Source organism: Tamandua tetradactyla, chromosome 2 (assembly GCF_023851605.1).
Source record: "Tamandua tetradactyla isolate mTamTet1 chromosome 2, mTamTet1.pri, whole genome shotgun sequence".
Lineage (NCBI taxonomy): Eukaryota > Metazoa > Chordata > Mammalia > Pilosa > Myrmecophagidae > Tamandua > Tamandua tetradactyla.
Window position 1 is genome coordinate 490,782 of NC_135328.1, and position 72,089 is coordinate 562,870.

A 72,089-nucleotide genomic window follows, 5' to 3' on the forward strand; every position below is an offset into this window, starting at 1 on the left:
TTGACATTGTTTTTTTTTTTTTGTAATAATGGAAACCTCCAAATCTAGAAGTGCCTTTGAGTTCTTCTATGAGAGACATCCTGTGAAAATATAATTAAAAAGCATCAAAATTTTGATGATGGGTTAGGGAATCAGCATGTTATCTAGTGAAACCACCCAGAAAGCATTTAAAAAGGCTGTCATTGCAGGCTTATTCAAATTTGAAAAATAGAGATGATATAAATACCTAATAATAATAGAATGTAAATAGCATGGATAGGTTCTTATGTTGGAAAACAAGGCAGAAATTTAAATGTAAGATCTATTTGACATATAACATGAATAAATCACTAAAATATATCTTTGCATAATATTTCAATATTACTTACATAATTAAAGTTAATTAAAATCTCATTAATTTTAATATAACTTTAAAAATACCTTACAAAATGAATGAAATGAAATAAAGTAAAATCGAAGCCACAATCAAGTTTTGCAACTCAATCAACTTTTATATAACGTGTTCTTGGGTTGTTAACACAATGTTTTTTCAATTAAGTTACTAAACGTATACATAATCGGTATACCCTAGGCATGTTCCTGCCCTCCCACCCCTCAACAAGGAGAGCCAAAGAAGAAGAAACATTCATATCTGTATAAAGATATTGTGATGGTTAGGGCCTGGTGTCAACTTGGCCAAGTAATGATGGCCAGTTGTCTGATCAGACTACCACTGGCCTGACCATTGCTGCAAAAATAGTTTGTGGCTGGTTGATAAACCAGAAGGCTCCTGTATTAAATCCTCAGTCAGTTGACTACATCTGTGGCTGATTACATCTGCAATAAATGAAGGTGTGTCTCCCACCAATGAGATAATCCAATCAGGTGAGGACTTTTAAGGAAGAAGAGAGACTTTTTCACTGCTTCTTCAGTCAGCAAGCCTCTCCTGTGGAGTTCATCCAGGTCCCTCATTGGAACCGCCAGCTTCACAGCCTGCCCTATGGATTTTAAACCTTCCATTCCCATGGTTGCATGAGACACCTTTATAAATCTCATATTTACAGATATTGCCTGTTGGTTCTGTTTCTCTAGAGAACTCTGACTAATGCAGATATTTATGCTTATCTTTGTATACATTTATACCAAAACCTGCATCTCTTTTTACATCTATTGACAGGTCACAAGGGATGAAAGTCTGGCCCCCGCACCCTCCTCACCCTGCAGCAACAGCCGAAACGTATGGTACACAGACCTGTGACCCTTTCCTTTCCCCTCCTCCTTGCCACAACTCTGAGGCCACTTGCCACACGCTGCCTGGGACAAGAAACCACATCAAAGGACTCTTGGTATGGCTCTATCAATAAGGAGCAAACAGATCAGGACAGGCACAAAATGAAAGATGCAAAAATATTAACCAATATCAATCAGATGAGTTGCCAAATACAAAATTCAGTACCGAACAGGGACAGTAAACTTTGGAGTAGAAAAGGAGAAACACATCACAACGTGGGAGGACATTTTCTTCAGGCTTTTGAAGAAAGTGTTCCTTTACCCTCTTCCCCCTTCATCCTTCTTCTTTTCTCCCCTCCCCCTTTCTTCTTCCCCATTACCCCTTCCCCCCTTTTCTCTCCCCCTCTCCCTTTTCCTTTTCACCCTCCCCCTTTCCTCCACCCCCTCTCTCCTTTATAATAAACCCCTTTTAACCTCAGCTCCCTGTGTGGTTATGAGTGTTAGACTGAATGCCAATTTGTTCTAACATTTGGTGCCGAAAACCGGTTATGTCCTCACTGTCTCCACTGTAGCTTGAGCATCCCTCCTTTCACTTCCCCACGCCCACACCAACACCGGTCCTCTCTGCCTCTAAGGTGAGACCGGACCCGGGGTCTGCTGGAACGCTCTCACCGGACGTCTCGGCAGGCTCCGTGGTGGTTTGGGCTCAGGCGTACGCAGCGTGGAGCTCCCGTTTTGGGTCCCAGGAGCCCCACCTCACGGTGTCCAGGGGCCCCACCCCCAGCTGGACCGGAGCACCCCGCCCATCTGGGATGGCCGGTCATAGCCCTCCGCTCACAAGTCTACGTGCTTAGTCGGAACCTCCGCAAGTTATCGCTCTGCTCCGAGCCCTGACGGGTTCTAGGGGCACCGGCCTCCATTCGGAGACTCCCCTTCTCTGTCACGCAGACGTGGGGACCTGCCTCTCTTCTTCAGAGGCCCGGCCCACTCCCCTGAACTGAGACCGCAAAGAATATCCCTACTGAGTGTTCTTGTTCTTTCCCGCTTCCTCGCTCGCTCTCTTCCCTGGTCTAACACGATGTAGACCCCCTAAAGATACTCCTTTGGGCTGTCCTTTATACCACCTACAAAACCCGTATCTGCAAGGCAGCATCAAACAAAAACTTTTACTTTAACGGTGGCTTGGCCCAAGTACCCTTTGGACAACCAAAATCATTGGCCTGAAAATGGTCCATTTGATCTTAAAATTCTTACTAACCTTGATAATTTCCTGTGGCGATCTGCAAAGTGGGACGAGGTAGCCTATGCCCAAGCCCTCCGGACACGGTGTGCTGAGCCCTCGCTTTGCTCTTCTCTAACTACACACCACATACTCCTCCTGGATGAAAACCAAAACCGCTCACTCCTTCTCCCTCTTCGGAAAAGCCAAACCTCCCTACCCCTTCCCCTCTTCTCCCCCTCCCACCGACCCCTTTGCCCTGGTCGACCACCCCCTCCCAATGACCTCCCCCAGCTCTGCACCTCTTCCATCACCTTCCCCCTCCCCCAGCCCTCCACTCCTCCTCGCCCTCCCCCTGCTCTCCACCCCAAACCCAGTCATGCTGGCCAGTCCCGACCCCGTCCCCTCTACTCCCCTTAGTGCCGAGCTCCCCACCTCCTCATCCTCAGTCTCCTCTCTCTCTGCTGCTATTTTTCCTCTTGAGGAAGTAGCAGGAAGTGACGGCATAGCCAGGGCGCATGTGCCCTTTTCTCTCTCTGATCCATCGCCAATCAGGCGACCTTTAAGCTCCTCTACAGACCCTACTAATACGGTGAAGAGCTCAAATGTCAAACTCAAACCTGTGATCTCACCTGTCAAGAGGCATTGTGATCCTTACTTCCTCTGCCACTCCCAAAGAAAATAAAATGCATTTGGGAGCAGCCACTGCTCCCACAGACCAGCTTTTCTCCACTGACCCCCAAATTTACTCACAGGGCTCCGCTGCAGTTCCCCCATCACCCCGAATTGGAATTACCAATCCAACTCCCCTGATTTACTCAAATTGTGCTACTTTCTCACTTGTCTTTTAGAGGGAATGAAAAAATCAGGATTTAAGGCAGTCAATTATGACAAACTTTTAGAACTCTCCCAAGGATCCAATGAGAATCCCACAGCTTTTATGAGCCACCTAATAGATTCAATTCTCAAATATATGCCCTAGATCCAGCCTCACCTAAAGGGCACCTTTCCCTACACACACTTCATTACACAGCCTGCTCCAGACACACGTAAAAAAACTTCAGAAGTTGAAGCAGGCACCCCAAACACCACAGGATGAACTCATCTGGCTGTTTTCTGGGTTTTCAACAATAGACAGGAGGGAAGGGAAACTAAAAACTCAACTCAGGAAAACTCAGGCAGAAGCATGAAGATGCTGAGGATTTGTTATTGGCAACGCCCTATGAGGACCCAGCCATGCCCAGTGAGATGGAAGCAAACCGGGAACTAAGCCACCCTCGGGTCCCTGCTTTCACTGTTGCCAGGAAGGACACTGGACAAGAGCTTGCCTAATCCCAAGCCACCTCCAGGGCCTTGCCCTCTTTGCCATAGACAGGACACTGGAAAGCTGACTGTCCTTCAGCTCTCACTGCAGGAATAGGCAGCCATCCTTGGCGAGTGGCCATTCCTTGGGATTTGAGGTCTCAGACCCCCTCAGCCCAACTATGGAAGACTGAGGGGCCCAGGCTCCTCAGCCCCAATCTTCCCATCTCCAAGACGGAACCCAGGGTAACCATCCTCATGGCAGGTAAGTCAGTCTTTTCTATGGTTAACACAGGAGCCACATTTTCAGTCTTACCTGAGTTTTCAGGAGCTCTAACCCCTTCCTTCATGTCTACAGTTAAAATTAATGGGAAAAGCATATGCCCTCTACAAACCTCACCCATAGCCTGCACTCTTAAAGCCCTTCCTTTTTCCACTCATTCTTAATAGTGCCTACATACCCAGTCCCACTCTTAAAATAAGGCATTCTAGCCAAACTAAAGGCGGTGCTTGCACTCCCCTTACATAAAGCTAAAGCTCATGCCACCTGCAGTCCTGCTGCTTACCCTCAGCCACAATCTTCACCCAACCCAGATCTCAAATTCTTGGGAAAAAAATGCAAAATTACTGTTTCAAAAATGATTCACTAACATGTTATAAATATTTGACATTATTCTGACATGTTTGAGTTTAATGGTCATTGTACATGATGAGATGTTTGATTAAAAACTTAACTATAAAGAATATTAAAGGACATGATTCTATTAAAAGGAAAAAAAGGATAGCTTTGTCTTAAGATAAATGGTTGTTACAGAATGAGGAAAAAGTAGACAAAACATCAATGAATATAGTAAGTCGTAAAATGTTAGTGGAAAGGAAAATTATGGTCAAAGTTGGGAAGATCTGATGGGTTTATCCAAAAAATGCTTTAAAGCTTTACTGTCAAATAATATATTAATACAAAATTAAAATTTAATTTTCTGTCTGTTAAAATAACAAAGTTTTCTTGGATTATTAGTCTATTTTAGCAAAATTATAAAAGTTTTGTCTACCTACTAAGTGGACAGGAATTTATACCCTGGTCTACCTGTCATCCAGAACCTCAATAGCTCCCACTGACCAGCCCTTCCCTATTCCCCTTAATATTAACCTAAGACCAAAATGAGATGCTATCCCTCTGCCTCGCTTAGCTGCTCTAGGCATTCTAGCAGGCGCTGGGTATAGTAACAGTGGTATAGTAACATCACAGATGCTCCCAAAAGAACTCCAGGATAGTAGGAAAAAATTTTCTGCCATTTTAATTAATGTGCAAAACCAAATTAACTCACTTGTAGCAGTAATACTGCAAAACAGGTGCAGGTTAAACCTACTAATGGTCAAAAAGAGTGGCCTCTGGTATTCCTCCACAAGGAATGCTGCTTCCATGTAAAAAAATCAGGAGTAGTTCAAGATGCAGCAAAAACACTTGAGGACTGGGTGCCAAGGCTACAGGAACACAATGCTGACTCTTCAAGGTGTGGGATGTGATATTGGCTCCCCTACCTACTTCCCCTTATAGGGCCACTTAGTTTTTAAATTTTACTTACCCTAGCACCCTTGTTCTATAAGCTTGTTAATCAATTCTTACACCACAGTCATTTCACTAACTCAAAAAATAGTTCATAACATATTACCCTTAAGCGCTTTCAGAAACAACCTGCTAGGTTACTAAAGACTTACAAGTAAAGAACCAGATGAAGCAACCCATTGCATTGAAGTACCATTGCATTGAAAATCCTGCCTCCATCCCTGAAGACCCCTAACACCAACTCCCTCCAGCAGGAATTAGTTAAGAATGGCAAACGGCACCTTGTCTCCTTCCCTTAAATCTATAATAAACAAAAGGCAGGAATGACAGGTCACAGGAGATGAAACTCAGGCCCCCACCCCCTCCTCACCCTGCAGCAGCAGCCAGAACTCATGGCCTACTGCCTCATGACCCTTTGCTTTCCCCTCCTCCTTGCCACAACTCATGATGTGTCTTGCCAAATGCTGCCTGGGGCAAGAAACCACATCAAAGAAGGACTCATGGTATGGTTCCATCAATAAGAAGCCCAGGTCAGGACAGGCACAAAATGAAAAAAGCAAAAACACTAGCCCATGGCAATAAGATGAGTCATCAAATGCAAAATTCAGTACCAAACAGGGACAGCAAACTTCAGAGAATAAAAGGAGAAACATCACAACGCAGGAGGACATTTTCTTCAGGCTCTTGAGGAAAGTGTTCCTTTACCCTCTTCCCCCTCCCCCTTCCACTTCCCCCTCCCCCTTCCTCTTCCCCCTCCCCCTTCCTCTTCCCCCTCCCCCCTTTCCTCTTCCCCCTCCCCCCTTCCTCATCCCACTCCCTCCTTTATAATAAACCCCTTTTAACCTCAGCTTGCTGTGTGGTTATGAGTGTTGGACCAAACCCCAGATTGTTCTAACATCTGTATCTGATTCTGGTTTTAGCACCACCAATAGAAAATATGACTCTCTCTGTAGCTTTATACTTCCGATAAGATTTGTATAAATTCCAGGATAACTTCTAAAATCTATAATACCTGTTATTTTTGAGTGTTTAAATTTATAATTTGCATTTTGTCAAGGCTCCTTGTTTCATTGTCTAGCACTGGCTCTTATCATGTTCTAATGGAAGAAAGCAATAAATTTGTCACAGACTGAAGAGGATGTTGGATAATCAGTGTGTTCCATATGAAATAATTGATTCTGATATGTATTATTGAACAGAAATGCCATCATATTTAGAGATTCTGATGAACTTAAATGGTTATTTCTGTTACAGTAAGTTCACAAGCCCAATCTAAAAATGTACTTCAATTGAAAGATTGCGTGAAAAGAAGAGTTTTTGCTCTGCCTGTTATCAAAAGGAGAAATCAGAGAGTGATGAAGTACAAGAAGAATTTGACAACTCATTGCTTGTTTTATGTCTAGAAAGACCAAATGCAAGAACTGGAGAGTGGTCTCCAGGAAGTGGACGGGTCTCTGGCTGACAACAAGAAAGAAAATAGGGACCTCAGTCCTACACATGCCCAGAACTGAATTCTGACAACTATCTAATCCTGGAAGTGATTCTTTCCTAGAACCTACAGCTAAGAGCTCATCCCCACTCACATCTGGGTATCAGCCCATGAAAGAAACCAGTTAAGTCCATTCAAAATACTGTGAGATAATAAGTGGGTGTCATTTTTTAAAAAAAATTTTTTTTATTAATCAAAAAAAGAAAAGAAATTAACACAACATTTATAAATCATTCCATTCTACACATGCACTCAGTAATTCTTAGTATCATCACATAGATGTATGATCATCATTTCTTAGTACATTTGCATCGATTTAGGAAAAGAACTAGCAAAACAGCAGAAAAAGATATAGAATGTTAATATAGAGAAGAGAATTAAAATAATAATACTAAGCCATTAAGTTTGTGGTAATTTGTTATGCATCAATAGAAAACTAATACATTGCAAAAATTGTAATGCAAGCTTAGATTTCTGATCTATTATCAATATACCTGAAGTATAGCAAAGAATATTAGTACGGAAGTGATAGAATTTCTTTCAAATTTTTCTTTAAATCATCTAGGGGTTTTGAGAAGAAACCAGAGATACTTTTTTCCTATGCAGTCTTAGCATTAAAAAAAAAAGTCAAATATAACAAATGCAACATGCTGATTGGAAATATAACAGACAACTGGCCTCAGAAATTTGGACAGCACAGAAGTCATGAAAACACTTAAGATCTGATAGGAACACATACTATGCTTTAGATTCAGTATTCAGGTTCTCAGAGTGGACACACGACGTGTGCACCAGGATAGGGCTTAGATCTGACCCCCGGTTGCTTTCTCTAGAGGGGAAGGAGAACCTTTCTCAATAACTACACTAGGCAAAAGATGTATTTTCATAAACCTTTGTTTGCTTTTTAAGGAAAAATGAGTTTCATGAAACACTTGTGAGAGAACTGTTTTGCGATTCTAAGGCATTTATGTTTTTATCTTAGGACTGAATTCAAAGGGAAATGCTTATTTAACTTCAAAAACTTACTTGATCGGCTTTCAACTTTCTTTAGTTATTAAATAGCAGTGCTGGGTGCTGATCCCAGCTTTGTGATGGTTTACTTTTTTACTAAGTAATTTATTTTCAAACCTCCTCACAGCTTATCCTACTAAAAGTTACTGTGCACACTGTTGAAAGTGTCTTAAAATTTTCCATTAACACTGTTTTATGAAAATGTTTTATGAAATGTTAAGTTGCCTTTTCATCCTGTGGATTGCAGTAGTTACGTAATTGTTTTGACAAGTCTTCATTTTTTTCTCCTCTAGAAAACCCTATGACTGTGTGTCAACTTTCCCTTTCTTGAATATTATAATGCTATGGCCAATTTCTATTGAAAAACCATTTCAAGCATGAGTCTTGAAAATAGCTATTTTGTGTTTGTGCACTTATGTGGATTCCGTCTAAGGGAACAGAAAATTTCTGGAAAATTCATTGTGTACGCCAGCATATGACTGGCCATCCTGCTCTCAGGTGGGGTGGCTGAAAGATGAGGATTCCTGAACTCTACTTGCTGTTCATGTACCACATCTGTACTAAGGAGAGGTGGTATCTTCAACACTACATTTGTTGTGTGCTTGTTCAATGTATAGGCTCAGAAATTTTTCTCAAACTGATTTCATGTCCTATGCAAATGTTTTCCACAGCCTGTGTAAACAGTACTTTGTAAAACTTGTTCATGCTTCAATTGTACATAGTGTTTTTTTAAAAAAATATATAGTATTTTTATTTAGGTACCTCTAAACTTGAATTCATCTGTGTGAAGCATTGTAAAAATGATACATTTCTCTTTTGAGTAGCATGAGTTGTACAAAGTTTTAAGTGGTTCTATTTTTCTATTACTGAGGGTCATGTAACACTGACTTTATCCTACACATAGCTGGTATTTCAAATAATGGCATGTATAAAAAAAAATATTAGAGCAGTGAGTTGAGTGGTTTTACCAGTTATTCTTAGCAATGAGTTAAAAATATATGACAAGAAATCATCAAAATAGCAAGTTAAATGAAATATCTGAAGATATGTACAGGGTGGATAATAGTCAATCATTTTAGAATGGCAAGGCATTTCTCTTTTTTTTTTTTTTTTTTTTTTTTTTTTTTTAAAGGAAAGACAGAGAGAAGGAAGGAAGGATAGAAGGAAGGAAGGAAGGAAGGAAGGGAAACATCTTTAAACATTTTCTTGTATTTTGTTTTTCCGTTTTTTGTTACATGGGCTGGGGCCGGGAATCGAACCGAGGTCCTCCGGCATAGCAGGCAAGCACTTTGCCCGCTGAGCCACCGCGGCCCGCCAAGGCATTTCTCTTAATAAAGTAATATAGAAAGGACACACAGCAAAATCTGAGTGTTTTATGCATATTTCCCTCCTTTTCTTCTCTCACTGGAACCTGAATATGTTTCCTATTTAACACACCCCCTTCCACCTTGCACAAAAGGGAAAAAAACTTTAAAAGAACTAGCCTGAATACATACTAGAGTATTATTACCTGAAGCCTTTGTTCCTATAATCAGATTTCCTTTCCCAAAACCTAATCAACATGAGGTCAGTGGAAAAGGAAGTCAAGGGAATGGACTGAAGGACTAACATCGGTGATACGGAGCTCTCGAAGTGGGAGATACTGAGACTATCCTTGGATAGGACGAAGGAATGGCACAGAGAAAGCTGACGTGGTCGTGTGGAAGCCCAACCCTTCTCTACTGACCCGTCACATTAGACCTTCCTCCCACTTGCCAGTCTGAAAACCTCATTAGCCCTCCTGAAGGAAGGAGTGGACTTAGCAACCTGCTCTGGCAGTGTGGTCACTCCCCGACCAAAGCAGAACTGAGTAGAGTAAGTTGGGGAATTTCTCTATGAACAGAGAGAGCATGTGCTTACCTACATCCTTAAACTAGCAATTAGCAACCTGCAGGCATACATCCTTGCTCACCTGGAAAAGTAATGTATTTTAGAAATGAAGTATAGTGTAAACTGATTAAATCTATCAAAGCCTTAGATTTACCTGTGAAGGCTGTCAAAGGGTGTTGGTCACAGTACAGCAGTATCTGTTTTGGGGAAGTATATAAGTTTAAGACAGAGGGCTAGAATAATTTTTTTAAATAACTCTGAATCTAGGGCAGACCATGGTGGCTCAGCAGGCAGAGTTCTTGCCTGCCATGTCGGAGACCTGGGTTCAATTCCTGGTGCCTGCCCATGCAAAAAAAAAAAAAAACTCTGAATCTAGAACATTCAATTTCTGAGATACATCAACTTGATAGAAAACAATCATTAAGATTTTGGATAAAGAATATTGAAAATGCAGTGGAGAACAAACTGAGCTTAGAAAATAAATCAATGACTAAAATGTCCAGATAACATTTTCATTAACTTATAGAATATTTTCATCTATTTTTCAGAGTACAGAGCTATTAGCAAGCCATGCTGAACAAACATTTTTATGTCATCATAGTTTGGAGTTCATAGGATTGAGCCCGGACTAGCAGCTGACCTGGGGAAGTTATTCTATAGATTGGCCAGAGAGATTTAAATCAACCACAGAAGCAGGTTAATCACATTTCCTCTCTGGAATTTTGAACAATGAACCTAGCAGGCTGGAGAGATGAGAGAGCAGCTTGGATGATGCATGGAAAGACAATTTGTGCCTTTGCAATCCTAAGCCATGTGTGAGCAGACATTTTGAGGCAACATAAAGAACACAAAAATAATTTTTTAAAAGTACAGAGAATTTTAAGGTAGAGTAATAGAAAGCTGATGGATCACATGCCAGATCATAGGAAACTGCTCCTCACAGCATCCTGAGGTCCTGATGACTTTGTAGTTTCACCCCAAGTCCATCAGATCCCTTATGGCTAACCTGATATTACAAAGATAACATGATAAACTTTGCCTTTAATCACTAAATAAGCCTCATTGAACCCCAGTGCTTTATTCATTATCTCCAAAATATCCATTGCAATTTTATTATTGCATGCAAGAAATAAAGCCTTAGCCCACCTTTCTTTCATGGTAAGGAACATTTACATTGGAGATGAACGTTTACTGAAAAATCTGTAGGGGACTGTAAAATAAGTGATGGACAAAAATACAATGTTAGGCTGCTCTGGATGAACGTAAGGTGAAAACTTTTAGAAACCAACTTAGATGTTAATAGATGACCATTCACCTTAGGAAAGGTGAGTCTGGTCAATTACATGACCTTAATTTGCAAGTTTAGGAACAGAACTGAATTGTTAAGGAAAGAAGAGAAGTTGTTGCAAAGTAGACATCCTCTTTGCTTTCGTTTGAAGATAGCATTTTATTAACCTGTGTGTTCCAATTCATTAATCCTACCATCACGCCTGGAAGCAGAAACTCTCCATTTATACTGAAAGCTGAGGAAGTAAAAATTCTTTGGAATCTCTAAACAGGTGGGAATGGTTTGTACGCTTGGGGACTTAATTTGTGGGCAATCAGGCAGTATAGCATCAGACATATATTTTCTCCTGGAAAAAAAAGAAAAAGAAAAACACCCCCCACCCTCCTATTTGAGATGTGTCACAGTAACGGGAGGTTGGTGTGGCTGTGTCCTGGCAGCCGGCGCCCTGGGAGCAGCGTGAGGTAAGGGCCAGAGTCCACTCTGTGGGTTCTCACTTAGCCTTGCCTGTGCAGCTGCGTGTCTCATCGCCACCCTCTGCAGTGGAACCTGAAGTTATCTAGCACAATTTCTCAAAACACAACAAAAGCAACTCCAGCAACTTCAGCAGAACAGTGAGGAAGAGCTGTCTCCTAGCTGTGCGGAAAATCAGCGGGGGGGATAAAATAATTTTTTTTTACCGTTTTTTTAAAAATTTATTTATTAATTAAAAAATAAGAAACAAAATAAAACAACATACATAATCAGTAATTCACAATATCATCACCTAGTTGCATATTCATCATTTCTTAGAACATTTGCATTAATTCAGAAAAAGAAACAAAAAGACAATAGAAAAAGAAATAAAACGAACACAGGAAAGAAAAAAAAAGATTATACCTATCATACCCCTTACCCCTTGCCTTCATTGATCACATGGAATAAACTTAAATAATGGGGGAACAAATGCTAAAATAAATTTAGTTTGAAATGCTAGGGATAAAATAATTTGCCCATAATTTAATGTTTGCTTCGCCGCGACATGCAGTGGAACCTGATGTCCCATGTTTCCAGCCTCTCTGGTGATTTGTGTTTGAACCAGCCTGTTATTCTCTCTCCTCAATGGCTGTGGCTTTTTGCACTCTGCCAAGTCAGAGCCATAACACAACTCTCTATATTTTGAAAAACATGGAAATCTTTCACCAGCTTGCATTTCCTGTCTGTCTCATTCTTTTTGTGGTTGTAGATTAACGGAAATTTTTCTTTTTTGCACTTATTTTCATGAATATTTAGGAGAGGAAAAATTATAAACAGTTCACCATGATTAAATGAAAATTCTAACTTTTTAAAAAATACATTTTTATCAGTTTCCTTTTTATAATAGAATTATTGAAAAGAAGATAGCACAGCAAAAAAAAGGGATATATTATGGTGGAATTGTGTCCCCTTAAAAAACATGAACGTGACTAGTGAAAATAGTTTCTAAAGATGCCATTAGCTAAAATGAGGCCAAACTAGATTAAAGTCTGCCCTAATCCAAGATTACTGGTGTCCTCTTAAATAGAGAGAATTAGCTATAGATATATAGACCCAGAAGAGAAAACTATACGGCACAGGCAGAGATCAAAGCCCAAGAATTGTCAGCAAACCATCAGAAGTTAGGAAGAAGTAAGGAAAAATTGCCCCCTGCAGATTTCATACTTTTAATCTCCAGAACTGTGAAACAATTTCTGCTCTTTTAAGCCATCCAGTTTGCAGCACTTTGTTACAGCAGTGCTAGAAAAATAGCACAGTACAAACATATTTTGAACATACTGCATTTCAGTTCCAGACCACTGCAATAAACCAAATATAGCAATAAAACAAGAAACACAATTTTTTTTGGCTTCTCAGTGCATATAAAAGTTGTGTTTACACTGCACTGTAGTCTATTAAGTGTAGAAAAGTACTGTCTTAAAAAAATGTGCAGATCTTAATTAAAAAGTACTTTGTTGCTAAAGAAATGCTAACCACCATCTGAGCTTTCAGTAAGTCATAATTTTTTTGTTAGTGGAAGGACTTGCTCAATTCTGACAGCTGCTGACTGATCAGGGTGGTGCTTGCTGGTGGCTGGGACCCACTCAGGGCAGGCAATCAGTCAGAGTCCTTCATTTCTACCTGGGCAAGTGCATAGCTCTTTCTAGTTTTAATTCTTCCTCCAGGTGGTGGGTTGTCGCTATTGTTGCTTGTTCTACTTTGCTGGCTGCCAGAGTGTGATATACCAGAAACGGAACGGTTCCTAAAAAGGGGAATTTATAAAGTTGTAGGTTTACAGTTCTAAAACCATGAAAATGTCCAAAATTTCAAGGATATAGAAATGTCCAATCTAAGGCATCCAGAGAAAGATACCTTGGTTCCAGAAGGCTGATGAAATTCAGGGTTTATCTCTCAACTGGAAAGGCACACGGCAAATGTGGCAGCATCTGCTAACTTTTTCTCCAGGCTTTTTGTTTCATGAAACTCCCCCAGGGCATTTTCCTTCTTCATCTTCAAAGGTCTCTGGCTGCGTGGGCTCTCCTGGTTCTCATGGCTCTGAAGCTTTCTCCAAAATGTTTCTTCTTTTAAAGGAGTTCAATAAACTCATAAAGACCCAGCTGGAATGGGCAGAGTCCCATTTTCCTCTAATTTAAGGTTAATACCCACAATTGGGTGTGTCAGATCCTGTGGAGATAATCTAATAAAGCTTCCAACCTGCAGTACTGAATAGAGATTCAAAAGAATGGCTGCCTGCACAAGATGGATCAGAATTAAAATATGGCTTTTCTATGGTACCTAATCCTTTAAAACCAGCACACTGCCTGTTCTGTCTGTGTAGCCATATGTACAGTCCTAAAAGGGGCTAGACTTCTTTTTTTTCTTTTCACTAAAACTTAGTTGTCCTGCTGTCTGTTGCAGAGAAGTTAGCAACCCGACAGAGTTTTCATGGCATCCCCAGACTGTCATGGTAGTCTCCTTTTATCCAGCAGGGCAGCAGCCCCTTCCCTCATGGACAATCTAGGCCAATTTAGGATTTCTCCCATGGATTCTCCCTTCCCAGAACTCAGGCCCACTATGGCCTGTGTATCTTTGGTCTCTTGGCTGATTCACCATTTTTCCAACCCAGCTTTGGAAGTGCTCAGGTCAACGCAGCCAAAGACCAGAGAACACACGAGGCAAAGAGTTAAGCATGGATTTTATTTAGACTTATGAACAGGAGGAGGGTCTTCCCAATGTTTCCCAGCTGGAAAATGGAAGTCAGTGCCCCACCAAGGGGTGGGGAATGCAAGGGCTTATAAGGGATTAGGACAAGGATGTGAGAACAAAGTTTCATCAGGGTCTCAGGAGACAAAGGTTTGGAGGTTTATTATCATCAGTGATCAAGTGAGGGGAGTTTTAATGCTTTGATTATGATACCAACATTCTCACTATACCCAGGAGATGTGATGACTTTTAACTTCTGTCCCTATCATTGTAGGCAGCTACATGTAGTAACTTATTCCCAATGTAAAAGGGGGACCTGTGCCCTGGGTCTCCACACATGGTGAAAAAAACTTAGAATAAATTTAAATTAGTCTAGGCCAAACTTCACTCAATTCACCAAAACATTAGCAGAAATTTTCAAAATCCCTTCAATACATTTCATTGCATATAAACAATAACAAACAACATGAATATTTTAAATATTTTTAAATATTAGTTAATTAGTAGCATGGAAAATTGGCCATTAGATAAAATGGTCACTTGATTACTGTCTTTAGCACACTGGCTTATAGTACAAAGCTATGCTTTAAGGATACAAATTATTCTAGTTACCAAATGTGCTGCTTTGAAATTGTCATATACCCCAGAAAAGTCATGTTCCTGCAATCCTAAATCCAGTCTTGTAGGGGCATCCATGTTCTTTTAACCTTCATGCCTTATTGTAGGGTGGAAGCTCTTGATTAGGTTGTTTCCATGGAGATGTGACACACACAATTTAATTAGGTTGTTTCCATGGAGATGTGACACACAATTGTGTGTGTAGCATTTTGATTAGGTTGTTTCCATGGAGATGTGACACACAATTGTGTGTGTAGCATTTTGATTAGGTTGGTTCCATGGAGATGTGACACACAATTGTGTGTGTAGCATTTTGATTAGGTTGGTTCCATGGAGATGTGACACACCCACAACCACCTTTTGATTAGATGGAAATGTGACTTGACTCTGCCCATCCAAGATGTTCTTGATTAGTTTACTAGAGTCCTTAAAAGAGCCAGCACAGAGTGCAGTGGAAGACATTTGGAGATGCTTAGTGCCGATGGAGATGCTTCGAGTGCGGATGGAGATGCTTAGAGAAGTGGTATGAGACCAGGACATAGATGCTTGAAGAGAAGAAATCTCTGATCCAGGAGGTGCTAAGCTAAGAGATGAACCCAGAGTTTTTCTCTGGAGTGGCTTGTGAGGACCTACAGATGCTTAGAGCGGAAGTCCCTGGAATCAGAACGGAAGCAATGAACTGAGAACCAGCAGAAGTCAGTCATGTGCCTTCCCAAGTGACAGACTCCAGCTTTTCTTTGGAGTCAAGGTTCGGACATTTTTAAATCCTTAGAACTGTCCCCTTTATAAAAGTTGAGCCATTTCTGGTATATTGCATTCTGGTAGCTTTAGCAAACTAAAACACTGAGGAACTTCCATTCTGTTTTCCTTTTTTCTTTTACAACTTTAATGACGTCTTTATATCTCCCAGTATGAAATTCATTGCTTTCTGTTGGCACTCATGGCCCTTCTTTTATATCGTACTTAGCACTTTGCACTGGCTCCCTTCAACTTCATTCCAACAACCTTCATTTTGGAAGACGTTGAAATGATAAAAGCCGCATTTCCCACACTCCCTACATCTTAGTCTTGGACTATAAATTGAATGCACTGTTGAGAGATGTGGAAGGTGAAGGTACTGCAGAGGCCATCTTGTAGCTTTTGGCAATAGATTAGCAAATAAGTCTAAGCAAAGTTGAATAATTTGTTTATGCACAATGTTCCACAGCTGGTAAACAGCAGATAAAATTTTCCAAGTCACAACCTCAAACTCCAATTCAATATTTTGTCTACTAATACAGAGCTGCCATTGGTATGTTAACAACCACAAATAATATGGAATCCAACAACAACCTTACCTTCAGACATTAAAGAATAATTTGGCTAACTAATTGGAAAACTGTGACAAAGTTGTCACAGCACTTCTTTACCTGTATCTCTCAGCAATAAGTTTCCTCTGAGAATGCAAAATATATACCTTACAGAATAAGATCCGAAGGGTCTTTTAATATATTATCTTACATTAACTTCTCATGGTATGTCCTTTCTCCCCCAAAAGCTGTGCACAGACTTCCTATAAGAAGAAGGAGGAGAGGAGGCCAGGTAACCCTGTCTCCCTGCAACACCTGGAGGCAACAGAAAAATGACCGGCAGGGCGGAGACCCAGCGGGCGATGGTGGAGTGTCTTCTGCCCCACACAGGGAGAGCCTGGGCGAAGTCCCCAGACGTGGGATGGAGATAGCCGGGTGCACGCGCCTGTCACGACTCTGTCGGCCCCGCTGCTGACCTGGCTGGTTTTCCCTTGGCCTTCATGGCTAGGGGTGCCGTGGGGAGATGGAGGACAGCAGACGAGCTTCTCCTGCGCAGGGATTCCACTGGGGCGGGCAAGGTGCCTGCACCCCGCCTCCCTGATGCAGTGCTCTGGGGGGGGGTCTTTTGTGTGTTTCTTTGTTTTTTGGCAAGGACTCAGGGAGCCCTTCCCTGGGGAGGAGGGGGAGACGTGCAGCCTGCTGGTCTGACACCCACCCTGCCAAAGAGGTGGTCTGATGCCACTCCCCTTCCCCTCAGAGCCTGAAGACCACAGGGGTGGAAGGTGAAATGCCTGGCCCCAGGCACAATGTGGTCCCCGGAGGGTGGGGGGTGTCTGGCCAGTGTCATCCATCTCCCAGCCCGGGGCTGGCAGACTGTGCATGTGCACAAGTTGGCTGGAGTCCCGATTCCAAGTGCTAGGCATGGGAGGGAAGTCTGTAGGGTAAGATGTCAGACCCAAGAATTGCCTTTATTTTGAATAAGTAAAGTAAATTTGAATGTTAATGGACTAAACTCACTAATTAAGAGACACAGACTTCCAGGCCAAGACGGCGGCTTAGCAATGTGCACATTTCAGTTTGTCCTCCAGAGCAGCTACTAAATAACCAGAAACAGTACAGAACAGCTCCTGGAGCCACATCAGTGACCGCACACACAGCGTACCCCAGTCTGGACCAGCTGGACTGGCTGCGAGCCTCCCAAGAACTGTGAGTTACTCAAGCCACGGTGGCCAGCACCCCTCCCCAACAGGCTGCTTCCAAGAGGGGAAAGGAAAGAGACTTTACCAGCAGCAGCAGCTGAGCACAACTGAGCTTCAAGTGTGGAATTAATTCACAAATTCTGACTAAATTTTCAGACTAAAAATAGGCCCCCAACTCAGGTGAACCTGGTCAAAGTGGAGGTCACTCATTTTTGCCCCAGTGGCAAGGGGGCAGGGCTGATGCAGGTGAAACTTTCCTCCTGATAGGAGGCCAGTTTGGTCTGGGAAAATCCGGCTGGGGTCTATAATACATAAGTAGACCCTCCTGAGGGTGGGGGGAAAAAGGCACCATACAAACAGGGCAAGAAACAAGAAAATAAGAACTGAAAAATCTTACTCTGTTAAAAAAAAACCTAAGCTAGAGGTCCAGGTAAAGCTGAACTGAATGTCAAAGAATAGATAGACAACAAATTCATCCAACAAGAAAACCTTAGGTAAAAGAAGTGAAAGCAATCTCCAGAATAAACTAATTAAGGTAATTAAATGCCTAGATGCCAGCAAAAAATAACAAGTCATACTAGGAAAATTGAAGATATGGCCCAGTCAAAGGAACAAACCAACAATTCAAATGCGATACAGGAGCTGAAACAATTAATTTGGAATGTACGAACAGACATGGAAAACCTCATGAAAAAACAAATCAATGAATTGAGGGAGGATATAAAGAAGGCAAGGAATGAACAAAAAGAAGAAATCGAAAGTGTGAAAAAACAAATCACAAAACTTATGGAAAGGAAATTCACAGTAGAAGAGATGAAAAAAAAAATGGAAACCTACGATGCTAGATTTTGAGAGGCAGAACATAGGATTAGTGAACTGGAGGACGGAACGTCTGAAATCCGACAAGAAAAAGAAAATATAGGGAAAATGTAAGCATGGACTCAGGGAATTGAATGAGAAAATGAAGTTCACGAATATATGTGTTGTGGGTGTCCCAGAAGGAGAAGAGAAGGGAAAAGGAGGAGAAAAACTAATGGAGGAAATTATCACTGAAAATTTCCCAACTCTTATGAAGGACTTAAAATTACAGATCCAAGAGGTGCAGCGTACCCCAAAGAGAATAGATCCAAATAGATGTACTCCAAGATATTTACTAATCAGAGTGTCAGAGGTCAAAGAGAAAGAGAGAATCTTGAAAGCAGCAAGAGAAAAGCAATCCATCACATACAAGGGAAGCCCAATAAGACTATGCATACATTTCTCAGCAGAAACCATGGAGGCAAGAAGACCATGGGATGATATATTTAAATTATTAAAAGAGAAAAACTGCCAACCAAGGATTCTATATCCAGCAAAATTGTCCTTCAAAAATGAGAGGGAAATTAAAACATTTTCAGACAAAAAAATCACTAAGAGAATTTGTGACCAAGAGAACAGCTCTGCAAGAAATACTAAAGGGAGCACTAGAGACAGATACATAAAGACAGAAGAGAGAGGTGTGGAGAAAAGTGTAGAAAGGAAACTATGAGTAAAGGTAAAAAGAAGGAAAATTAGATATGACATATAAAATTCAAAAGGCAACATGGTAGAAAAAAGTACTACCCGTGCAGTAATAACACTAAATGTTAATGGATTAAGCTCCCCAGTCAAAAGACATAGACTGGCAGAATGGACTAAAAACCAGGACCCATCCATATGCCGTCTCTACTCAAAGGACATGAGGGGAAAGACACAAACAGACATTTGCACACCAATGTGTGGCATAATTTTATTCTTGGCCTGATGGCTTAGTCTCTTTCATTCCCTCCCTTGTCATTTTGGCACGTCCGGTTCTTCTAGACCTCTGAATTACAAGCCTCACCAGCAACTAGTGATGATGCAGCCTTGTCTCTCTAACCCTATTGGCCTCCTTCTTATTCCTCCACCTGCCCAACATCTGCTGCTACAAGCACACTCAAAAACAACATCTCTATGGTGCCTACAGACGTCACAGTCACCCATCCGTCCTCCCTGTGTGATTGGCTACCCTCCCCTGGAGTCCACGCCCTAACTCCACCTCTCCTCAAACTGTATATAGTCCGGGGCTCACCGAGCCTCAAGGTCTTTAGCTACTGGCGGCCCTGGCATAAGCGTCTATCAACAATAAAGCTACCTTGCTTCATGCCTTAATTGACTCGGCCTCCAGTCCTTTAGACCCGCAGCGAGGTCTCCTGCGCGCGCGTCTCCGACCCAGACCTTCGGCTCGAGCCCCCTCTGCGCCTGGCGGTTCTACTCCCTGAACCCCCTCGGCAGGGAGAGTGCACCCTTGCTAGCCAAGTGGGACCGGACTCGGCGGAGTCCCACCTCTCCCCGCACCAATGTTTATAGCAGCATTACTTACAATTACCAAGAGATGGAAACAGCCAAAGTGTCCATCAACAGATGGGTGGCTAAACAAACTGTGGCATATACATACAATGGAACATGATGCAGCTATAAGACAGAATAAAGTTATGAAGTATGTAACAACATGGAAGGAACTTCAGGACATTATGTTGAGTGACATTAGCCAAAAACAAAAGGACAAATACTGTGTATGGTCTCATTGATATGAACTAACATTAGTGAATAAACTTGGGATATTTCGTTGGTAATAGAAACCATCAGGAGTTAGAAACAGGGTAAGATATTGGGAAATTGGAGCTGAAGAGATACAGATTGTGCAACAGGACTGAATATAAAAACTCAGAAATGGACAGCACAATACTTCCTAACTGTAATACAATTATGTTAAAATACTGAATGAAGCTGAATGTGAGAATGATAGAGGGAGGATGGCTGGGGGCATAAATGAAATCACAAAGAAAGATAGATGATAAAGATTGAGATGGCATAATCTAGGAATGCTTAGAGTGTATAATGATAGTGACTAAATGTACAAATTTAAAAAATGTTTTTACATGAGGAAGAACAAAGGAATGTCATTACTGCAGGGTGCTGAAAATAGATGGTAATTAATATTAAAAAATTTCAATCTATGTGTGAGACTAAAGCAAAAAATGTTTATTTGGTACAAAATTTATATTTTGACTAGTGCATCTCCTAATGTAACTTATGTAGATAGTTGGTTGAACAACATAAGTACATGGAACCTTGGGTAGGACGTGAGATTTTGTTGGTTTGTCCAGAGTGATGCCCTGATGAATCCAAGTGATTTGATCAGTGAGTGGGAAAAGTATTTGCAAAGTCCCCTTCAGGGAATGGTGAGAACTGGGAAAAATTCAACTTCCCCAAGTTGAATTCTTGATATTCTCACAAGCAGTAGGGACAACCAAAGCTATTGGCTGAGCCACCAGTCTTGGGGTTTGTTCATATGAAACTTAACCCCACAAAGGATAGGTCAATCCTACTTAAAATTTGGCCTAAGAGTCACCCCCAAGAGAAACTCTTTTGTTGCTCAGATGTGGCCCCTCTCTCCAGCCAACACAACAAGCAGGCTCACCACCCTCCCCCTGTCTGTGTGGGACATGACTCCCAGGGGTGTGGACCTTCCTGGTAAGATGGGACAGAAATCCTAGAATGAGCTGAGACTCAGCATCAAGGGATTGAGAAAACCTTCTCGACCAAAAGGGGGAAGAGTGAAATGAGACAAAGTGTCAATGGCTCAGAGATTCCAAACAGAGTCAAGAGATTATCCTGGGGGTTATTCTTACGCATTAAGTAGGTATCACCTTGTTATTCAATATGTAATGTAGAGGCTGGAGGGAACTGCCTGAAAATGTAAAGCTGCGTTCCAGTAGCCACGTTTCTTGATGATGACTGTATAATGATTCAGTTTTCACAATGTGACTGTGTGATTGTGAAAACCTTGTATCTGATGCCCCTTTTATCTACCTTGTCAACAGACAAGTAGAACATATGGAATAAAAATAAATAATAGGAGGAACAAATGTTAAAATAAATTTAGTTTGAAATGCTAGTCATCAATGAGAGGGAGGGGTTAGGGGTATGGTATGTATAAATTTTTTTTCTGTTTTCGTTTTATTTTTCTGTTGTCTTTTTATTTCTTTTTCTGAATGATGAAAATGTTCTAAGAAATCATGATGATGAATATGCAACTATGTGATGATATTGTGAATTACTGATTATATGTAGAACGGAATGAGCATATGTTAAGAATGTTTGTGTTTCTTTCTTGTAATATTTTTTTAATTTAAAAATTAATTTTAAAAAAACAGGAAAAAAATTACAATAATTTATTCATTCTTCTGTTAAAAAAAAAAAGACACAAAGTGACAGGATGGATTAAATAATACGATCCATCAACCTGCTGCTCATAAAAGACTCATCTCAGACCCGATGTTAGACAGATTGAAAGTGAAAAGATGGAACCATATGTTCTGTGTAAACTGTAACCTAAAGAACCGCAAGTAGTAATAGTACTGTTACATAGAGTAGATTTTAATGTTATACCATAGAGATAAGATTTTCATATGTCATTTGTAAAACCATTTGTGTATTTACATTTTCTTGAAATCAAAAACTTGCAAGTGCTCAGTAGCATAGGTCATTGCTATTGCAAAGTTGATGTTTCTAATAACTTTCTACATTATATTTTGAAATTGTGTGTAGTTTTGATAATCAAATGAAATTTAAGTTGTTTAATATTTAGAGCTTAAGAAATGCTGGTATTTGTATCTGCAGATATTTTCCTTATTCACCTTAATTTAAAATTGGTTTATGTAACTTACTATATAAACACAGGCTTTACAATGGCTGTTTTGCTTGAAGTGCCAAAAAATAAAGTGTTCAATAAAGAAGGGAAAAAAAGCCTCTGAGCAGCCCTCAATCCCCTCTGAATTTGCTGAAGGATTTTTAATGCTAGAGCATGACACAGCTACTCTTGTGTATCTATATTTCTAAGAAATGCTTTGCTAATTAGATTTTTAAGCAGTTATACTGATTTCCAGATATTCTTATTCCTTAAGAATATTACAATTGACATTTGAACAACTGAAAATGACAAAAACTGCAACTGTTGAAAATCAGGATTTGTAGCAAAAATAAGGCCAAGAGATTCATGGCCTCTTCTCACCTTCTGATAGTCTTGTCCTGTCTGTGAGGTTCGAATACAGTCACAGCCAGGCTAAGGGTCAGTATTGGAGAAGTATCAAAGAACAATTATATTTCATCCAGGACATGAAAGAAAAATAAAAGAACATTATCAAAGCTAATGAATGGGAGTCCAAGTGAAAGATTTCATGAGCTCAGTGGAGGAGGTGCTAAAACAGAATTATGAATGGGGAACAAAACTAATAAACTAGAACAGCAAATCTCAAAGACTCAGGAATCTAGGAGAAAATGTAACTCAGTTGGACATTCTCAAGATGAATAATCATGATGGCTTAAGGATCCTTTTGAGGAAACAAGTCTCCATTTCCACTTATATTGCAGAACTACTCAAGGATATCAATTGTCCTTGGCTAACTTTAAAAAGAAATCATTCCAAAGAGGAGAATAAAACAAAGCATGTTAAATGGCATATGTCACTGTTGCATAAGACCGCAGATTAAACTACACATTCAATTAAGAAATAAAGAATAATTTTATAATTTAAATAAAGGAATGAACTAAGTTTTGTTGAATGCTAACTATGATCCAGACACCTTAGAAGGTATTTTACAAACTTTAGCTTTCTTAATTCTTGCAACAACATTATAGTATAGTTAACTCCATCTTGCCTAGGAAAAAATGAGGTTGTATGAGCTTAATTGATTTCCCAAATCCTTTGAACAGTGTCTGTACTCTTTCTATTGTGCCATAGTGATACATTTTATGATGCCAAAATAAAAGAAAATATAAGGATGACCCTGAGCCATATTATGAAAGTTGTCTTTAGTACCACCCACCACCTTTTCTGATCATTTTTTCTCCCCTCTTTGCTTTTAATTGATGCACATTTTTCCAGGCCTGTTACCCCCACTTAGTTTCTTTTTGAGAAAAATATGTGATTATTGATTTGATTGCCACAGATTCCTCCAGTCTCATTATCTTATTTATATTTTGGAAGAGGTTTTCAGCTGATAGGAAAGTAATGATCTCAGAATAATAGATAACTCACAGTAAAATTTCAGATGGCATGGACTGTAGGTGAACAGAAAATGTTTAAAGACCCAAGTCACACCAAATGATGGTGTACACTCCACCTGGCATAAGAAGAACTGTTTGAATAATAAATATTGGTTTGCCATAGTAACTTTTCCTTATTTATGTACCTGATTTATGACCTGATCAAATAGGTTTTAGAAACTCTATATGCATTTAGCATTTCAACAAATATCTGTTGATTATCTTTCATTTTCTATATATTGTACTAGTCAGTGAAAATCAAGTGGTAAAAAACAAGAGCAATATGCTCATGGTGATCATATTCTAGTGAGGTACAGCTGTATAATAAATAAAAATGAAAAGAAAAAATCACATAGTGATAGGGGTGATAATGGGATTAAAACTGAGCAGTGTCAAAGAGGGGAATTGGGTGTATATTTGTGCAGCAATTAGGAAAATGGCTGTTAGAGATTAAAGAGGGGAATATAGAGACATGTACTACTCCCTGTTGCAGACCGAACAGAGTTCCCCCCAAATCCACATCAACTCTATCTCAGAACATGTCCGATTTGGAAATAGGATCTTTGTGAATGTAATTAAGTTGCAATTAGGTCATATGCTATTAGAGTGGGCCCCAAATCCAATGACAGCTGTCCTCATACAAAGAGGAGGGAGAAAGAGAGAGAGGAACACTCTAAGGCAAGAAGTCCATATGAAGATGGAAGCAGATACTGGAGTGACTCAACTAAAAGACAAGGAAACAAGAAATTTCCTTGGGAGGACACTTCCTTAGAATCACTGGACAGCGCATGGCCCTGCCAACACTTGATTTAGGACCTCCAGAACTGTGAGTGAAAAAATTTCTATGTAAGCCATCCACTTTGTGACAGTTTGTTATGGCAATGCTAGGAAACTCATAAACTCCACTCCCCATTTTTTTCCACCATAAGTGACTTGTCTAAATGACTCTGTGACCATGGGTTGACCTCCAACAGTTATTAAAAAATGACCCTAACACAAAGCCTTGTATGATCTGTGAGGGTTGGGTTCTAAAACTTGGGATGCTTATACCAGCTCTTATCATCTTATAGGGTTTTGTAACAAAAAGAATTGATGGGAACGAAATTACTCTATATGGTGGGGAAGGAATGAAAACTATAACACATCATTTTAAAAATGGCAACACGAATACTTTGAAATGCCATTTCCTAAGAAATTAGAAATAATTTAAATAAACCTTTCTCCTGGATAAAAACTTTCTGACTATGATGGTGGCTTCCCAGGGTCAGGTATGACACCTGTGTGAGAGATGGAATCTAGAGATGGGATTTGATTCTGTTTTCTTCCTATTCATATTTTCTGGCTCCTGTAAAGGTTGTGACCATTTTTTAATTGAGGGACAGACCATAGTGCAGGAATAAGTGACTAAATGGCTGATACTGAGCTAGGTCTCTGCTTGTGAAGCAACCAGTCAGTCTTGCCCCAATGATACTCTGCCCCAGAGAACACCCTATTATTAAACCCGGTGGATGAAAATTCACTGATTAATCAGGGTGAGTCTGTGAAGGACCAGCCCCAGAGTGATGCAACTAGAATGATGCAAGTTGGTGCCACGTCACAGCCATTCAAACAGAAATTCTGACTCTTATAGTCAGGTCAGTCTCCCAGAAGAAAACATTATATTTATGGTGCATCTTCTAAGAAGCTGAATGAAGCCTGTTTCTACTCTGATCTCAAAATACAGTTTATTGGAATTCAGAAAGGTAAATGTTATGTAAATATTTTGTAATTCTGAATGCACTGGTAAAAATTCTAACTGGCTATGTCTTTGGCAATCCTTTTTAATTGGGTAGAGTTTAAATCTTTAGGTAAACCAATGATTTATCTTCATTTCTTCACTAGGTTCATAGATACTTAAAGCTTCTGCTTTCAATCACTCTTTGAAAGCAGTAGAAACCATAGTTCTACAAATATGACCAATATTTAATGATTGCTGACTTCCCTCCCACTTATATCCCAGATGGCTTGCCTCCATTGTTAGAAAAACTAAGTTGCAATAATTTCACTTGGTTGTTGAACTCTCTGTAGAAGTTGCTTCATGTGAATGACTCTTGTGCAGAATAAGATGTTGGCTATATTTGAGATGACCTTAGAAACTTTACTTGTGCAACTTTCTTCTTTAACAAGCTGTAAAAACTAAACTCAAAGAATCATCTTTATTATTTAAGTATTGGTAGGTAGGTTTTAGTTATATATAATTTTTTGCATAGGAATTACTTTTAAAATATGGCAGTTTCTAATGGAATCGTTACATTCAATAAGTCTGCATACATTCCTCTTAAAGTATGTCAATAATTCACACTTGATACCTGTTTGCTTTATCTGTAACCATCACTTATCCTCCTAGTAAAGAATTTTGTGTTATGCACTTGAGTTCATACTTGAGTTCTAATGAGTTAGATCAAGTTTTCTACCCTTTCATCAAAATTATTTTAATTAAACGAATTGGCCCCTATCTTAGAAATGAAAACTGATAATGAAAATTATATGTATAGGTTTCCAAAAAGTGTTCATAAGGACCTAGCAAGGGAATCTTAGATAATATATCTAGAAATAGTTACTAAGGGTTCTCTGATGCCCCTTTTTCCAATTTCATTTCAATCTTTTAATACGTGTCTCCTCTCTGTCTCTTCTCTCCTAACCCACCCCTGTGCATGTGTATTTGTGTGTCTATTTCTATTTCTTTTCTTCTCTCTCTCCCTTGCCCTAGGCTCCAAACCATGTCTGTCTTCCCCCACCTTCATTGGCCTCTGAACTCTGATTAGGAAAAAAATGAAGTATTATTTTATTAAAATTTGAAATATTTAGTCAATTATAATTTAGACTGAATTACAATTACAATTTAGTGAATTACAATTTAGGCATAAGTTGAAGATACCACTGAACCCAGTTGTGAGTAGACGTGACCCTAGGGGTCATGGTGCTGGTGGTGGCACTGGTGGCAGTACCGATGATGGTGGTGAAGGCAGGGCTGGGCTAGCAGTGGCGATGCCGGTGCTCAGGTGACGGTGAGGACAGAGATGACTTAGAAGCATTATCTAAGAACATGAATGTTTTATGGAGACCGCAAGTTTTAAAAATGATGAAATGATTTACATTTTCACCCTGCAAAATTCAACTGGAGTTAGTGATGCTCCCACTAATTGGTCCTTAGTCTTATGAAGACAGAAAGGAACTTGGAAATGTTGGCACTTAACAGGGCTCTTCTGAAGTCCTTCGGTGATAAGAGACAAATCCAACTGGACGCTCAGAGAGCTTCCTGCATGACAAATCCACGTCTCCACGTGCATTGACAGTCTGGCTGCAATCACTGGAACATCTCAGTGTTTGACTTTTCACTGAATGGATCATGTGTGTCCCAGAAAGACTCGAAAATGCAAGACCAGCTGCCAAATCAGGATTCCTAGGACTCAAATCCAGACTCTACCACTCAGTAACTCTGTGACCTGGAGGGAGTGACAAGCCCACTCTGCTTGATAAATGCTAATTGCTGTTTTAGGGTTGTTGTTTTGAAAAGAGTATATTGATGGATCTTCTTAGACAAAGAATAAGTGTCTTTTTTCTATTAAATTATCTTAAAAACTTACTATAAATCCCTCTGAATTATGTTATAATATAAAAAGCATACCTATAAGATAATAAAGATAAAGGAAATATAATACAATTGAAAAGTAAGGAATGGATATAAAGAAAAAGAAAATCAAAGATAAGAGAAAAATCCCTCTAATACATTATTTGTGGGAATAAAAATCTGGGAGGAGAATTTATCAACATCCAAGTATAACATGTTCATACCCTTTGACTCTGCAATTCGATTGCAAGAATTAACTCTTAAATCTATATATATATGTATCTATTTCAATATAGATACGGATATACTGGTATGTTAGTTAGATTCAGTTGTCAACTTGGCCAGGTGAGCATACCTAGTTCTCTTGCTGCAGACACAAGCCAATGGTACGTGAACCTCATCTGTTGCTAATTACATCTGCAGTCGGCTAGGAGGTGTGTCTGCTGCAATGAGTGACATTTGACTTAATTGGCTGGTGCTTAAATGAGAGAGCGCAACGTAGCACAGCCTAAGCAGCTCGGCATTCCTCATCTCAGCACTCGCAGCTCAGCCCAGGCCTTTGGAGATGCAGAAAGAAATCACCCCGGGGAAAGTTGTTGGAACCCAGGGGCCTGGAGAGAAGACCAGCAGAGACCATCCTGTGCCTTCCACGTAAGAAAGAACCTCAGTGGAAAGTTAGCTGCCTTTCCTCTGAAGAACCAACAAAATAAATCCCCTTTTATTAAAAGCCAATCCATCTCTGGTGTGTTGTATTCCAGCAGCTAGCAAACTAGAACAACTGGCAAGGGATGTATCACTAATAAATCATTCTTCAAAAAATAAAGTACAGTGCCTCTGTGTATATACTGAAACATATTTTTGCAGACATTTATATGATTAAAATGCATGCATGAGTGTACAAATTCAAACTTTCCTAATACAAATGCATTCGTGGGAGACTAAACAACACTAGTTAATCACACACTACATTGTGCTCCTGGAACCTGACTTGTGAGCTGGTATCTGTGAGTTCAGGGCATCCCCCTGGCTCTCCACTCTGCCTTGCCTTTTATGCCCACCTCTGGGCTTTCACCCCCGCTGGGAGCAGTCTTCCCTCTCTTACGCCTTGCCCAGCTTTAAGATTTAATCATTTCTTTTTCTTATATTTCTTCAGTGCGCAGAGATTTCAATAGTCGTTTTAAAAATATACTAGGTCTGCTCCTTATTTTAGGAAATGGGACACATTTGATGCTTCTTTCGTATTCTCTAAATTTGCAGCATCTACTGAGCTTTTGAAATATTTGTTGTCAACTTAAATAATTAGAGAAAGTGAGATAAGTGGGCCAGCAAAGAGAAAGTCTAACTGAAATTGCCCCTTTCCACCCTTGAACAGTCTTCTGCAAAATGCTTCCTCCTGAAGCCCAGTGGGGAGAGGAAGGAAACGTCATGAAGGCAGCTGATGGCTGTGACTCGGGGCTGCCCAGGGAGTGTAGATATTGCCTGGGCCTGGGTTTGGCTGGAGCATGCGGGAGTCCCGATGGTAAAGACTGCATCAGTGGGCCTGGTCAGCCAATGGATAGTGGCCAGATGCTAAGGACTGGGCAGCTCTCAGGCCTGGTGAAGGGCTGCACCAGGCTTACCTGTGCCCCACAGTTCATCACATTTGCCATCCACGTGATAGAGTGTCTTGAATTGTGGTGGTGCCTGCTGTGGCCTTAGTAACTTATTAGTAACTCTGACGAATGCAAAACAAGCAGCAATCCTCAGACATCTCCATATGGAAATAAGAAAGTTATGAAATAACCAAGCTACACTTTTTACAAATGGATGGAATAAACATCCAAGGTGGGAGTGGATGCAGGCATTGGTGGCGGGAGGCGTGGAGGAGGGCTGGTGATGGGTTGGTGGGCAGTGGAGGGCTGCGGCTATAGACGAGGTGGAAGTTACAGACATAATGAAATGATGTGAGAAATGTGAACACACTGCTTTGTGTGTCCTAACTCCTTCAGCCTCAGAGGCATGCAGATATTGGGGGGTGGATGGTGGCATGATAGCCTATTGTCTGTAGTGTCATATGCCTGCAGAGAAGCTGTGAGGAAGTGATGCAATGAACTCTCCCTCACTTGCATTTCAGAAAATCCACGCAATCATAATACTTCAGTTAGTGGTTTGTGATGATTCAGTGATTAAAAAGCCCTTTGCTCATTGTGCACAGTTGTACGCCGTACATACATTACCTATGATTTCTTTTTTACTAATTGTGTTGCTGCAGAAATTGAGGTGCAGGGAAGTCATGATGACAAAACCAGCCAGCGACATGGCCATGACTTCGAGGTAAGTTTCCTGTACAGGGAGCCAGTGACATCCCTGCAGAGGGAAAAGTTTTCATGGAAAGAAACGAAGTGTGAGTCTGGCCTGCCAGAGGCATTGTTAATGGAATAAGTAAAACAGAGAAGGGCGGGTGAGGGAGTAAGGATGGGAAGATCTGCTGAAGAGAAGGCCCCATGGAAATGACTAATTTTGTCCTGACACAACAGGGACTCACTCTAAGTTCGAAGCCATAAGGCCTGACAAGGCATGAGACATCATCTAGAGCTGTGGCTGTCAAACGTTTCTTCTCTCTTTTCAGAAAATGAACCAGCCCCTAAAGAAGCCGTTCCAGAGGCATAAACAATTAACGCAAACAAAAGCGCAGTGTTTGTGTTTGAAGAGAGCAGAGGCTATCAGGTTGCTGATCTTCCACTGAGACACCCTCCCTCTCCAGATGAGGAAACTGAGGCTCAGGGATGCCTGTAACGTGCCCAAAGATCGCATTAGGTCGGAGACACTATCCGGAAACAAAACCGGCTCTCATCTCCTGACTCCCGACCCAGCGTCCTTACCCTGGGCACGGCCTTTGCAGGAATCCCCCGGGTTCCGGGCTGGGATTACGTCCTCTGAATGCCATGCCGCTCCTGCACTTCGGGTAAGGGCTGGCGCTGAAAAGGAAGTGAGCGCAGAGTGGGACGAGCCACGTGCGACTGGAAGCCCCGCACTCTGCAATCCTGGATCCACGCGCAGCCTCGCCTAGCCGCCACCAGCCGCGTGAGCGGGTTTTCACCGCAGCTTTTCCTCTCGGAGGCAGCAGCTCCTACCCCGGAAGCACCTCCTGTTTTCTCTCCAGCTGCAGAATCGAGTGAGGATGTGAGCTGCGTGATGGGGGTGCCAGTGCCGCAGCCCACTGCATGCGGTAGACGAGGCTTTTCCCTTCCCTAAAATGGCAGTGGCCGTGGTTCCTACCCCATGAGGGACCGTGGGAACTAAGTTAGATTAAACACAGTGCCCGGCAACGCAGTGAACTTCAAAGCCAATTGTTCTACAGCGGTACCTAATGCGGTCCTACTTGTATGCTTCATTTGGGGAACAGCAGCTGCTGAAAGGTACGACTTGGGCCGATTCAGGTTCACGTGGAGGGATGAATCAGGTACACTGGATTTCCGGGTCTTTGCTGGAGCAGGATGGCTGGTAGTCTTCATCACTGAGGAGTTTATTAATCACCAATTGTATAATCACTAGTTTCAGGTGTATTTTGACCATTTAATAGTTAAAAGCAAAGCGCAAAATTACAAAATAATTACCATATCATTTGAAAACTAACACAGGAAAAGGAACTACTTTTACTGGATTGTTTTGAAGATAAAATAGGATAATGATTGTACTGTGCTTAGCACAGTGATTGATAAATAATAAACATGCAGCATAATTACTAGAAAGCAGCATTAATGTTTAGAGGAACTGATTTTGGAGTCAGAAAATAATGTCCACGTTCTGGCTTCACCACTACCAGTGTGCAAGCTTTGTTGAGTTTCTTAAACCTATAAGACGCAATTCCTTAATCTGTAAAGTAGGGTTACTAATAGCATTAATCTAGTGCCAGGATCACGGTATGTGCTCAAAAATTACTTATTAATAATAGCATTTATAAAGGGAGAAGGACAAGGAGAAACCTATTGTACACAGAAGAATCATTTGAGGGAAAAGGAGAAAATGCATGGTAGAAACCTTGCATTAATGAATTACCTGTTTTTTAATATACTAAAAGCTAAAGACTTGGATAATTAATGAATTAATGAATGCAAATTTTAAAAAATGTTGAATACTGGAAACAAATGAAGCCTAATAATCATTAATTGTGAATCATATTTTGCTTTGGTTTAGGTTTACCAGCTGAACTCGTATCAGCTCATATCAGCAACTGATAAATGGGAAATCAAAACAATGTAACGGAGTTCATTCTTTTGGGTATTACAAAGAATCCAGAGCTGCGGAGAATGTTATCTGCAGTGTTTCTCATCATGTACGTGGCCACCATCACGGGGAACCTGCTCATTGTGGTGACCATGATCACAAGTCGGAGTCTGAGGTCACCCATGTACTTTTTCCTCACTTCCTTCTCCATCATGGATATCACCTACTCCTCCGTCATTGCCCCCAAGATGATTGTGGATTCCCTCTCTGAGAGCACCACCATCTCCCTGGAAGGGTGCATGACCCAGCTCTTTGCAGAACATTTCTTTGGTAGTGTCGGGATCATCCTTCTCACTGTCATGGCCTATGACCGCTATGTGGCCATCTGTAAGCCCCTGCGCTACCAGACCATCATGAGTCCTCGGGTCTGCTGCCTGCTGCTGGGAGTGGCCTGGGTGGGGGGAACTATGCATGCAACTGTACAGCTTCTCTTTATGTACCAAATCCCCTTCTGTGGCCCCAACGTCATTGATCACTTTATATGTGATTTGTTCCCATTGCTGAAACTGGCCTGCATGGACACCCACGTCCTGGGGCTCCTCGTCATCCTCAACAGTGGGGTGATGTGCGTGACCATCTTCTTCATGCTCGTTGCCTCCTATGTGGTCATCCTCTGCTCCTTGAGGTCTTGCAGCTCTGAAGGGCGGCACAAAGCCCTCTCCACCTGTGGCTCCCACCTCACCGTGGTCATCTTGTTTTTTGTGCCATGTATCTTCTTGTACATGAGGCCTGTGGCCACGTATCCCATAGACAAGGCGATGGTGGTGACTTTCACCATTGTAGAACCCATGTTAAACCCCTTGATCTACACTCTGAGGAATGCAGAGGTGAAAAATGCCTTGAGGAAACTTTGGCTGAAACAAAAGACTTCAGCTGGCAAGTAACTGTCATCCTGAGAGCGTTATGTATTTACCATAAAGAGAAGTTATTCTATTAGAAATGGAGAAAAAATCAAACTGGCTAGAAGACAAGGAGATATTTTGAAAATATCAATCTGATTATGATTTAAGGTAGTTCAGGATTATGATACTCTCCTGCTTTATAGCCTCCCTTGTCCCCCATTTCTTTTAGAAACTCTTTATTGTGCCCTAGAATTCCCTCATTCATATGGTTACTAACTCTGTGTCTCCAACCACATCTTAAGTGTCTACCCCTCCTTCACTATGCTTCTGCCATATTGTTTTTTTATTTCACCATGTCCAGAAAGTTAGAGAAACCCTGTGTCAATCCAGTGCCTTTGTGTCCAGTCACCTCGCTACCTGAGTTGACTTCTGCTGCTTTGTATCTTTCCCTCTAGACTGAAATTCTGTAAGAGAAGGACTTTTGTTTTATTTATGCTTATCACCTATTAGGTTTCTGTTGAATGATTACAGAATTCTATAAGAGTTTATTTTTTCCAAATAGCCAAATTTTGATGGTTAAGAGGAAAATGAGAAAATCACTAAGCAAGTTAAACTAAGATGTCAGAGAGTTCAGAGAGTTGTTCTTTAGAATGTTTCATGGAAAATAAGTACCTTTATTACCTCTGGAAGGCAACTCTGGTTTTAAAGTGGCAGAGAATTTGGCAAAATTCAGTCTTGATATCAGATGGAAGGCAGAACTTGAAATTGATGAGCTTGGATATTTAGTTGAAGTGATTTCCAAATTAAATGTGGAAGGTATGGCCTGGTTTCTCCTTGCAGCTGATAGTAAAATGTGTGGTGAAAGGGATGAGCTGAGAACTGAATTCCTGAGTACAAATAAGCCAGAAATCAATGGTATGTTGGCTTGAAGCTATAATGTACCAAAGGAAAGCCATATCCTTTAATCCTCATTCAATATTGCTGGGTGGGACTTTCCTGATAGTTTCTAAGGAGTAGTGACCAACCTAATTGTGGGTGGTAACTTTTGATTAGATGGTTTCCCTGGAGATGTCTCCACCATTCAAGGTGGGGTTGCTTACTGGAGACTGTTAAGAGAGAACCACTTTGGAAAAAGCTTTAGAGCCACCAGAGCCACAGAACTAACAGAGCCCACAAGCCAGAGACCTTTGGAGATAAAGAAGGAAACCTCCCCAGGAGAGCTTCATGAAAAAAGAAGCCAAGAGAGAAAGCTAGCAGACGTTGCCATATTCACCATGTCTCTTTCCAGCTGAGAGAGAAACCCCAAACTTCATTGGCCTTTCTTGAGTGAAGGTAACCTCTTGTTGGCACTTTTATGTGGACATTTTATTAATTTAAACTGTAAACTTGCAACTTAATAAATTCCCCTATTTAAAAGCCATTCTGTTTTTGGTAAATCATATTCTGGCAGCTTACTAACTAAAACAGATGGTTTTTTAAAATTCTGAGATTCCAGATGTGAGTCCCCAGAGAAAACTGTACCATGTGAGGGATTAGCTGAACATGGAAATAGTCAGCTATTTCAGTGTGAGTCAGGATGGAAATACCAAGATGTGTAGAAAGTCCTACAATCAGATGGTTGGGACCCCTGTGTGCTGCATGTGAGACAGACAAGTTTGTTGTGAAATCTGTATGAATGGAACCATGGCCACTCTGGACTAAAAGGGACAGAAAAGGGAAATTGAAAAAAAAATCATTTGAAAGGCAGAGCCTGGTAGCTGAGGTCTGCAGCCAAGAAGCCCCAGGCCAAGAGAGTGCACTAACCTGTGTGTGTAGAGAGATGGAGTGTGCCCTGTAGTGTGCAGAAGGCAGGAGAGTGGACACACCCCTGTGCGTGAAGAGGGTGATCACTTCTTATAGTGTGCGGGGGCAGAAGAGTGGATACACCTCTGTGCGTGGAGAGGGGACTATGCCCTACCGTGTGCAGAGGACAAGAGAGAGGACACATCTTTGTGAATGGAGAGGGTAAGTGTACCTTGAGGTATGCAGAGGGCAAAAGAGTGGATCAACCTGTGTGCATGGAGAGGGTGAGTGTGCCCTGTGGAGTGCAGAGGGCAGGACAACAAACCCACATGTGTGCGCTGAAGGGTGACTATACCTTGCAGTGTGCAGAAGCAGAACAGCAGACCCACCTGTGCTTGTGGAGAGGGTGAGCATGCATTGTGGTGTGCAGAGGGGAGGTGAATGGACCCACCTGTGTAATGGGCAGGGTGAACGTGCCCTGTAGTGTGCGAAAGGCAAAAAAGTGGGCACACTTCTGTGAGTGGAGATGGTGAGCACGCCCTGTAGTGCACAGAGGGCAGGTGAATGGACCCACTTGTGTTGGGTTGAGGATGAGCATGCCCTGTAGTGTGAGGAAGGCAGGAGAGTGGACACACCTGTGTGACTAGAGAGGGTGGGTGTGCTGTGTAGTCTACAGAACACAGGACAGCGTACTCACCTCTGTGAGTGCAGAGGGCAAACATGGCCTGTAGTGAGCAGAGGGCAGAAGAGCGGCCTTAAATGTATGTGTGGAGAGGGTGAGTGTGCCCTGTAGTGTACGGAAGGCAGGAGAGCAGACCAATCTATGTGCATGGAGAGGGTGAGAGTGTCCTGGACTTGTTCAGAGGGCAAGAGAGAAGACTCACATTTGTGTGTGGAGAGGGTGAGCATGCCCTGTAGTGTGCAGAGGGCAGGACAGCAGGTCAACGTGTGCATTGATAGGGTGAGTGTGCCCTGAAGTGTGCAGAAGCAGGAGAGCAGAACAACCTGTTGGTGTGGAGAGGGTAGCATGCCCTTTAGTGTGTAGAGGGCAGGAGAGTGAACCCACCTGGGAGTGGACAGGGTCCCTTGTAGTGTGCAGAGGGCAAAAAAAGTAGACACAATGGTGAGCGTGCCCTGTGCTGTGAGGACAGCAGGAGAGAGGACACACCTCTGTGATCGGAGAGGGTAAGCATGCCATGTAATGTGCAGAAGACAGGAAAGTGTACTCATCTCTGTGTGTACAGAGGGTGACATGCCCTGTAAAGAGAGTGGATCCACCTGTCTGTGTGAAGAGGGTGATTATGTCCGGTATTGTGCAGAGGGCATGAGAGCAGACTCATGTGTGCACATGGAGAGGGTGAGCATGCCCTGTACTGTGCAGAGGGCCAGAGATTGGACCTTCCTGTGTGCATGTAGGGGGTGAGCATGCACTGTAGTGTTGGGGGGGGCAGCAGAGTTGACCCACCTGTGTGCATGGAGAAGATGTGTGTTCCCAGAAAATCTGCTGTTTGTGAGTGGGTACCTGAGCAAGAGGAGGCTTTGCAAGGTGGCCAGGCTGTTGGGAAAGCTGCTCTGCCACTGGGGCCACAACAGATATAACGTTGCTGGAAGTGTAGAGATGCTGTCTGGAGCCTTTGAAGATCCCTGTAGGAGAATCACAATGCAAGTCCTTCGGATTTTGGAGTAAGCCCTCACCATCTTTGCAGGTAACTACACTCCTTTTGAGAAACAGCTTGTGGCCTGCTACTGGGCCTTAGTAGGGACTGAACACTTAATCATGGGTCACCAAGTTACCATGAGACCTGAGTTGCCTATCATGAGCTGGGTGTTGTCTGACCCGCCAAATCATAAAGTTGGGCGTGTGCAGCAGCACTCTATTGTAAAATGGAAATGGTATATACAAGATACAGCCAGAGCAGATCCTGAAGGCACAAGTAAGTTATATGAGGAAGTGGCCCAAATGCCCATGGTTTCCACTCCTGCCACATTACCTTCTTTTTCCCAGACCAGAGCAATGGCCTTTTGGGGAGTTCCTTACAGTGAATTGACTGAGGAAGAGAAAACTCAGGCCTGGTTTACAGATGGTTCAGCATGATATGCAGGTACCACCCGAACGTGGACAGGTGCAGCACTGCAACCCCTTTCTGGGGTGTTCCTGAAGGACAGTGGTGAGGGGAAATCCTCCTGGTAGATGAAACTTTAAGGAGTGCACCTGGTTGTTCATTTTGCTTGGAAGGAGAACTGGCCAGAGGTGCGTTTGTATACTGACTCATGGGCTGTTGCTAATGGTTTGGCTGCATGGTCAGGGATTAGAAAAAAGCATCATTAGAAGATTGGTGACAAAGAGGTCTGGGGAAGAGGTATGTGGATAGACCTTTCTGAGTGGTCAAAGAACTTGAAGATGTTTGTGTCCCATGTGAATGTGCACCAGAGGGTGGTTCTTCAGGGGAAGGTTTTAATAATCAGATGGATAGGATGGCCAGTCCTGTGGATACAAGTCAGCTTCTTTCCCCAGCTACCCTTGCAAGTGTCTAATAAGCTTATAAAAAAGTGGTCATGGTGGTAGGGATGGAGGTTATTCAAGGGCACAGAAACATGGACTTCCATTCACCAAGGCTGAACTGACTACAGCCACTGCTGGGTCCCAATGTGCCAGCAGCAGACACCCACACTCAGCCCCCAATATGGCACCATTTCCCCAGGTGAAATGGGAATAGCACTGTTTACTATCATCCCTAGTGATCCACTAGGAAAATATTTGCTTCCTGTCCCTGCGACCCTGAGCTCTTCTCCGCAGGTCTAAGTTCCAAAAGGATGAAACCTCCTACCAGGAAATACAACAATGGTTTCATTGAACTGAAAGTTTAGACTGCCACCTGACCACTTTGGCCTTCTCATGCCCCGGAATCAATAGGCACAAAAAGGGATTACTATTCTTTCTGGGGTGATTGATCCTATCAAGAGGAAATAGGACTGCAATTACACAATGGAGGTAAACATGAGTTTTCCAAGAATACAGGAGATCCCCTAGGGCGTCTCCTAGTATCCCCTTGCCGAAGGATCATGACCTACTTCCCAACCTTAAGATTGTGCCCAACACTTAAAGAGAAAGTTTGCTTCCATTGTATAATGTTCTGTATTGAATTCTCTTAATATCTTCTCTTTCTGGTTGGGTTTTCATTATATCTTATATGGTATCGTGAAACTCTTTTGCTTTATGTACAAATCAATGCCCTTTTCATAATATACAATCCTTTTTTGAAGAGTTGATTTTTATAATATAATTGGCACAATATTGTAAAATTTTCACAAATTATGAAAAACAACAGTTTGGGGCAGTATCCATCGACTTCAATTATAGAAAATCTAAAAAGCTGAATATTAAGAATATATAATGATTAACATGATGAATAAAAATATAACAGTACATACACAGAGAGATTATGGCTCATCACAATGGATAACAAGGATTGTTTTTGTTTGAAAAGGAAATTGTGAGTTTTTCTCTAATGTACATGTTCAAATATTGATTGAAAGGTCACATCTAAGGATGTTTCAATGGAACCAAGAATCAAATAGGAGCTTTAAAGGCTGATATTTATGATCCTTTGGTATCATGAGTAGTTTCTTGGAATGAAGTGATGTCAGAACTGATTGCAACAAAATGGATTAGACAGAAAACACAACAACTTGTTAGACTGGATGAGAAACAAAAAGAAGAGAAACCAAAACCAGAAAGATGTACAGAACACGGAGGTACAGCCATAAACACAACAGAATCTGGCTCAAAAGCTGCAACGCAAACAGTAGAGAGAGAGTGGGCTGGAGCTTCCCCAAAGCTTGCTGTGCTTGTTGCTTTGTCTCTCGATGGGACATCAGCTCAAAACAAAATGCAGGTCTGCTCAGTGCTCACTTTGCCTACTTGCCCAACAATCTTACCTAGAGAAGATGTATTTTCACATCAGGATGAGAAGATTTTGGATTCTTTAGCAAGCAGAATTTGCAAGTGGAGTCTTCTACTCTGCTGCCTAAAGTCACATTTTGCTGCATCACAGCTTTCTCATGGCATTTTTAACTTCTGCATTCCTCAGAATGTAAATCAAAGGATTGAGCAAGGGAGTACAAATAGTGCAAAACAATGCCACCCCCTTGTCCACTGGAAATGTCGTTGGAGGGCGAGTATATATGAAAATACATGGAACAAAGAACAGTGTGACCACAGTGATGTGGGAGGTGCAGGTGGAGAGGGCTTTCTTTCTTCCTCCTGCACTCTGGTTACTCAGAGAATGTAAGATTAAAATACAGGAAATGATAAGGATTATAAAGTTCACCATGCATATGGCCCCACTATTAAAGACTATGAGTAGATTTATGACATAAGTGTCCATGCAGGCAAGTTTCAGTCGAGGTTGCATATCACAGAAGTAGTGATTGATAACATTATCAGAAAGGGCCACAGAATGGCAATTTCAAAGGTAAAATAATCTGTGCTAAAGAATGGACACAAGATCCCCCCCAGGCCAGATTCATCAGCACACCACAGACGCGTCTGCTCATGATGGTTGTGTATCGCTGGGGCTCACGAATGGCCACGTAGCAGTCACAGGACGTGAGGATGAGTACCGAGGTCTCCAAGCACCCAAAGAACTGAACTGCAAAGACCTGGGTCATGCACTCATTGTAGGATATGACTTTCTTCTCAGATACCACACCTGTAATCAGCCTGGGTGTCGTGGTTGTACGACAACCACGATAAGTAGAAGAGGAAGAAGTACATGGGGCTTCCCGGCACCTGACTGTATCTGACGGTCATCACAATAAGGAAATTTGCCAGCAGAGTTGCCAGAGAAACAAGACGATCACAAACACACAAGATGATCACAAACACTATTTCCTCCTTTAGAACATCCTGTGTAAACCCCAACAGAATGAACTTGTTCACACAGCAATTCAGGTCCATGGTTGCAATAGATGTGGCAAGGACACAGCTGATAAATGGTTTATCTGCAAAGGACTTGAGAATGTGTTGATTGGCAAGAGCAATGGATTTGGACTGAATTATTACTTTGTACTTCTAATTTTATGTGCACTATACCTTAGTAGTTCTAAAAGAATGTCATGCATTAGCATCATAGAGGAAACTTTTTTTTTTTAATGCTGTTGACCATGCTTTAACCATGAGACTTCTTAGGTTGAACCAAAATTTTGAAGGAATCGTCAGGGTCTGAGAACTGTTAACTTTGCTATTGACCTTGAGCAAATCACTTTGACATGTAAAAATTTTTACCTTATATGAAAATTAGAGATTCTAATAGTTACTTCTATCAAGTGTGTGCATATATTTATGATATATATGTGCATAGGTATTGCTCTCAAGAACTGAAATGCGATAGCCCCATTTATTTCAAAAATATTAAATTTGGAGATTCCCTCTTGAGAAAAGTGATTCTTGATTTGGACTTACATTCATTAACCCTGAGTTATTCAGTATTTTGGATAGGTCAGGGTTTAAAGAGAAATTATTTCTACATCTGTGGGCTCATGATGGCCGCAATTTTGCCTTCATTGTCAGTCAGAACATGAGCTGTTTAAATAAATCACTGAAGCTGGCATTATGAAGGGAAGTTTCTAGTATGTGAAACTATCCATTACGGATGTTAGATGCACACTGCTTAGTGTCACACCATATGGATCCAACCTGATGTATCACTTCTTATATTTATATAAAATGAATCTTTACTCACATGACTCTTTTTCAGAAGTTATGTTTTCTTCCAATTTTTCTCTCTTAAAAATACCTTTAAAATACATTTCAGAATTACCACACAAAAATATTTTTCATTGTTCTACTCTATCCTTTGTTCACATACATAAATATCTATAAAATACAACCATGCTTTAATATTATTATATACTCTGATTTTCCTTTTGAGTGGTTAAAAGCCTTTTTCTGTGTAACTAAAGGTCATCCATAATACAATTATACATCTCACTAGCTGTAAATGCTCATATAAAATGTATAATGTTAAATATTGCCCTTCATTTTTTTTGCTCTTTATTTTTATTCATTTAAGTGGTTTTCAAATTCTCAGTCATAAAAATCTTTTGAATAAATTTGTTTTCATTTGTAAACTTTTCTTTATTTTTAATAATTTCATCAAACAAATGCATGGGATCTCTGTGGCAATAGATATGAATTTTTCATAGTTATAGGTAACATTTCAAATAGGTTTCCAAATTAGCATTATCAATATTTATTAGAAAGATTTTCATTATAGAACCAATATATTTACATAACAAAAATATGCAAGCTTCACAGTAGATTAGAGGGTAGAAAGTAAAGTGACCACACTTGATTTCCTAATCTCACTACCAGAATTAGGTGGCAATCCCTTACATATGCTCCAATTGTTTAAGTTTGCACTTCTATTCATTCAATTTAAAAACCCCATTTCAGATACAAATTGAATCATTGTTCTACACTGCTTGAAAAATACAAGAATACGGTAAAATTTTCTAATAGAAATCAAACATTATCCTTTTTGCTCAGTTAATAAAATAGAAATCATGGCATACATTTCTTTGATTACCAGTGATTTTTAAATATTTTCTTTATATACTTTTTTCACCTTATATTCTATACATTCTGAATTATATCTACATTTTTCAATTAATTTTTCAATATCTTCTAGTTTCGTAGGCTTCTCACTTTTTGTTTATTCTTATAGTCAAAGCTATCAAAACACTTTTCCTTTGCAGTTTAGTTAATTCTTTCAATTAGGAAAGTTAGCATCTTTGTTTCATCTTGTATCATTTTTATGCTTTTAAGCATATCATTTGATATCATTTGATATGCTTAAAATGATCTAGAATTTGTTTTAAGATGAGTTATTATATACTCTCCCTTTTTCTGACTAATCAGTTAATAACACCATCAAGCCAGCTATCAGCTATGCACTAAGAAACTACGCAGCTCTGAGGCAGCCATGGTGGAAAGCTGTCCTCACGCTCTTTACAATCAAATCAGAGGGGCATAACTCCAAATAAATTCATTGATAATGCAAGAATGCCACATGACTGTATATGATAATACCAAATGAATTGTTATTCCAAAAGCTGAGATTCCTAGAAAACAAATCCATTGGTCAGCAAAGGTTCAAAATTAGAAACAAATGAAATTCCAGTTTTAAACGTGTGAAACTGAAGTTTCCAACAAAATTCTTTGGAACTTAAGTATTAAGTTAGCATATAATATGTTTCCCTGATGAGAATATTTCAAAAGTAGTAACACAAATTGTCCATTTACTCTAATGAAGCTACATAATTTAAATAAAACTTTAAGATTTTTGAAGTCCAGCTGAAATAATATCAGCTCAGTGTGAAGGCATTAGTTATATTATGATAACTAGTATGTCTAGATGGCAGTACTAATTATCTGATAAATATAAAAGAGAAGCAAATTAATTATTACTTAATTTTGATACACTATTTTCCTAATAGAAGCTAAAACACCTAGGTGATAAATGAAAAGAAAATATTACAGCAAGAGGAGAAGCATGCATTACTTCAGATAAACCTATTGATAGCTTCTATTAAAAACTATATTCATTAGATTAAAAAGATTTGAGAGGTAAATTTGTGGATGAAAGATGGACCCCAATGAAAGCCAGGTCATACAATGATACTTTGCTTTGTTTCAAATTAGCAGAGAATATTTGAGGGCATGTTAATAGGAGCTTGACACTGAACAAGATGGGTTCCTTGGCTCAAATCAAAACTAGCTCAAAGTTTCATTATTGAATTCAGCCATTATTTGCCAATGTCCTCAGACTCTCCAATATATCTGACTAGAAGATGCGAGGTGGGATGCTGTCCGGTATTGAATCATGTTATCTCCTCTTACTTAACATCATTAATTCTTATTTTAACAAGTTGACTATTTAATTAGTTTACATTGTTTCTTGTCCCCAAACTCTGTATCTAGTCCCAAAACTTCTCTTTTGCTCCCTGACAAATCCTGTAAGTCCTGGGCACCTATTTTACAATGAGCACCTTTAAATAAGTATTTAATTAAATATAATAATTCAAACAATATATTATTCTTGTACTATGACCTTATACTTTAGAGTGGTTTTCAGTTTTATTATTTTGTCCTTCATATATTTGGGGGAGGTAAGTATGGCATTTTTTCTGTTTACTTTTAGGTGAAAAGCTTGATATGTGATACAGAGAGATTTGCTGATTTAAGTTGGTCTAGAATTAGGATAGAATGTTATCAGATGGCTTCTCTCTCTGGCATCCATCATTCATGTCATATAAAGCATCAAATCCCTAATGTCCATTTAAATTGCATCCTAGAAAAGAGAATGTGATGCCAAATGGTAACTTCAGTTCCTTTCCTTATCCCAATATCAGTTTTTGTAAACTTCACTGTGGGACAAATAAGAAAGCAGAAAACTACACACATAACAAACAGTAACGAAGGGACGAAAGGGCAGAAACTAAATGAAATCAGAGAAGGAGAGAGGAGAGTGGTAGTGAGCAGATAGCAGGGAAGGAAGAAGAGCCGGGGGTCAGATACTGAAAGTAGCAAAGTTGAGAGGAGAAAAGAGTGTTAGGGAAGGTGCTTAGACCCAGAGCTCATCCCAGATGTCCGCTTCTTTGCCCCGACTCCTTACACTGTTACTTGCACCCAAACCAGAGAGGGAGTGAAGCTGTGGGTGATGGGCAAGAGTTGCCATGGGTATTAGGTAACCAGGACAGGTTGAAGAGCATCCTATCCTAAACCCTCAGTTAGAAACACCACCACTAAACCTAAACCCTTCAAATGAGGGGCCCCCAAAACAGAAATTTCTGGTGGACTGGTCTCAACACGTGGTGGAGCTACTCTCCCTCACATGAGGCTTTTGAGAAATACTGCAGAGCTGCACTGAAGTCGGGAAGTCTTACAAGCTCCAGGCCACCATAACTCTTCGATTCTGAAAAATTATCTGAATCCCATCATTCTGAATAAGACACACTGAATATAAGACCACAGAGTGTCTTGAGAAGGCAGTGGGAAGAAAATATTTCACAGAGACTGATAAACTTACCTACGATGAGCAAAGAGATGACTTCTTTTAAAGTACATCATTCCCAGTTTCATCTTTAATTTACTTAGAAGTAACTCATATGAAGTCTGGAAAAAACATGCAAATTATACTTCATTGTGGCTTAGCAAGACTTTCTATCACAGGAAGTTATGGGGGGGTGGGAATTTTACACAGAGAGGTGACTCTGCATGTGGCCAGATTTCACAAGGTTTCTCTTAGAAACATTGAGTTAGAAAAAATGGCAGGGTCTACATCACGGGATGGGGCGTATGAAGAAATAGACATTTCTCAGTATGGTTCCTGAAAACAACTTTATGGAAGAAACTATTCCTTTGCCTTGAGAGAAGCACCTCTGAGGTCAGTTCTCTTCCCAGTTTCTCCTTTAGAGAACCATAAGTTAAATCTTTCTCTTTTTACTGTACTGGACATTTATAGTAATTCCCACAAAAGTTTACAATGACTAAGGCAAATTTTAATCAACAGCAGCTCCAAGGAAGCCCTTACTCCCCACCCAGTCCCAAAGTATTGTCCAGTGACCTACCCTGCTCAGACAGTCCAATTTTGTTAATCCGCTCATCTATTGATGGGCATTTGGACACTTTCCATCTTTTGGCGATTGTGAATAATGCTGATATGAACATGAGTGTGAAAATGTCTGTTTGTGTCGCGGCTTTCAGCTCTTCTGGGTATATACCAAGTAGTGCTATTGCTGGGTCATAGGGCAACTCGATATTTAGTTTCCTAAGGAACCACGAAACTGTCTTCCATAGCAGCTGGACCATTATACATTCCCACCAGCAGTGCATAAGTGTCCCAATTTCTCTATATCCTCTTCAACATTTATAGTTTTGTTTTTGTTTAATAGCAGCCATTCCTACAGATGTGAGGTGGTATCTCATTGTAGCCTTGATCTGCGTTTTGCTTATACCTAATGAAAATGAGCATCTCTTCATGTGCTTTTGAGCCATTTGTATTTGCTCTTCAGAAAAATGCTTATACATATCTTTAGCCCATTATATAATTGGGTTATTTGTTCTCTTGTTGTTGAGTTGTATGATTTCTTTGTGGATACAGGATATCAAACCTTTGTCCAATGTGTGATTTCCAAATACTTTTTCCCATTGAGTTGGCTGCCTCTTCACCTTTTTGACAAAGTCTTTTAAGATGCAGAAGTATTTAATTTTGAGGAGTTCCCATTTATCTATTTTTTGTTGTTGTTGCTTGTGCTCTGGGTGTAAAGTTTAGGAAGCTACCTCCTATTGCTAGGTCTTGAAGATGTTCCCTTACATTTTTTTCTAGAAGCTTTATGGTGCTAGTTTTTCTGTTTAGGTGTTTGATCCACTTTGAGTTAATTTTTGTATAGCATGTAAGGTAGGGGTCCTTTTTCATTCTTTTGGATATTTGTATTCAGTTCTCCCATGCCCATTTATTGAAAAGACTATTTTGTCCCATTTCAGAGGATTTGGGGGCCTTGTAAAAAATCAGTTGATCATAGATTTGATGGTCTGTTTCTGCACTCTCGATTTGAGTCCACTGGTCAATAATTCTATCTTTGTGCCAGTACCATGCTATTTTGCCCATGTGGCTTTAGAATAAGTTTTAATGCCAGGGAGTGTTAATCCTCCCACTTTGTTCTTCTTTTTTAGGATACTTTTAGCTATTCAGGGTCTCTTTCCCTTCCAGATGAATTTGGTAACTAGCTTTTTCAAATCTTCAAAGTAGGCTTTTGAAATTTTAATTGGTACTGCATTGAATCTGTAGATCGATTTGGGTAGAATTGAAATCTTAACCGTATGTAACCTTCCTATCCATAAGCAGAGAATGTCTTTTAACCTATTTTGATCTTCTTTGATTTTTTTAGCAATGTTATGTAGTTTTCTGTGCACAAATTCTTTACATCCCTAGTTAAGTTCATTCCTAAGTACTTGCTTCTTTTAGTTGCTATTTTGAATGGAATTTTTCCTTAACTGACTCCTGAGATCATTGTTTGTGCATAGAAATGTTACTGATTTTTGCACATTAATTTGAGAACCTGCCACCTTGCTGAATTTATTAGCTCAAGTAACTTTGTTGCAGATTTCTCAAGATTTTCCAAATACAGTATCATGTCATCTGCAAATAATGAAAGTTTTATTTCTTCCTTTCCAATTCAGATGCCTTTTATTTCTTTGTCCTGGCTGATTGCTCTAGCTAGAACTTCTAGCACAATGTTGAATAATAGTGGTGACAGTGGGCATCCTCGTCTCACTCCTGATCTTAAGGGGAAATTTTTCAGTCTCTCTCCATTGAGTATGATGCTGCTTATCAGTTTTTCATATATGCCCATTATAAAATTGAGGAAGTTACCTTTTGTATTAGTTAGAGTTTTCTAGAGAAGCAGAATTGACAGGAAACACTAGCAAATATAAAATTTATTAAAGTGTCTCATGTAAACGTGGGAACACAGAGTCTAAAATCCACAGGGCAGGTAGTGAAGCCGACAATTCTGATGGAGGGTCTGGACGAACTCCACAGGAGAGGCTCACCAGCCGAAACAGGAAGAGCCTGTCTCTTCTGAATCTTCCTTAAAAGGCTTCCAGTGATTAGATTAAGCATCACTCATTGCAGAAGACACTCCCCATGGTTGATTACAAATGAAATTAGCTGTGGATGCAGCTGACATGATCATGATTTACTTCTATGAAATGTCCTCTTCAATACAGACAGGCCAGCACGTGTCCAATCAGACAAACAGGTATCAGCACTTGGCCAAGGTGGGACATGAGCCGGACCATGACAGTCCACCCCTTGTCAACTTGGCAGCTATACATATCACCTTAAACCATACCTAATTCCTAAATAAAAAACAATAAAACACATATTTTTTTCTTTCACCTCACAATACTCAACTGTCCTGCATATAACTGGAAACACATTAAATCTCTCCAGAATAGGGTGCAAGTCCTTGTGTAATATTCATTCTTAAACTTGGCTTTTTACAACTTAAATACTATAACAGGAACAAAACAGCATTACAGTTCTCATTTCTATAACTGATCATGTGGTCGTAGTTCATATTTATCACTACCTTCTTCCACAACCCATTCCATGTTCCCTTCACCCTCAACAAGCACTTCAGCTGGCCGTGGTTCTTTGTTGGTGGGGTGACCCAAACCTTCATTCCTGAAGTTTCAGACCCATTGGTAGTCCTGCCTGGATTGGGCTGTTGCAGTTTTCCATTGATTTTAATCACACTGCATGGTAGTACTAAAAGATGTCCTGAGGATTTCCTATATTCCAAGAAAATTCCTCTTTCCCTCTAATGTGTAGTTGCAGTCCTGTTTCCCCCTGATAGCCAGAGTCTATCACCCCAGCCAATAATGTAATCCCCTTCTTGATTGTTGATACAGGAGCATAAGTAGCCCAAAGTGACCAGGTGGCAGTCTTAGATTCCAGTTCAATGAAATCATTGTTGTTTCTCCTGGTGGAAGCACTCCCCATTTTGGAACTAAAACCTGAAGACAAGCAGAGCTCAGTGTCTGGAAACAGACCTAGGGAAAGGAAACAAAAATTTTCCTAGTGGATCACTATGGGTAATAGTGAGTGGTGCCACTCCCATTTCCACCCCCTAGTTCCTGGACCCATGGATTCTGGCTATGGGAAAAACAGCACCATACAGTGCTGATTCAGAGCATATGCAGTTCCTGGAGAACATCACCACAGCCCTTCAAGGTATTGCCACCTAGTTGGCACCATAATTGAGTTTTCAAAAGGCCATTCCACCGTTCTATCAATCCAGCTGCTTCTGGATGATGGGGAACATGGTAAGACCAGAGAATTCCATGAGCATGTGCCGATTCCCACACTTTTGCTGTGAAATGTGTTCCTTGATCAGAAGCAATGCTGTGTGGAATACCATGACAATGGATAAGGCATTCTGTAAGCCCACGGATAGTAGTTTTGGCAGAAGCATTGCATGCAGGGAAAGCAAACCCATAATCCAGAGTATGTGTCTATTCCAGTTAGAACAAATCGCTGCCCCTTCCATGAAGGGAGTGGTAAAATGTAATCAACCTGCCACCATGTAGCTGGCTCGACACCTCGGGGAATGGTGCCATATTGGGGACTGAGTGTGGGTCTCTGCTGCTGGCAGATTGGACACTCAGCAGTGGCTATAGCCAGGTGAGCCTTGGTGAGTGGAAGTCCATGTTGCTGAACCCATGCATGACCTCCATCCCTAACACCATGACAACTTTGTTCATGAGCCCATTGGGCAATGACAGGAGTTTCTGGGGAAAGAGGCTGACTGGTATCCACAGAACAGGTCATCTTATTCACTTGATTATTAAAACCTTCCCCTGCTGATGTCACCCTCTGGTGCACATTCACATGAGACACAAATATCTTCATGTTTTTGGCTCACTCAGAAAGGTCTATCCACATACTTCTTCCCCAGACCTCCTTGTCACCAATTTTCCAGTTATGGTCTTTCCAAGTCCCTGACCATCCAGCCAAACCATTAACAACAGCCCATGAGTCATTATACAGATGCACCTCTGGTCAGTTTTCCTTCCAAGCAAGATGAATGATCAGGTGCACTGCTTGAAGTTCTGCCCACTGGGAGGATTTCTCCTCACCACTGTCCTTCAAGGACACCCCAGAAAGGGGTTGAAGTGCTGCAGCTGTCCACTTTCGGGTGGTACCTGAATATCATGCTGCACCATCTGTAAACCAGGCCCGAGTTTTCTCTTCCTCAGTCAGTTCACTGTAAGGAATTCCCCAAGAGGCCATAGCTCTGGTCTGGGAAAGAGAAGGTAATGTGGCAGGAGTGGGGGCCATAGGAATTGGGCCACTTCCTCATGTAACCTACTTGTGCCTTCAGGACCTGCTCTGGCCTTACCTCATATATACCATTTCCACTTTACAATAAAGTGCTGCTGCACATGCCCAACTTTATGGCTTGGTAGATTAGACAATACCCAGCTCATGATAGGCAACTCAGTTCTCATGGTAACTTGGCGGCCCATGGTTAAGTGTTCAGTCTCTACTAAGGCCCAGTAGCAGGTCATAAGCTGTTTTTCAAAAGGAGAGTAGTTATCTGCAGCAGATGGTAAGGCTTTGCTCCAAAATTCTAAGGGTCTGCATTGTGATTCTCCTACAGGGACCTGCCAAAGGCTCCAAACAGCATCTCTATTTGCCACTGACACTTCCAGCACCATTGGATCTGCTGGATCATATGGCCCAAGTGGCAGAGCAGCTTGTACAGCAGCCTGGACCTGTTGCAGAACCTCTTCTTGTTCAGGTCCTCACTCAAAATTAGCAGCTTTTCTGATCACTCGATAGATGGGCTGGAGTAGCACACCCAAATAAGGAATATGTTGTCACCAAAATCCAAAGAGACCAACTAGGCATTTGTGCCTCTTTTTTAGTGGTAGGAGGGGTCAGATGCAGCAACTTGTTCTTCAGTTTAGAATGGATATCTCAACATGCCCCACACCACTGGACACCTAGAAATTTCACTTAGGTGGAAGGCCCCTGTATTTTTGTTGAATTTACCTCCCATCCTCTGACATGCAAATGCCTTACCAGTAAGTCTTTTGACCAACAAGAGTGGTTCCTACTTCTTGATCAGTAGTCCAATCAACGTGATATCATCAATATAATGGACCAGTGTGATATCTTCTGGGAGGGAGAAATGATCAAGGTCTCTGCGAACAAGATTATGACATAGGGCTGGAGAGTTGATATACCCCTGAGGTAGGACAGTGAAAGTATATTGCTGACCTTGCCAGCTGAAAGCAAACTGTTTCTGGTGGTCCTTACTAATACCTATTGAGAAAAAAAGCATTTGCCAGATCAATAGCTGCATACCAGGTACCAGGGGATGTATCGATTTGCTCAAGCAATGATACCACATCTGGAACAGCAGCTGCAATTGGAGTTAATGCCTTGTTGAGCTTATGATAATCCACTGTCATTCTCCAAGACCCATCTGTTTACTGCACAGGCCAAATAGGAGAGTTGAATGGGGATGTGGTGGGAAGCACCACCCCTGCATCCTTCAAGTTCTTAAAAGTGGCAGTAATCTCAGCAATTCCTCCAGGAATCTGGTATTGCTTCTGATTTACTACTTTCCTATGTAGGGGCAGCTCCAGTGGCTTCCACTTGGCCTTTCCCACCATAATAGCCCTCACTGCATGAGTTAGAGAGCCAATGTGGGGATTCTGCCAGTTGCTCAGTATGCCTATTCCAATTATACATTCTGGAACTGAGGAAATAACTACAGAATGGTTCCGTGGGCCCACTGGACCCACTGTGAGATGGACCTGAGCTAAATCTCCGTTGATCACCTGGCCTCCATAAGCCCCCACTCTGACTGGTGGACCAGAGTGACATTTTGGGTTGCCTGGAATTAACGTCCTACTTCTGAACCAGTGTCTAATAATCCCTGAAATATCTGATCATTTCCTTTTCCCCAACGCACAGTTACCCTGATAAAAGTCCATCAGTCTCCTTGGGGGAGGAAAATTAACTGTATAAATTTGTGGCAGTGTAACAGGGTTCTCCCCCAAAAGGACCTGGCCACCCCTTCATTCAAGGGGCTCTGGGTCTGTAAACTGTCTCAAGTCTGGGAATTGATTAAGGGGCCGTGACTCTGCATTTTTGTAATTCAGGTTAGACTTCTGTTCACTTGACCTAAAACTCCTTTGTTTATACAGCTCCAACAAAAACTTAGTAGACTGTCCTATTGTGTTTCTAGGTACCTCATGATTTACTAGCCAATGCCACAAATCTCTTTCTGTCATATAATTTTGACTCCTGCTTTGAATTTGCTATCTATTATAATAGCCACATCTACCCTGTCTTTTGCAATTAAGTGCTACCACCTGGCTTCTGCCAACTCAGGATCCCATCATCCCCATTGTGTTTAAGGATTCCAGATCAGTGACAGCTGTTCCCACAGTAATATCTGACCTACAGAGAAGTGCAAGCACAGAGCTCTTCAGGGATGATGGTGCTAGTCTCACAAATTTATTTCTCACTGTTCTGGTAAAAGGTGCATCCTCCAGACATTCCTGGGATGTAAGAGCAGACTCTGCATGATAAATTCACTCTAACATTACAATCTCTCTAAGCCTCTGGATCTCCTCATCTACGTTATACCAGGGCAGTTCTGGCATTTCAACCCCAGGTAATGTCGGCCACCTTTTGATCCATGTTTCAACCAACCATCCAAACAAACTATTAATACCTTTTCTAACCACTTGAGCTAAAACATTGAATGAATAATCTCTTCTTAGTGGGCCCATATCAATAAATTCAGCCTGATCCAGCCTTATATTCCTCCCACCATTAGCCCACACCCTTAAAATCCAGTACCATACATGTTCTCCTGATTTCTGTCTACATAAATTGGAAAGGTCACACAGTTCCTTTGGAGCATAACGTACCTCCTCATGTGTGATACTTTGTACCTCACCGTTAGGGGCCTGTTGGGACTTTAGTCTAGTTATAGGTCTGGAAGAAATGAGGGGTGGTGGGGATGGGTCATGAAAAGAATTAGAAATATCTTCCAAGCCATTTGCTTCAGGGCCTTCATTTACAGTTTCATCTGGTGAAACAGGATTAATCACTGTAGGGCTAATCCCTTCAGGAGAAGGTTGGGTGGCCAATTCCTCAAGGCAGGCTGGAGGTGGGGCAGTGATGTTCTCTGGGAAGACTATTACAGGATTATCTAGAGAAGACTCAGCATGACCTAGGGTTTCAACCTCACCCCCAACATCATTATCAATCCATATGTCACCATCCCATTTTTCAGGGTCCCACTCCTTTCCAATCAATGTCCTCAGTTTAACAGCAGACACCATGCAACATTGAGGTTTCAGTTTATGTTGTAAAGTTGCTACTCTAACAATAAGATTCTGAGTCTAATTTTCAGAAATCTCAAGTCTGTGGCTACAGGAAATGAGATTTTCCTTCAGGATACTCATAGAAACTTCTACACCTGTCAGATTGCACTTAAGTCTCTTGTTTGAAGCCTTAAGCCCATCCCTTTCATCCTTAATGTATCCAGTATATCTACCAACAACCAACCAACACCTCTAAACCTTTTATTTCCCCAAACCTCGTGAATGTGTCAAAAAAATTATCCCCCAGAGACTGGCTTCATACAAGTGAAGCATTAGGAAAATCGAATGGTGATATATTGACTATCTCTTTTGCCAACTCTCTCCATGGATTGGGAGTGTCGTTCTGATTATGGGAATGAGAGTCCTTAGTGCCTTTGAGTCCAGTCAGAGTAAAAAACCATTCATAAAAACCCATTTTCAAGATTCTGTTTCTTAAGAACCAGTCCTGGTACCAAGTTTTATTTGTTAGGGTTCTCTAGAGAAACAGAACCAACAGGAAACACTAGCAAATATAAAATTTGTAAAAGTGTCTCATGCAACTGTGGGAATGCAGAGTCCAAAATCTGCAGGGCAGGCTGTGAAGCCGATGACTCTGATGGAGGGTCTGAATGAACTCCACAGGAGACGCTCACCAACCAAAGCAGGAAGAAAGCCTGCCTCTTCTGAATCCTCCTTAAAAGGCTTCCAGTGATTAGATTAAGCATCACTCATTGAAGAAGACACTCCCTTTGGCTAATTACAAATGGAATCGGCTGTGGATGCAGCTGATGTGATCATGATTTAATTCTATGAAATGTCCTCATTGCAACAGACAGGTCAGTACTTTCCCAACCAGACAAACAGGGACCACCACTTGGCCAAATTGACACATGAAACTGAACATGGTACCTTTGATTCCTATCTTTTGAAGTGTTTTTATAAGAAAAAAATATTGAATTTTGTTGAATGCTTTTTCAGCATCAATGCAGATGATCATGTGATTTTTCCCTTTCAGTTTGTTAATGTGCTGTAGTATATTAATTGATTATATTAATTGTGTTGAACTGTCCTTGCATCCTGGTATAAACCCCCTTGGTCATGGTGTGTAATTCTTTTAATGTGTTGTTGGATTTTATTTGCTAATGTTTCATTGAGAGTTTTTGCATCTATGTTCATTAGAGAGATCATAATACCAAAACTGGGCAAAGATGTTATTTCCTTTCTTATAACATCTTTGCCCAGTTTTGATATTAAAATGATATTATCTTCATAAAATGAGTTATGTAGATTTCCTTGTTCCTCAATTTTTTGAAAAGTTTGGACAGTGTTGGTGTTAGTTCTTTTTGGAATGTTTCATAACATTCCCCTGTGAAGCCATCTGGCCCTGGGCTTTTCTTTGTAGGAAGATTTTGATGACTGACTGAATCTCTTTACTTGTGATTGGTTTGTTGAGATCTATTTCTTCATGAGTTACTGTAGCTTGCTTGTGTGTTTCCAAGAATTTGTCCATTTCATCTAAATTGTCTATTTTGTTGGTCTATAGTTGTTCATAGTATCCTGTTATGATTTTTTTGTTTCTTCAGGCTCTGTGGTAACTCACCCCTTCTCCCTTCTGATTTTATTTGCATACTCTATTTTTCTTTGTCAGCCTTGCTAGTGGCCCATCAATTTTATTGATTTTCCCAAAGAACCAACTTTTGGTTTTATTGATTTTTTCTGTCTTTCTTTTGTTCTCCCATTCATTTAATTCTGCTTTAATCTTTGTTATTTCTCTTCTTCTATTTATTTTGGGATTAGTTTGCTGTTCTTTATCAAGTTCCTCCAGGTGAGCAGTTACGCCCTCAATTTTTGTACTTTCTTGTTTTTTAATACACACAATTAGGGCAATAAACTTCTGTCTCAGTACAGCCTATGCCAAATCCCATAAGTTCTGATGAGTTGTATTCTCATTTTTGTTCGTCTCCAGATAGCTACTGATTTCTCTAGCAATTTCTCCTTTGACCATACTGGTTGTTTAAGAGTGTGCTATTTAATCTCCATTTATTTGTGAATGTGCTCATTCTTTGGTGGTTATTAAAATTCAACTTCATTCCATTGTGATCAGAGAAAGTGTTTTGAATAATGTCAATGTTTTTAAATTTATGAAGAACTGTTTTGTGTCCCAGCAATATGATCTATCCTGGAGAGTGTTCCATGAGCACTAGAAAAGAATGTATATCCTGCGGTTTTGGGGTGTAATGACCTGTGTATATCTGTTAGGTCTAATTCATTTATCAAATTGTTTAACTTCTCTCTTTCCTTGTTGATCTTCTGTCTGGTTGTTCTATCTATAGAGGAGAATGGTGTGAAGTCTCCTACTGTTATTATTGAAACATCTGTCACTCTCTTCAGTTCTACCAATGTCTGTCTCATGTACTTTGGAGTTCCTTGATAGGGAGCATAAACATTTATGATTATTTCTTCTTGATTAATTTTTCCTTTTTATTAATATATAGTGTCCTTTTTTGTATCTTATGATGTCTTTACATTTAAAGTCATTTTATCTGATATTAGTACAGTTGCTCTTGCTTTCTTTTGGTTACAACTTGAGTGGAAAATCTTTTTGCATCCTTTCACTTTCCATCTATTTGTAGCCTTGTGTCTAAGGTGAGTCCCTTGTAAGCAGCATATAGCTGGATTACATTTATTAATCCATTCTGCCAATCTGTATCCTTTAATTGGTAAGTTTAGTCCATGAACAAAGTTATTACTAAAAAAGCAATTCTTGAATCCATCATCTTATCTTTTGGATTTTATGTGTCAGATCTATATATTCTTTTCCTTCTTTCTCCTTTTGTCCTATAAATCACCCTTACTGGTATTCTTCAATCCTGTGCCCTCCTCCAGACCTCCATCTCCTGTCTTTGTTTTTTTGTTTGCTTGTTTGTTTGCTACTGGTAGAATTTCCTTTAGTATTTCTTGTAGGGCTGGTCTCCTATTGACAAATTCTTTCAGATTTGTTTGTCTGCTAAAACTTTAATCTCTCCCTCATTTTTTTTCTCCCTCAGTTTTTTTTTTTTTTTGGTTTGTTTTTTTTTTTTTTTACATGGGCAAGCACCAGGAATGGAACCTGGGTCCTCGGGCATGGAAGGCAAGCACTCTTACCTGCTGAGCCACTGTGGCCCACCCTCTCCCTCAGTTTTGAAGGACAATTTGGCAGGCACAGAATTCTTGGCTGGAAGGTTTTCTCTTTCAGGATCTTAAATATATCATACCACTGCCTTCTTGCCTCCAAGGTGCCAGCTGAGTAGTCTGAACTCAATCTTATATGGTTTCCCTTGTATGTAGTAGATTGTTTTTCTCTTGCTGCTTTCAGGACTTTCTGTTTCTCTGCAACATTTGACAGACTGGTTAGTATGTGTTTTGGTGAAGTCCTATTTGGATTTATTCTACTTGGAGTTATCTTTGAAGTTGGTTGAGCTTCTTTGACTTGTATATTTATGTCCTTTATGTGGGTTGGGAAGGTTTCCCCCATTATATCCTCAATTAACCTTTCTAGCCCTTTACTCCTCTCTTCTTTTTCTGGGGCACCAATGCTCCTTATATTTGTGCACTTTGTTTTGTCCATCATTTCCCTGAAATCCAATTCAAGTTTTTCCATCTTTTTTGCCATTTGCTGTTTTGAGTGTTTGAAATCAGTTGTCCTGTCCTTTAGTTCACTTATTCTTTCTTCTGCCTCTTCAACTCTGCTGTTGTTTATCTTGAGTATATTTTTTATTTAGTCTACAACATCTTTAAACTCTGTGATGTCTGCTATTTTTCTATTTATTCTTTAAAATTCCTCTTTATGCTTGTCTAGTGTCTTCTTGATCTTCTTTATGTCATTAGTCATCCCATTTATTTTATTTAGTAGAGTTGCATGAACATCTTTGATTAGCTGTTCCAATGTCTCTGTCTCCTCTGTTGCTTTAATTTGATCATTAGGCAGGGCTATATCTGTCTGCATCATGGTATGCTTAGTTATCTTCTGTTGTTTTCATGGCATTTAAATATCTTGATTGTTTACTTTGGAAGTTGATTTCTTTCAGTAGCCTAAAGCCTTGTATTTGCAGGATGGATTGCAGCAGGGTGCAGGGCACAGGGTGGGGCACAGCTGTGCAGTGGTGCATTGCAGCACAAGAATAGGCACAGATTGGGGTTGCTGTGCTGTTGCCTGTGGGTATGGGTGCCCAGTGGCCAGGGAGGATGTGTCTGCATGGGTGCACAGGTCTGGGGGGTGGGGCCCTGGTGCATACTGTCTAGGGCACAGAGTCTTTAGTGGGCACATGCAGAGCTAGTGGGTCTGCATTATGCCTGCATGGGTTGGAGTCAGATGTGGCCTGAGTGCTGAGGTCAGCACTTTCCCAGAAAGGGGGGGGGGTCATGACTGGGTCTTGTGCACATGTGTGGATCTGGAAGTGCCATAAACTGATGTGCACATGTGCAGAGCTCAGGGAGGTGGGGTAGGACTGCATGACTATGGGCTGGGGGCGGGTGAAGCCTGGGCATGGAGCTAAGCACCTACAGCTTTTCTGTGTTGGCAACAACCTGCAGGGAGCAGGAAGGGGAGGTAGTGCTCAGGAAGGCCAGGGTGAGACTGCACTTGTGCAGGAGAGGTGGGTTGGGCTGTGTGTTGTGGGGCAGGTAGGCATGTGAAAAATTGGTGGGGCAAGGGTGCTGGAGCACAAGGAGTAGGGGCAGGTAACAGGGTTCAGGTGCATGGGATGTGGGGTGAGCCACGGGTCATAGGGCTGTGCTGGTGAGAGTAGCACATTCCAGGAATGTGACTTGGCTTACTTCCTGGTCCTCATCTCCCAGTTGTGCCCTCCTGAGGGCTCTGGGATTCTGCATTAAACTGTTTGCACCAGCCAGACAGTCTCCAGTTCTCTGCTTCTCAGTTTCTCATCTTTTGCAAACAGGTACACTCTGCTACCATTCCACATCATCTTTCCTTCGTACCCAGCCTCTACCACTTCTGTCTAATTCTGTTTGCACTGGAAGAAGCTTGAGGAAGGATTTTTGGAAGCCACTTACAGTCTCTGAGCTGAGCTTCCCCATCAATTAAATGGAAAGGAGGCTTAGCTTTAAAAAGTTTCACTAAAAAAAAGAAAAAAACTTTCTCTAAATGCCAAACATATAACACATGAGAAGAAAAATTCTCTGGCTCAGAGAAAATATGAAATAAATAGTCATATATTTTAACTAATCCTCCTCAAACATGTGGAATTGAGGCCAAGAGTAGGGAAATACCTCACCCAAGCTCATAAAGATGATAAATGATGCAACTGAATTTAGAATGCAAATCTCTTAATTACAAGTCTAGAGATTTTTTCTTTTAATAAGATATTGCATTAATAACATAAGCTTCCTTGACCTAGGAAATAAGACAGCCAATGAATGAGCTCCCTCATCAAGTGTCCCAGAAAAAGGACTCTAAATCAGCTCATAGCCCTGGGAAAATGAACAAATTTCCCAATTATATTTGGGAAATTTTTGCAGAGGGTTGTTTAGAAGATCATTGAGTGTCCAAAGGGAAGAAGCTGAGTCAATGATCCCTAGAGGTTCATTTAAGCTCTGAAATGAACTGGCCATGCAAGCTCATTAAATATGAAATAATCATTGTAACTGAATGACTGGATTACCAAACCGGACTCCAGGTTCTGGTAAAGCAATGTTGGTACATTACTGGATGCACTTAACTGTGGGCATTTAATCATTGGAACAATAGAAATAAGAATGCATGACAACCGAGGTTTGTACTATTTTGATTCATCTCTTTCTCACAATTAATATTAGGGTAAATTAGACCTCAGTCTTAAATTCTGTCAATTTAAAGTTGTTTCTTACTTAGACGATGTACCCAGGGAATAATTCAGAGACTCTGGCCATATTCAGATTGGAAACCTGGGTGGTCTGTAGTTTGTATATGAATATACATGGAACTGAACAGATGACAGCCAGCACAAAGTCCGGGGTGCAGGTGGTGAGAACTGTTTGCCTCCTTTCCGCAATGTCATTTCTCAGAGAGTAGAAAGTGGCAGTATAAGAGATCAACAGGATTAAGAAATACACCATGCATTTGGACCCACTGTTGGACACAACTTGTAAATTTATCATATTGGTGTCCAGATAAGCAAGTTTCAGTAAGGGCTGTAAGTCACAGAAATAGTGATTGGTAACGTTGGGGCCACAGAGAGTCATCTTAAAGCTAGGAAAATCTGCACTGAAGAATGGATGCAAGATGCTACCCAACCAGAATTACCAACAAGCCCAGACAATACACAGGTTCATGAGGGTCATGTACTGCAGGATTTTTTTTTTTTTTGCATGGGCAAGCACGGGGAAACAAACCCCCGTCTCTGGCATGACAGGCAAGAAGTCTGCCTGTTGAGCCACCGTGGCCCACCCAGCAAGATCCTTCTTACAAAAAGCCACATAATGATCAAAGGCCGTGAAATGTACATTGAGATCTCTACAATTGGGTTGCAATGGCATGAGCCATGCACTCACTATAGGAAATGGTGGTCTTCTGGTAAGGACCTCCATACCCAGTCCAGGGATCATGGTGGTAGAGAAGCAGGCATAGCAAAGGGCAGAGAAATAGAAAGGAGTGTCCTGCACACCCAAGGGCCCAGATTGTTTAGCCATCACCACAAGGAGAAAGTTCCCCAATAGTGTTGCAAGTTAACGTAGCAAGAAACTGTATATACTGCTTTCTGTTTTCCAAAATCTTACATCAATTTGAACAGAACAAATTCAGCCACACTCTTCCTTGTCACCATATCGGTAGCTATAGGTAGAATTCAGTTGAAAAATCTTTAATCTTCAATGAGGAGAAAGAAGTGGCATCTCAGGAAGATCAGGAGGCTGAAGACTGAAGTCCCTAGTTCTGCTCCGTGCTCTGTGACCTTCAGCTGACTTTGGGGTGCCCCAGAATCCACTGTGAACCCTTATAAATCACAGATGTTCATGCCTTGCCAAGGGCGATCCATTGACTCAGAACTTGACTGTACTGGACCAAGGTTATTAGCATCTTGGAAGAAAAGATAATGTCTTTCACAAAGGTTTATTCCAACAGAAAGTGATAAATGCAGAGCTTGTTCTTTCCTGAGGCAACTGATTAAACCACTTTGGAAAGTTAAGTGACTGTACCTGCCTTACTTTATTAGGAAGTTTTATAAGAATTAAAACAAAAAAGAGAAGATTTTATACTCCATGAATATATATACGCATACACCCTGTATTTCATGTATTATGCATTTATTTACATACTTAGCATTTTGAAAATCATGGTTCCAATTTAAATATAATTATTAATAATATTAATAAAGAATCCTTCCTGAAGAAAATATGTTCAGCTCACTGATTTTTATATCTTTTTATACCAGATACTTGAATACATTGAGTAGAATATGCTTTACAAAGAATCTATTTTTGACTACCTGTTACCTATACCTGAATATTTTGTCTACCTTGATGGCCATGACAAAACAAATGTCTGGAAAACACTTTGAAGTTTACATAATGGAGTGAAACTATTCTTTAACGTACTCTTTAATTTATCCTATTACTCACCTTAAACATAGAATATTGGGTTTCTTTGCCTATGATGTCAGACTGGTATGCCATTTCCAATATTCCTATAATCTAAGTTGTTTTGTATTCAAATACGTGAATCTTTCTCTCAATTCTTTGAATCAATCATCTTTCTCTCCAGACAAAACTACTTTGTCTTCTTGAATATCCTTCCAGAAATTTTCAATAAACACAACTGCAGATGTGTACTGTATCTTTATATCTACCTTTTATTAGAGGAGTAGAAGCCACCTGCAGAGAAAGGAGAACACATTCCTCAAACACAGACTAGTCAGTGAAAAGTTCACAACCACATAAGATTAACTGGAGAAAGTCAGGTCCAAACCTTGTTCCTTGAGATGTGAATGTGTCAAACGTGTCACTGAGCAGCGTGGAAGCACAGTAGTGGTCCAAGGCCACACCGACCAGAGTCAGCTCCATCCCACCACCCATGGCAGTGTGACATTTAACACACCCTTGACATCACTATGCTTTATTTTATTCACCTTTAAAAGGGAAATTATGAAACATCTACATTTCAGGGTTGCTGTGAAGGTAAATAAGTTCAATGTGTGCAAAGCACCCAGAAGCTGCAGTACCTGCAGTAGAGTGGCTGGTGTGGGCTTCCCGAGGGGTAAGGCACAGCAGCACTGCAGGCAACACTAGCCTTCTCATGCAATCAAGGATAGGCAGGCAGTTCCACACATCTCTAATAAAGAAATAGAAGAATGAAGTACATAGTGTCAATATAAGGAGTCATGAGGAGACAAAAGCAGTGATAAAATAGTCCCTGCTTATAAAAATGTAAAATGTAAATAGTAACAATAAATCTGCTAATTAAAATTTCTACAATTTCTATAGCATTTTGCAGTTAGTCAATGAGGAAAGGAAGAGAGAGAGAAAAGAAATGTTTGACTTATACTGATTTTTATATTGACTTTTATAGGTTTGGTTTACCTAGAACAAAATGCCATTCCAAACATAAAGCTAGGTGAGTGCTGAGAGCTGTATGCACCCATGTTGCTAATGCAATAGTCAAAATACAGAATATTTCCATCACACCGTAAAGAATCCCGTGTCCCTTTTCAGCCATTCACATTTCTGTTTTTGCAATAACTTCTTCCATTTACAACAGAGAATTATTTTCCTTTAAACAGCAAAAGAAGAGAGTGACCCTGGAAAATTATTTTCTTACCAAAGGTGCCATAACAAATTCATATCTAATTTTGTAACTATCAGTTAGACAAAAGAAGATGAGGAATGAGTGCCCAGGAGTGAGAACATCCACTCATAACTGAGCTGACTCCATGCTGAAATGGCGACCTTGGAGGACGTCATGTCCCAAAACCTGCTTTAGCCTTAACTCTGCATTCAGACCAGAATAGGCTGACCCCCAATGGCCCCATCATTTGGAGCACCTTGCCTCCATCATTTGACTGTGCCATGATGCCCTTTATAGTACCTTATTGTTAACAATTCAGCAAGAAACCACTGAGCTGAGGACAAATTCTATGTGAATGAGATGACTCCAACCCTCAAGTCCAAGGATGCCCGGGCCTGGCCACCCAGGTGGTAATTAAGGCGGAGATACAGGACTAGGACTTTGGATTTAGTTTGCTTTTTTCTGTTTTTTTTTTTTTTTTTACTGCCCCTGGCCTGCACCCCCAGAGCCTGCCCTGAAAGGGCTGAGTTTATGGTTTCCTTCTCTTTTCTACATTCTTACAATTTACCAATTTACTCCTGTCTCCCATTTTTTTCCTCTAAAATGTCTCTCCTCTCATTCCTGTTATCCATAGTCTTGGAAGAAATCAAACCTAAGACAAAAGGCTTATGTTTTATCTGTAAATATTCTATGCTTGCTGCCTAAGTGTACCTTTTCTTGATGTATAGACTAAGGAGCCACACAATTAAATAATTTCAATACCACTTAAACAATTACCTCAAGAGCCCAGGTGTTGCTATAAATTACCCAGATTTTACTACAGCAAATCAGATACAAATATTAAAATAGGTATAAATGCCTCATGCTTGCAACTCCTGTAAAATGTATGTAACTGCTAATTCTCAGGCCATGCACATCCCCCCCCCAAAAAAAGAAAAACAAGCAAAAAAAAAAAACAAACAAAAGTTAACATATAGTGCTGTGATAATGGGATATTCACATGGAAAAATAGTGAAATGTGACCCTGCCATACGGCATATTTTTAAAAATTATGTAACTGAAGGTTACAATGAGAACCCCTTTTGAGTTTGACTTCTTTCTGAAATACTATGAAACGATAATTCAGCACAGAAAAGTACTACCTCTAACTCATTGATGTCAGTGACTTTTGAACTTGTCAAGGCTATTTCTGCTCTTTTATTTTTCGGCCATAAGTACAAGGGTATTGTGCCATCATGATAGCAAGTAGCAGTAACAGAATGTGGTTTTAAATAGCTGTTAGGATGATCTAGAATGCATTTTCTGCATCCATTTGTGTTTTTAAAGCACAAATTTTATTGACTTGTAACATGTATATAAATATAAAAGTACACAAAGACTGACAATACAGATAAATAAAATATCACAAAGTGAACACATCAGGTAACCAGCACCGAGATCGAGAAACATCACAAACAGACCCTAAAATCCTGAAACACCCTTCAAGTAACTGACTCCTTAAAGGTAACTATTAAACTGATTTTTAAACCCATGGCTTGGTTTTGTTATGCTTCGACACTTTTATAATTGAAATCGTGTAGTACACTAATTCAGTAAATGATATTTCACTCACAATACATTTGTGTAATTTATCCAGGTTTATGTAATTATACATTATTGAATTTCATTACTTTATAATGTCCATAAACAATCCACAAGTTATTTATTAACCCTTCCATTAATGGATATTTGGGTTGTTTCTACTTGTTTTTTCTTCCAATTGCTTTGGGATTAAGATACATATGCTTTTCTGTTGAATACAACTAGCAGTGAAATTGCTGGGTCGTTGTATATATGTCCAGCTTTAATTGGCAATTGCAGAGAGCTTAGCCCAGTGTCTGTTCTGATTTAAATCTCCAGCAGCGATGTATAAGAGTCCCAGTTGTTCTCCAACCTCAACCACCACCAATTTACATTCTCTGTTCTGATTTTAATGGTTTATTGGCCTTTTGGATGTGGAGGTTTTGCTGGAAACTGTATTCACTTTCCTCTCTCTCTCTCACTCTCTCTGTCTCTCCCAAAGTTTGGGTGAGAAGAGTGTATTCTTTAAATGTTTGGAATAATTGACTGCTAGAGCCATCTGTCTTGAAATTGTCTTTGCGGAAAGTATTTAATAATAGATGTAATTGCTTTAGCATACTTTTTTAAAATGTTGTCTCCATGACTATTAGTAAGAGAGTTATAAGTGAGAAAATAGCCTCACTTAAGTGGAAGCAGTATTTTGAGGGGAGAACAAAAAAGCAAGAAGTTAAAGGGAAAGTTCATGCCAGAGAAGAGAATGTCAGGCATTCTACTGGTCATTGACCCAAGATCCAGAAGATCCAGTGAAAGGGGATGTGGAGGGATGAGAGGTAAGATGAGAAGGAGGTTGCCCAGAGTGGCAGTGGGTTTATAATACAAGCACTGAAAGTGCACTCATTTCCTGTTTATGCCTCACAAAACAAAGAAGGGGGTGTGCAGCTGTAGACAACAGTACCCTATGACAGTAATTTACAAACTATAGCATGTGTATCACTCACCTAGGGCTAAAGTACAAATTATAATTCATTAATACAGAACTGGAACCCAGAACTCTGCATTTCCAACAAGCTCCCTGGTGATGCAGGGAATGCTAGCACATGGGTCATGTTTAATGTGCAGGCCTTAGGGAAGGGCCGTGAAACCGCAGGGAAGGGGCCAGGCCCCGAACGAAGAAGCCAGGAGGCCCTGCCCGTCCACCTGAACTGCTCACATGTGGCTTTCACATCAAAAGGAATAAGCTTTTTGCATGTTGAACAACTTTATCATTGAGTGTCACTTTTATAGAAACCTAGTCTTACCCTAAATAAATGTATAACTCAAAACATAAATGATAACACCTTAATCTTTATGTAATAATACTACACTCCTGAGAAAGAATCTTGATTTCTAATACTTTAAGTCACATATAAAGATGAAATTCCTCCCCCAACAGTTTGAGTATTGTTTTCACTAAGGATAGTAAGGTTTGTGTTGACCATAAAAATGTGCAGTGTAGGAGTTTGAAGCTCATCGACATAGATATATAGGGAAGAAGGAGCAGAAATTACATCCACTGTGGAGCCATGACAGATCATGGCATGCTCATCAGATCTGCTGGACACATTGCAATCTGCTGGTATCCACTGAAGGACAGTCTTGCTTAGCCTAGTTCATCTGACCAAATAAAAAAGGTCCCGGAATATAAGCCAAATATGACTTTAGTGATTTGCTGGAGAAATTCAATTAGAGAGCAGTGCAAAATAGCTATGGTATTAGTTATCTATTTCTGTATAACCAATTACCACAAATATTACTAAAAAATTACTAAAAAATTCTCATGAAATCTCACTAATTCCTGGGGGTCAGGAGTCTCATTGACAGGACACTTAGAGCAGTGTCTTAGGGAGATGAGGCTATTAGCCAAGCACATTACTGGAAGAGTTGTCCAAGGAAAGAAAATAGATGAAAAAATGCCTCAAGGTATAAGCCTACCTGGTGTGGTCCAGGAAGAGAAAGGAGCCAGTGGGGCTGGAGAAAAGAGAAGGAAGATGTAAGTAACAAAGAAGCCAGAGATGAAACAGAAGACAAAACCATTGTGAGGATTTGGGCTTTTATTCTGAATCAAGTGGAGCTACAATAGGGTTTTATGCAGAGCAGCTGTCTGATTTTACTCAAATTAATAAGGAACCTCTGGCTGCTGTGTTGAAAATGGATTCAGCAAGAGTAGGGGCAAGGAGAATTCTCAGCCTGTTGCTGCAATTGAGGTGGAAAATAGCAGCTTAGAGCAGAATGGTAGGAAATTAGTGTGAAAATACATCAGATTCAGGATATGTATTGAAGGCTGTCATGGTTAGGGACATATGTCAACTTGACCAAGTTGTGGTACTTTTTTATCTGATTGGGCAATACCGGCCTGTCTGTTGCAATGAGGACATTTCATAGGATTAGGTGAGGATCACGTCAGCTGCATCCACAGCTGATTCCATTTGTAATCAGCCATAGGGGAGTGTCTTCTACAATGAGTGATGCTAAATCTAATCACAGGAAGCCTTTTAAGGAGGACTCAGAGGAGACAGATTTCCATTCCTGCTTCGGCTGGTGAGCCTCTCCTGTGGAGTTCATCCAGACCCTTCATCGGAGTCGTCGGCTTCACAGCCTGCCCTGTGGTTCTTGGATTCTGCGTTCCTGCAGTCACATGAGACACTTTTATAAATTTTATATTTGCAAGTGTTCCCTGTTGATTCTGTTTCTCTAGAGAACCCTAACTAATATATCTTGGTACCAGGAGTGGTTCTTAAGAAATAGAATCTTAAAAATGGGCTTTTATGAATGGTTTTCTACTCTGACTGGACTCAGAGACACTAAGGACTCTGATTCCAGTAATCAGACTGACACTCCCAATCCATGGACTGAGTTGGCAAAGGAGATAGTCAAAATATCATCATTTGATTCCCCTAATGCTTCACTTGTACGAAGCCAGACTCTGGGGGATAATGTTTTTGACACCTTTACACAGTTTTGTAGAAATAAGAGTTATAGAGATGTTGGCTGGTTGTTGTTAGATACACTGTCTACATTAAGGGGTGAAAGGGATGGGCTTAAGGCTTCAAACAAGAAGTTTAAGTGCCGTCTGAAAGATGTAGACATTTCTATGAGTATCCTGAAGGAAAATCTTATTTCCTGTAGCCGTAGACGTGAGATCTCTGAAAATCAGACTCAGAATCTTATAGTTAGAGGAGCAACTTTACAACATAAACTGAAATCTCAGTCTTGCATGTTGTCTGCCGTTAAAGTGAGGGCATTGATTGGAAAGGAGTGGGACCCTGAAAAATGGGATGGTGACATATGGATTGATAATGATGTTGGGGGTGAGGTTGAAACCCTAGGCCATGCTGAGTCTTCTCTAGATAACCCTGTAATAGTCTGCCCTGAGGACATAGCCACCCCACCTCCAGCCTGCCTTGAGGAATTGGCCACCCAACCTCCTCCTGAAGGAATTAGCCCTAGAGTGATTAATCCTGTTTCACCAGATGAAACTGCAAATGAAGGTCCTGAAACAAATGACTTGGAAGATATTTCTAATTCTTTTCATGACCCACTCCCACCACCCCTCATTTCATCTAGATGTATAACTAGACTAAAGTCCCAACAGGCCCCTAAAGGTGAGGCACAAAGTATCACACATGAGGAGGTACATTATAATCCAAAAGATCTGTGTGAGTTTTCCAATTTATATAGACAGAGATCGGGGGACTATGTGTGGCAATGGATTTTAAGAGTGTGGGATAATGGTGGGAGGAATATAAGACTGGATCAGGCTGAATTTATTGATATGGGCCCACTAAGCAGAGATTTTGCATTCAATGTTATAGCTCGAGTGGTTAGAAAAGGTGTTAACAGCTTGTTTGGGTGGTTGGTTGAAACATGGATCAAAAAGTGGCCAATATTACCTGTGGTTGAAATGCCAGAACTACCCTGGTATAATGTAGATGAGGGGATCCAGAGGCTAAGAGATTGGAATGTTAGAGTGGATTTCTCATGCAAAGCCTGCTCTTATACCCAGGAATTTCCAGAGGATGCACCTTTTACCAGAACAGTGAGAAATAAATTTGTGAGACTAGCACCATCATTGCTAAAGAGCTCTGTGGTTGCACTTCTCTGTAGGTCAGGTATTACCATAGGAACTGCTGTCACTGAGCTGGAATCCTTAAACACAATGGGGATGACAGGATCCTGAGTTGGCAGAAGCCAGGTGGCAGCACCTAATCACCAAAGACAGGGTAGATGTGGCTATTATAATAGACAGCAAACTCAAAGGAGGCATCAAAATTATATGACATGCAGAGATTTGTAGCATTGGCTAGTAAATCATGGGGTACCTAGTAGAACAATAGAAGGGCAGTCTACTAAATTCTTGTTGGAGCTGTATAAACAAAAGCGTTCTAGGTCAAGTGAACAGAAGTCTAACCTGAATTACAAAAACACAGAGTCACAGCCCCTTAATCAATTCCCAGAATTGAGACAGTTTACAGACCCAGAGCCCATTGAATGAAGGGGAGGCCAGGTCCTTTTGGGGGAGAACCCTGTTACACTGCCACAAATTTGTACTGTTAACCTTCCTCTAAGTCTTCCCCAAGGAGACCGACTGCCTTTTACCAGAGTAACTGTGCATTGGGGAAAAGGATTAATTCCAGGGGACCCAAAATGTCACTCTGGACCACCAGTCAGAGTGGAGGCTTATGGAGGCCAGGTGATCAATGGAGTTTTAGCTCAGGTCCATCTCACAGTGGGTCCAGTGGACCCCCGGACCCATCCTGCAGTTATTTCCCCAGTTCCAGAATGTATAATTGGAATAGACATACTGAGCAACTGGCAGAATCCCCATGTTGGCTCTCTAACTCGTGCAGTGAGGGCTATTATGGTGGGAAAGGCCAAGTGGAAGCCACTAGAACTGCCCCTACCAAGCAAAATAGTAAATCAGAAGCAATACCAGATTCCTGGAGGGATTGCAGAGATTGCTGCCACTCTTAAGGACTTGAAAGATGCAAGGGTGGTGATTCCCACCACATCCCCATTCAACTCTCCTATTTGGCCTGTGCAGAAAACAGATGGGTCTTGGAGAATGACAGTGGATTATCGTAAGCTCAACCAGGTGGTAACTCCAATTGCAGCTGCTGTTCCAGATGTAGTATCATTGCTTGAGCAAATCAATACATCCCCTGGTACCTGGTATGCAGCTGTTGATCTGGCAAATGCTTTTTTCTCAATAGCTATTAGTAAGGACCACCAGAAACAGTTTGCTTTCAGCTGGCAAGGTCAGCAATATACTTTCACTGTCCTACCTCAGGGGTATATCAACTCTCCAGCCCTATGTCATAATCTTGTTCGCAGAGAACTTGATCGTTTCTGCCTCCCACAAGACATCACACTGGTCCATTATATTGATGATATCGTGTTGATTGGACCTAGTGAGCAAGAAGTAGCAACTATTCTAGATTTACTGGTAAGGCATTTGCGTGTCAGAGGATGGGAGATAAATCCAACAAAAATACAGGGGCCTTCGACCTTAGTGAAGTTTCTAGGTGTCCAGTGGTGTGGGGCATGTTGAGATATCCCTTCTAAGGTGAAGGATAAGGTGCTGCATCTGGCCCTTCCCACAACCAAAAGAGAGGTACAATGCCTAGTTGGTCTGTTTGGATTTTGGTGACAACATATTCCTCATTTGGGTGTACTACTCTGGCCCATTTATCGAGTGACCAGAAAAGCTGCTAATTTTGAGTGGGGACCTGAACAAGAGGAGGCTCTGCGACAGGTCCAGGCTGCTGTACAAGCTGCTCTGCCACTTGGGCCGTATGATCCAGCAGATCCAATGGTGCTGGAAGTGCCAGTGGCAAATAGAAATGCTGTCTGGAGGCTTTGGCAGGCCCCTATAGGAGAATCACAACACAGACCCTTAGGATTTTGGAGCAAAGCCTTACCATCTGCTGCAGATAACTACTCTCCTTTTGAGAAACAGCTTTTGTCCTGCTACTGGGCCTTAGTAAAGACTGAATGCTTAACCATGGGCCAACAAGTTACCGTGAGACCTGAGTTGCTTATCATGAGTTGGGTGTTGTCTGACTCACCAAGCCATAAAGTTGGGCATGCACAGCAGCACTCTATTGTAAAATGGAAATGGTATATGCGAGATAGAGCCAGAGCAGGTCCTGAAGGCACAAGTAAGTTACATGAAGTGGCACAAATGCCCATGGTTTCCACTCCTGCCACATTACCTTCTCTTTCCCAGACCAGAGTTACGTCCTCTTGGGGAGTTCCTTACAGTGAACTGACCGAGGAAGAGAAAACTCGGGCCTGGTTTACAGATAGTTCAGCACAATATGCAGGTACAACCTGAAGGTGGACAGCTGCAGCATTACAACCCCTTTCTGGGGTGTCCTTGAAGGACAGTGGTGAGGGGAAATCCTTCCAGTGGGCAGAACTTCGAGCAGTGCACCTGATTGTTCATTTTGCTTGGAAGGAAAATTGTCCAGAGGTGCATTTGTATACTGACTCATGGGCTGTTGCTAATGGTTTGGCTGGATGGTCAGGGATTTGGAAAGACCATAATTGGAAAATTGGTGACAAGGAGGTCTGGGGAAGAACTATGTGGATAGACCTTTCTGAGTGGGCTAAAAACATGAAGATATTTGTGTCCCATGTGAATGCACACCAGAGGTTGACTTCAGCAGAGGAAGATTTTAATAATCAAGTGGATAAGATGACCCGTTCTGTGGATACCAGTCAGCCTCTTTCCCCAGCAACTTCTGTCATTGCCCAATGGGCTCATGAACAAAGTGGTCATGGTGGTAGGGATGGAGGTTATGCATGGGCTCAGCAACATGGACTTCCACTCACCAAGGCTGACCTCGCTACAGCCACTGCTGAGTGTCCAATCTGCCAGCATCAGAGACCCGCACTCAGCCCCCCATATGGCACCATTCCCCGAGGTGTCGAGCCAGCTACATGGTGGCAGGTTGATTACATTTTACCACTCCCTTCATGGAAGGGGCAGCGATTTGTTCTAACTGGAATAGACACATACTCTGGATATGGGTTTGCTTTCCCTGCACACAATGCTTCAGCCAAAACTACCATCCGTGGGCTTACAGAATGCCTTATCCATCATCATGGTATTACGCATAGCATTGCTTTGGATCAAGGAACACGCTTCACAGCAAATGAAGTGCGGGAATGGGCACATGCTCATGGAATTCTCTGGTCTTACCATGTTCCCCATCATCCAGAAGCAGCTGGATTGATAGAACGGTGGAATGATCTTTTGAAAACTCAATTATGGTGCCAACTAGGTGGCAAAACTTGAAAGGCTGGGGTAATGTTCTCCAGGAAGCTGTGTATGCTCTGAATCAGCATCCGCTGTATGGTGCTGTTTCTCCCATAGCCAGGATCCATTGGTCCAGGAACCAAGGGGTGGAAATGGGTGTGGTGCCACTCACTATTACCCCTAGTGATCTACTAGGAAAACTTTTGCTTCCTTTCCCTGCTACCCTGAGTTCTGCTGGTCTACAGGTTTTAGTTCCAAAATTGGGTGTGCTTCCTCCAGGAGAAACAACAATGATATTACTGAACTGGAAGTTTAGACTGCCACCTGGTCACTTTGGGCTACTTATGCCTCCGGATCAACAAGCCAAGAAAGGGATTACATTATTGTCTGGGGTAATTGATCTTGACTAGCAGAAATAAGTAAGACTGTAACTACATAATGGAGGTAAAGAAGAGTTTTCTTGGAATATAGGAGATCCCCTAGGGCGTCTATTAGTACTACCATGCCCTGTGATTAAAATCAATGGAAAACTGCAACAACACAATCCAGGCAGGACTACTAATGGCTCTGAAATTTCAGGAATGAAAGTATGGGTCACCCCACCAGGCAAAGAACCATGGCCAGCTGAAGTGCTTGCTGAGGGTAAAGGGAACACGGAATGGGTAGTGGAAGAAGGCAGTGATAAATATGAACTTTGGCCACATGATCAGTTACAGAAACGAGGACTGTAATGCTGTTTTGTTCATGTTATACTATTTAAGTTGTAAGATATCAAGTTTAAGAATGAATTTTGCCCGAGAATTTGCACCCTATTCTGGAGAGATTTAATGTGTTTCCAGTTATATGCAGGACAGTTGAGTATTGTCAGGTAAAAGGAAAAAAGTGTGCTTATTTGTTTTCATTTGGAAATAAAGTATGGTTTAAGGTGATATATATATAGATGCCAAGTTGACAAGGGGTGGACTGTCATGGTTAGGGACAGGTGTCAACTTGGCCAAGTTGTGGTACCTGTTTATCTGATTGGGCAAGTGCTGGCCTGTCTGTTGCAATGAGGACATTTCATAGGATTAGGTGATGATCACATCGGCTGCATCCACAGCTGATTTCATTTGTAATCAGCCAAAGGGGAGTGTCTTCTACAATGAGTGATGCTAAATCTAATCACAGGAAGCCTTTTAAGGAGGACTCAGAGGAGACAGATTTCCATTCCTGCTTCGGCTGGTGAGCCTCTCCTGTGCAGTTCATCCAGACCCTCCATCGGAGTCGTCAGCTTCACAGTCTGCCCTGTGAATCTTAGACTCTGTGTTCCTGTGGTCACATGAGACACTTTCATAAATTTTATATTTGCAAGTGTTCCCTGTTGATTCTGTTTCTCTAGAGAACCGTAACAAAGGCCAATGATTTTTTTTTCAAATTTTAGGTGTGAATTGTGATATTGCCAACTTTTTTATGTTTAATGTTTTTAACCTGGGCAATTGAAAAGGAGGATTTGACTGGGGAAGGCTGAAGGTAGAGTGTGCTGGGGTAGAACAGTCTGTTGATCATGAAGATGATGACTAAGTATGTATTGGAAGACATCAAGTAATTAGTTGAATACAGAGGTCTGGTGTTCAGGGGAGAGCTCTGGTGGTGACACAAATTTGAGAATCATCATCAAAGATGATGCATAATGTCATAAGAATTATTGATCTGAATTTGACAGTATATAACATAAAACTGTAATGAAGCTACTTCTCTGAAATGTGGTATCTCTAAACACAAGTGTGTTAAAGTCATTTACACTAATCTGAATTAAAGGGGGTGCATGGAGGATGGAAGCTTCCTGACCCTTGTTGTCCTTCCACAAATGCATATGACCAAGGAGATTCCTAAAACCTAAGGTGGATAATGTTCTTCCCTCTATCATCTTAGCTCCATCACCATTCTTCCTCCGTCCTCTTCATTTCAATCTCTAATCTTCCCTTCTGTCTATATAGCAATGTTGAATTACAGCATGGGATAGTATTAGATAATTTGTGAAAAGGCAAGTGGCTTGTTGATAGTTTGTCACAAACCATGAAAATCCTGCCATATCAAGCATGCAGATGGAAAGGTTTACCTGCAAATAATATGGATATTATATAGATAAATTCACCATCTTAGAATCCAGTCCTCAATCTATATGAAAATAATCTTCTTCACTTTGGTTGCAGGGCTCTCTCATGGTCTCACCCTTGTTGCCTGAATCCATTGGTTAACAGTACCTGAACCAGAATGTAAATTTAATCAGTGGCTGTGAAAAATCTAAATCAAGAATATGAAAATGCTTATCCTGGTCATTGATCAAGACCTTTCTACTCAGGGAGGAAAGCCTCTACAGGAAACCAATTATAAGATAATGTATTCTTTATGATGGCAAAATTTCAAGTAGCCATAGCCCGAAACATCCCACCTGACTTAGAAATGCACCGTCAGATAGACTGGCCAAGAAGTCTTACCTGCTGATCAGCAAAATACTTCACTGCCTCAGAATTGTCTTCAAGTGATTGGATTATCTTGGTTGTTGGAGATGTGCCCTTGGTTTTCAGATGTGATCAAATGTAAGCAGGCATGCCCTTACTTGACAGGTGCAATCAGCCCACAGATGCAATCAACTGACTGATGACTTAATGCACAAGCCTTCCATTTCATCAACCAGCCACAAAGTATCTTTTTTTTATTAATTAAAAAAAGAATTAACAAAACAATTAGAAATCATTCCAATCTACATGTACAATCAGTAATTCTTAATAACATCACATAGTTGCATATTCATCATTTCTTAGTACATTTGCATCGATTTAGAAAAAGAAATAAAAAGACAACAGAATAAGAATTAAACCAATAATAGAAAGAAAAACAAAAACAAAAACAAAAACAAAAAACCTATACCTCACATGCAGCTTCATTCAGTGTTTTAACATAATTGCATTACAATTGGGTAGTATTGTGCTGTCCATTTCTGAGTTTTTATATCCAGTCCCGTTGTACAGTCTGTATCCTTTCAGCTCCAATTATCCCTTCTCTTTTTTTTTTTAATTAACGGAAAAAAAGAAATTAACCCAACATTTAGAGATCATACCATTCTACATATGCAATCATTAATTCTTAACATCATCACATAGATGCATGATCATCATTTCTTAGTACATTTGCATTGGTTTAGAAGAACTAGCAACATAACCGAAAAAGATATAGAATGTTAATATAGAGAAAAAAAATAAAAGTAATAATAGTAAAATCAAAACAAAACAAAACAAAAACCTATAGCTCAGATGCAGCTTCATTCAGTGTTTTAACATGATTACTTTACAATTAGGTATTATTGTGCTGTCCATTTTTGAGTTTTTGTATCTAGTCCTGTTACACCGTCTGTATCCCTTCAACTCCAATTGGCCATTATCTTACCCTGTTTCTACCTCCTGCTGGACTCTGTTATCAAGGACATATTCCAAATTTATTCTCGAATATCTGTTCACATCAGTGGGACCATACAGTATTTGTCCTTTAGTTTTTGGCTAGACTCACTCAGCATAATGTTCTCTAGGTCCATCCATGTTATTACATGCTTCATAAGTTTATCCTGTCTTAAAGCTGCATAGTATTCCATCGTATGTATATACCACAGTTTGT

The 72,089-nt window shown here is 40.8% G+C and overlaps 1 protein-coding gene, 2 long non-coding RNA genes and 1 pseudogene across 3 annotated transcripts in view; 1 reads left to right on the plus strand and 3 right to left on the minus strand.

Moving 5' to 3' along the window:
* Positions 1-3,012, minus strand: part of LOC143658820 (uncharacterized) — a 3,023-nt gene extending 11 nt beyond the window's left edge. Inside the window, exons 1-3 of the long non-coding RNA XR_013163337.1 lie at positions 2,864-3,012; positions 2,468-2,587; positions 1-80 (exon numbers count right to left, since the gene is read on the minus strand). The exon at positions 1-80 is cut by the window's left edge and continues 11 nt beyond it. This is a non-coding gene — a long non-coding RNA (uncharacterized LOC143658820). The remainder of the gene's footprint in view (positions 81-2,467; positions 2,588-2,863) is intronic.
* A 20,409-nt stretch (positions 3,013-23,421) lies between these two features.
* Positions 23,422-32,123, plus strand: LOC143658822 (olfactory receptor 4C6-like). The gene is made up of 2 exons (XM_077131143.1): positions 23,422-23,445; positions 31,209-32,123. Exons 1-2 carry the CDS (start codon positions 23,422-23,424, stop codon positions 32,121-32,123), a joined length of 939 nt encoding a protein of 312 aa, XP_076987258.1.
* Positions 32,124-35,472: 3,349 nt separating this feature from the next.
* LOC143658829 (uncharacterized) lies at positions 35,473-43,014 on the minus strand. The gene is made up of 3 exons (XR_013163338.1): positions 42,956-43,014; positions 39,608-39,661; positions 35,473-35,507 (listed from the first exon to the last, which is right to left on the minus strand). It is a non-coding gene; the product is annotated as an uncharacterized LOC143658829 (long non-coding RNA).
* On the minus strand, positions 37,913-38,823 carry LOC143658787 (olfactory receptor 4C11-like; annotated as a pseudogene).
* Positions 43,015-72,089: the final 29,075 nt, after the last annotated feature.

Bases quoted from the DNA above. Each gene is read 5' to 3' on its own strand.
- LOC143658822 (XM_077131143.1), top strand. From the start codon at position 23,422: ATGATGGTGTACACTCCACCTGGC. The intron at 23,446-31,208 runs ATAAGAAGAACT...GGAAATCAAAAC, and splicing joins TGGTGTACACTCCACCTGGC to AATGTAACGGAGTTCATTCT.